General features: G+C 45.0%; 3 protein-coding genes across 5 annotated transcripts; 2 read left to right on the top strand and 1 right to left on the bottom strand.

Annotated features, from left to right (window-relative positions):
• Nucleotides 1-17,020: 17,020 nt before the first annotated feature.
• Nucleotides 17,021-44,503, top strand: LOC114799087 (E3 ubiquitin-protein ligase DTX1-like). 3 transcript variants are annotated; one of them, XM_028995294.1, is made up of 10 exons: nt 17,021-17,253; nt 18,150-18,794; nt 31,844-32,552; nt 35,536-35,597; nt 35,934-36,095; nt 37,748-37,809; nt 38,275-38,433; nt 38,763-38,924; nt 40,538-40,627; nt 40,710-44,503. In XM_028995294.1, the coding sequence occupies exons 2-10, from the start codon at nt 18,524-18,526 to the stop codon at nt 40,932-40,934; spliced, it is 1,902 nt and encodes a 633-aa protein (XP_028851127.1). In that variant the 5' UTR covers nt 17,021-17,253; nt 18,150-18,523; the 3' UTR covers nt 40,935-44,503. The 3 variants fall into 3 exon arrangements, with proteins under 3 accessions (XP_028851127.1, XP_028851128.1, XP_028851129.1); XM_028995295.1 differs by having other exon boundaries at nt 17,021-17,434; XM_028995296.1 differs by lacking the exon at nt 17,021-17,253 and adding an exon at nt 17,837-17,961.
• A 3,607-nt stretch (nt 44,504-48,110) lies between these two features.
• On the top strand, nt 48,111-51,188 carry LOC114799086 (E3 ubiquitin/ISG15 ligase TRIM25-like). The gene is made up of 6 exons (XM_028995293.1): nt 48,111-48,732; nt 48,920-49,015; nt 49,212-49,445; nt 49,588-49,747; nt 50,307-50,363; nt 50,560-51,188. Exons 1-6 carry the CDS (start codon nt 48,145-48,147, stop codon nt 51,075-51,077), a joined length of 1,653 nt encoding a protein of 550 aa, XP_028851126.1. The 5' UTR covers nt 48,111-48,144; the 3' UTR covers nt 51,078-51,188.
• Nucleotides 51,189-52,532: 1,344 nt separating this feature from the next.
• On the bottom strand, nt 52,533-70,023 carry LOC114799085 (rasGAP-activating-like protein 1). Its single transcript, XM_028995292.1, has 21 exons — nt 69,876-70,023; nt 69,654-69,710; nt 68,011-68,124; nt 67,355-67,416; nt 66,748-66,877; nt 66,427-66,508; nt 65,538-65,678; nt 65,363-65,454; nt 64,277-64,394; nt 64,033-64,186; nt 61,135-61,199; nt 60,889-61,001; nt 59,957-60,149; nt 58,838-58,975; nt 58,617-58,761; nt 56,677-56,849; nt 55,574-55,711; nt 55,278-55,413; nt 55,003-55,123; nt 54,185-54,261; nt 52,533-53,914 (listed from the first exon to the last, which is right to left on the bottom strand). The coding sequence occupies exons 1-21, from the start codon at nt 69,938-69,940 to the stop codon at nt 53,754-53,756; spliced, it is 2,475 nt and encodes an 824-aa protein (XP_028851125.1). The 5' UTR covers nt 69,941-70,023; the 3' UTR covers nt 52,533-53,753.
• Between the last annotated feature and the right edge of the window lie 1,513 nt (nt 70,024-71,536).

The raw sequence follows: 71,536 nt of genomic DNA, 5'->3' as shown, positions 1-71,536 counted from the left end.
GAAGCTCTCTCAGAACATGTTGGAATTAAAGTCAGCGTACGCGTCAACGTTTCGGTGCTTCGATTCAAAGAAAATTCTGTATTTTCGTCCGTAACGCATGCTCTGTCCATTGTCAAAAAGAATCAGACAATGAGCTTTATTTTGTCTCGAGCGAAATTAAGAAAGAAAGCATCCCAACCAACTATATATAATGTTTTTTGCACCCTCCCCCAGGGGCGGAGCAAGACAAACGTTCTCAAAGCGTGTGTAAGTTTGCGTTCACCGGAACAAAACTCCATTTATGGTCTACGGAAAACAGGACGTTTTCCAGGTTTAATGCTGTTCAATATTTGATCTGATATTGAGGGTCATACAGACAGAAATCGACCCACATCTGACTGTTCTTGCTCAGAGGAGACAGCGACTTTACAAGTTACAACACGTCTGTTCTCTGTTGTAAAAGACGTCTTTTTACTCTTTTTTTTAACATTTGAAGTGAACAATAGATTTCAATACACTTAACTTTTACCTACACGGATCCATGTTGTGCAATTTACTCTCCGGAGGTCCGGAGCACCTATAAAGGGAACCAGAAGACCCTCCCTTTTATCTGACTCTGTGTGATTTGTGTGCGTATGTTGCCCCCACTTCCCTTCTTTGTGTCCACCAGATAGTGACCAAGCAGCGGAGCAGAGCCCCAGGGACAAAGGTGTGTCTTTACATTTACATTTACGGCATGGATCAGACGCCCTTATCCAGAGCGACTTACAATCAGTTGTTACAGGGACAGTCCCCCCCTGGAGACACTTAGGGTTAAGTGTCTTGCTCAGGGACACAATGGTAGTAAGTGGGATTTAAACCTGGGTCTTCTGGTTCATAGGCAAGTGTGTTACATTTACGGCATTTATCAGACGCCCTTATCCAGAGCGACTTACAATCAGTATTTACAGGGACAGTCCCCCTGGAGCAACTTAGGGTTAAGTGTCTTGCTCAGGGACACAATGGTAGTAAGCGGGATTTGAACCTGGGTCTTCTGATCCATAGGCGAGTGTGTTACCCCACTAAGCTACTACCACCCACAGGTCCTGACCTGACTGTGCCAGTCCAGGACGAGGAGGACGAGCCCAAAAATATCCCTTTGTCAGACCTAGGGTGGGGTCTTCTCTCAAAGATTTTTTGGGGGGTGTGAAGTACGGGTGGGGGGCTCCTCCTGACAGGGGGTGTGAGAGGTGGTTGGGTGTGAAGTACGGGTGGGGGGCTCTGCTCCGCTGCTTGGTCGCTATCTGGTGTACACAAAGAAGGGAAGTGGGGGCAACATACGCACACAAAACACACGCACACACACACACACACACACACACACACAGAGTCAGATAAAAGGGAGGGTCTTCTGTGTGAGAGATGGGTGGGGGGGTTTGAGAGGTTGGTGGGGGTGTGGGAGATGGGAGGGGAAGTGGTTTGGGGGGGTGGGAGGTGTGGAAGGGGAAGCGACGGTGCTTGATCCTCCGGTAGATCGTAAGGAGGGTGTGCCAGGCATGGGCCTGGGCCTACCTCCAGAGGGGCGGAGCGTCACGGAGCCCCCTGAATGGCATGAGGATCCAGCTGGGACAGGCAGGAAGAAGGTCTGTGAGTTCCAATTAATGCAAATGGGACTGAGCGGACGGTCCGGCAAAGCCCCCACACTGGCACTATGGACGTGCCGCGGGAGGGGCTGCATGTGCCCAGAAGTGAAAAGTGTAACCTGTAGCCGGAGGGTCCGGGACCGCCTGCCTGCGCGGGGCAAAGAAGGGGAGCAGGACACACTTCCAACAGGTTCATGCAACAAGAAGGGCTGCACGTGCCTAGAAGGCACCACCCAGGGGTGCGGTAAACGGTTGCCATCTGACAGTTCTTGCTCAGAGGACAAAGCGACTTTACAAGTTGAAACCCGTCTGTTCTCTGTTGTAAAGGACGTCTTTTTAATCTTTTTTACCTTTGAGGTGAACAGTACATTTCAATACACGGAACTTTTTACCTGCACGGATCCATGTTGTGTAATTTACTTGCACAACAGAGTATAAGATTCAAAAAATATAAGAAACAGGTACAATTCATTTGATGCATTTATTGAGATTTTAAGAGTGGATCGCGATTCAAACTGGCAACCTTCCGATTACGCGACCGCGTCCTTAACCAGAAGGCCACCACTACCCCTAGCTCAGGGGCAGTAAGTTTTCAGCAGATTCCACCAAGAAAGCCAGTTATTGTATCGGCCCAATGCCATGTCGATTACCGCGTTTGCGCACTTGTCCAACACGTTTTCAAAAGAGCACAGGAGCAGACGTTTAAATCTACCTGCAATGTCATTCCTACGTTCCACATCCAACACACATCCACGTTCCACGTCTACCAGTTGGGTAGATCTTTTAATCTTTCGATTTTCTTGGTGTGTAGAGTTGGTCTTTTCTGAGATAAACAAAACCGTGCTTGCAAAAGGAGAGTTCCCGCCTTCAGCCAAAGCAGATGCTGAAGCTCTCTCAGAACATGTTGGAATTAAAGTCAGCGTACGCGTCAACGTTTCGGTGCTTCGATTCAAAGAAAATTCTGTATTTTCGTCCGTAACGCATGCTCTGTCCATTGTCAAAAAGAATCAGACAATGAGCTTTATTTTGTCTCGAGCGAAATTAAGAAAGAAAGCATCCCAACCAACTTTATATAATGTTTTTTGCACCCTCCCCCAGGGGCGGAGCAAGACAAACGTTCTCAAAGCGTGTGTAAGTTTGCGTTCACCGGAACAAAACTCCATTTATGGTCTACGGAAAACAGGACGTTTTCCAGGTTTAATGCTGTTCAATATTTGATCTGATATTGAGGGTCATACAGACAGAAATCGACCCACATCTGACTGTTCTTGCTCAGAGGAGACAGCGACTTTACAAGTTACAACACGTCTGTTCTCTGTTGTAAAAGACGTCTTTTTACTCTTTTTTTTAACATTTGAAGTGAACAATAGATTTCAATACACTTAACTTTTACCTACACGGATCCATGTTGTGCAATTTACTCTCCGGAGGTCCCGGAGCACCTATAAAGGGAACCAGAAGACCCTCCCTTTTATCTGACTCTGTGTGTTTTGTGTGCGTATGTTGCCCCCACTTCCCTTCTTTGTGTCCACCAGATAGTGACCAAGCAGCAGAGCAGAGCCCCAGGGACAAAGGTGTGTCTTTACATTTACATTTACGGCATGGATCAGACGCCCTTATCCAGAGCGACTTACAATCAGTTGTTACAGGGACAGTCCCCCCCTGGAGACACTTAGGGTTAAGTGTCTTGCTCAGGGACACAATGGTAGTAAGTGGGATTTAAACCTGGGTCTTCTGGTTCATAGGCAAGTGTGTTACATTTACGGCATTTATCAGACGCCCTTATCCAGAGCGACTTACAATCAGTATTTACAGGGACAGTCCCCCTGGAGCAACTTAGGGTTAAGTGTCTTGCTCAGGGACACAATGGTAGTAAGCGGGATTTGAACCTGGGTCTTCTGATCCATAGGCGAGTGTGTTACCCCACTAAGCTACTACCACCCACAGGTCCTGACCTGACTGTGCCAGTCCAGGACGAGGAGGACGAGCCCAAAAATATCCCTTTGTCAGACCTAGGGTGGGGTCTTCTCTCAAAGATTTTTTGGGGGGTGTGAAGTACGGGTGGGGGGCTCCTCCTGACAGGGGGTGTGAGAGGTGGTTGGGTGTGAAGTACGGGTGGGGGGCTCTGCTCCGCTGCTTGGTCGCTATCTGGTGTACACAAAGAAGGGAAGTGGGGGCAACATACGCACACAAAACACACGCACACACACACACACACACACACACAGAGTCAGATAAAAGGGAGGGTCTTCTGTGTGAGAGATGGGTGGGGGGGTTTGAGAGGTTGGTGGGGGTGTGGGAGATGGGAGGGGAAGTGGTTTGGGGGGGGGGGAGGTGTGGAAGGGGAAGCGACGGTGCTTGATCCTCCGGTAGATCGTAAGGAGGGTGTGCCAGGCATGGGCCTGGGCCTACCTCCAGAGGGGCGGAGCGCCACGGAGCCCCCTGAATGGCATGAGGATCCAGCTGGGACAGGCAGGAAGAAGGTCTGTGAGTTCCAATTAATGCAAATGGGACTGAGCGGACGGTCCGGCAAAGCCCCCACACTGGCACTAGGGACGTGCCGCGGGAGGGGCTGCATGTGCCCAGAAGTGAAAAGTGTAACCTGTAGCCGGAGGGTCCGGGACCGCCTGCCTGCGCGGGGCAAAGAAGGGGAGCAGGACACACTTCCAACAGGTTCATGCAACAAGAAGGGCTGCACGTGCCTAGAAGGCACCACCCAGGGGTGCGGTAAACGGTTGCCATCTGACAGTTCTTGCTCAGAGGACAAAGCGACTTTACAAGTTGAAACCCGTCTGTTCTCTGTTGTAAAGGACGTCTTTTTAATCTTTTTTACCTTTGAGGTGAACAGTACATTTCAATTCACGGAACTTTTTACCTGCACGGATCCATGTTGTGTAATTTACTTGCACAACAGAGTATAAGATTCAAAAAATATAAGAAACAGGTACAATTCATTTGATGCATTTATTGAGATTTTAAGAGTGGATCGCGATTCAAACTGGCAACCTTCCGATTACGCGACCTCGTCCTTAACCAGAAGGCCACCACTACCCCTAGCTCAGGGGCAGTAAGTTTTCAGCAGATTCCACCAAGAAAGCCAGTTATTGTATCGGCCCAATGCCATGTCGATTACCGCGTTTGCGCACTTGTCCAACACGTTTTCAAAAGAGCACAGGAGCAGACGTTTAAATCTACCTGCAATGTCATTCCTACGTTCCACATCCAACACACATCCACGTTCCACGTCTACCAGTTGGGTAGATCTTTTAATCTTTCGATTTTCTTGGTGTGTAGAGTAGGTCTTTTCTGAGATAAACAAAACCGTGCTCGCAAAAGGAGAGTTCCCTCCTTCAGCCAAAGCAGATGCTGAAGCTCTCTCAGAACATGTTGGAATTAAAGTCAGCGTACGCGTCAACGTTTCGGTGCTTCGATTCAAAGAAAATTAAGTATTTTCGTCCGTAACGCATGCTCTGTCCATTGTCAAAAAGAATCAGACAATGAGCTTTATTTTGTCTCGAGCGAAATTAAGAAAGAAAGCATCCCAACCAACTATATATAATGTTTTTTGCACCCTCCCCCAGGGGCGGAGCAAGACAAACGTTCTCAAAGCGTGTGTAAGTTTGCGTTCACCGGAACAAAACTCCATTTATGGTCTACGGAAAACAGGACGTTTTCCAGGTTTAATGCTGTTCAATATTTGATCTGATATTGAGGGTCATACAGACAGAAATCGACCCACATCTGACTGTTCTTGCTCAGAGGAGACAGCGACTTTACAAGTTACAACACGTCTGTTCTCTGTTGTAAAAGACGTCTTTTTACTCTTTTTTTAACATTTGAAGTGAACAATAGATTTCAATACACTTAACTTTTACCTACACGGATCCATGTTGTGCAATTTACTCTCCGGAGGTCCCGGAGCACCTATAAAGGGAACCAGAAGACCCTCCCTTTTATCTGACTCTGTGTGATTTGTGTGCGTATGTTGCCCCCACTTCCCTTCTTTGTGTCCACCAGATAGTGACCAAGCAGCGGAGCAGAGCCCCAGGGACAAAGGTGTGTCTTTACATTTACATTTACGGCATGGATCAGACGCCCTTATCCAGAGCGACTTACAATCAGTTGTTACAGGGACAGTCCCCCCCTGGAGACACTTAGGGTTAAGTGTCTTGCTCAGGGACACAATGGTAGTAAGTGGGATTTAAACCTGGGTCTTCTGGTTCATAGGCAAGTGTGTTACATTTACGGCATTTATCAGACGCCCTTATCCAGAGCGACTTACAATCAGTATTTACAGGGACAGTCCCCCTGGAGCAACTTAGGGTTAAGTGTCTTGCTCAGGGACACAATGGTAGTAAGCGGGATTTGAACCTGGGTCTTCTGATCCATAGGCGAGTGTGTTACCCCACTAAGCTACTACCACCCACAGGTCCTGACCTGACTGTGCCAGTCCAGGACGAGGAGGACGAGCCCAAAAATATCCCTTTGTCAGACCTAGGGTGGGGTCTTCTCTCAAAGATTTTTTGGGGGGTGTGAAGTACGGGTGGGGGGCTCCTCCTGACAGGGGGTGTGAGAGGTGGTTGGGTGTGAAGTACGGGTGGGGGGCTCTGCTCCGCTGCTTGGTCGCTATCTGGTGTACACAAAGAAGGGAAGTGGGGGCAACATACGCACACAAAACACACGCACACACACACACACACACAGAGTCAGATAAAAGGGAGGGTCTTCTGTGTGAGAGATGGGTGGGGGGGGTTTGAGAGGTTGGTGGGGGTGTGGGAGATGGGAGGGGAAGTGGTTTGGGGGGGTGGGAGGTGTGGAAGGGGAAGCGACGGTGCTTGATCCTCCGGTAGATCGTAAGGAGGGTGTGCCAGGCATGGGCCTGGGCCTACCTCCAGAGGGGCGGAGCGCCACGGAGCCCCCTGAATGGCATGAGGATCCAGCTGGGACAGGCAGGAAGAAGGTCTGTGAGTTCCAATTAATGCAAATGGGACTGAGCGGACGGTCCGGCAAAGCCCCCACACTGGCACTATGGACGTGCCGCGGGAGGGGCTGCATGTGCCCAGAAGTGAAAAGTGTAACCTGTAGCCGGAGGGTCCGGGACCGCCTGCCTGCGCGGGGCAAAGAAGGGGAGCAGGACACACTTCCAACAGGTTCATGCAACAAGAAGGGCTGCACGTGCCTAGAAGGCACCACCCAGGGGTGCGGTAAACGGTTGCCATCTGACAGTTCTTGCTCAGAGGACAAAGCGACTTTACAAGTTGAAACCCGTCTGTTCTCTGTTGTAAAGGACGTCTTTTTAATCTTTTTTACCTTTGAGGTGAACAGTACATTTCAATACACGGAACTTTTTACCTGCACGGATCCATGTTGTGTAATTTACTTGCACAACAGAGTATAAGATTCAAAAAATATAAGAAACAGGTACAATTCATTTGATGCATTTATTGAGATTTTAAGAGTGGATCGCGATTCAAACTGGCAACCTTCCGATTACGCGACCGCGTCCTTAACCAGAAGGCCACCACTACCCCTAGCTCAGGGGCAGTAAGTTTTCAGCAGATTCCACCAAGAAAGCCAGTTATTGTATCGGCCCAATGCCATGTCGATTACCGCGTTTGCGCACTTGTCCAACACGTTTTCAAAAGAGCACAGGAGCAGACGTTTAAATCTACCTGCAATGTCATTCCTACGTTCCACATCCAACACACATCCACGTTCCACGTCTACCAGTTGGGTAGATCTTTTAATCTTTCGATTTTCTTGGTGTGTAGAGTAGGTCTTTTCTGAGATAAACAAAACCGTGCTCGCAGAAGGAGAGTTCCCTCCTTCAGCCAAAGCAGATGCTGAAGCTCTCTCAGAACATGTTGGAATTAAAGTCAGCGTACGCGTCAACGTTTCGGTGCTTCGATTCAAAGAAAATTAAGTATTTTCGTCCGTAACGCATGCTCTGTCCATTGTCAAAAAGAATCAGACAATGAGCTTTATTTTGTCTCGAGCGAAATGAAGAAAGAAAGCATCCCAACCAACTTTATATAATGTTTTTTGCACCCTCCCCCAGGGGCGGAGCAAGACAAACGTTCTCAAAGCGTGTGTAAGTTTGCGTTCACCAGAACAAAACTCCATTTATGGTCTACGGAAAACAGGACGTTTTCCAGGTTTAATGCTGTTCAATATTTGATCTGATATTGAGGGTCATACAGACAGAAATCGACCCACATCTGACTGTTCTTGCTCAGAGGAGACAGCGACTTTACAAGTTACAACACGTCTGTTCTCTGTTGTAAAAGACGTCTTTTTACTCTTTTTTTTAACATTTGAAGTGAACAATAGATTTCAATACACTTAACTTTTACCTACACGGATCCATGTTGTGCAATTTACTCTCCGGAGGTCCCGGAGCACCTATAAAGGGAACCAGAAGACCCTCCCTTTTATCTGACTCTGTGTGATTTGTGTGCGTATGTTGCCCCCACTTCCCTTCTTTGTGTCCACCAGATAGTGACCAAGCAGCGGAGCAGAGCCCCAGGGACAAAGGTGTGTCTTTACATTTACATTTACGGCATGGATCAGACGCCCTTATCCAGAGCGACTTACAATCAGTTGTTACAGGGACAGTCTCCCCCTGGAGACACTTAGGGTTAAGTGTCTTGCTCAGGGACACAATGGTAGTAAGTGGGATTTAAACCTGGGTCTTCTGGTTCATAGGCAAGTGTGTTACATTTACGGCATTTATCAGACGCCCTTATCCAGAGCGACTTACAATCAGTATTTACAGGGACAGTCCCCCTGGAGCAACTTAGGGTTAAGTGTCTTGCTCAGGGACACAATGGTATTAAGCGGGATTTGAACCTGGGTCTTCTGATCCATAGGCGAGTGTGTTACCCCACTAAGCTACTACCACCCACAGGTCCTGACCTGACTGTGCCAGTCCAGGACGAGGAGGACGAGCCCAAAAATATCCCTTTGTCAGACCTAGGGTGGGGTCTTCTCTCAAAGATTTTTTGGGGGGTGTGAAGTACGGGTGGGGGGCTCCTCCTGACAGGGGGTGTGAGAGGTGGTTGGGTGTGAAGTACGGGTGGGGGGCTCTGCTCCGCTGCTTGGTCGCTATCTGGTGTACACAAAGAAGGGAAGTGGGGGCAACATACGCACACAAAACACACGCACACACACACACACACACACACAGAGTCAGATAAAAGGGAGGGTCTTCTGTGTGAGAGATGGGTGGGGGGGTTTGAGAGGTTGGTGGGGGTGTGGGAGATGGGAGGGGAAGTGGTTTGGGGGGGTGGGAGGTGTGGAAGGGGAAGCGACGGTGCTTGATCCTCCGGTAGATCGTAAGGAGGGTGTGCCAGGCATGGGCCTGGGCCTACCTCCAGAGGGGCGGAGCGCCACGGAGCCCCCTGAATGGCATGAGGATCCAGCTGGGACAGGCAGGAAGAAGGTCTGTGAGTTCCAATTAATGCAAATGGGACTGAGCGGACGGTCCGGCAAAGCCCCCACACTGGCACTAGGGACGTGCCGCGGGAGGGGCTGCATGTGCCCAGAAGTGAAAAGTGTAACCTGTAGCCGGAGGGTCCGGGACCGCCTGCCTGCGCGGGGCAAAGAAGGGGAGCAGGACACACTTCCAACAGGTTCATGCAACAAGAAGGGCTGCACGTGCCTAGAAGGCACCACCCAGGGGTGCGGTAAACGGTTGCCATCTGACAGTTCTTGCTCAGAGGACAAAGCGACTTTACAAGTTGAAACCCGTCTGTTCTCTGTTGTAAAGGACGTCTTTTTAATCTTTTTTACCTTTGAGGTGAACAGTACATTTCAATACACGGAACTTTTTACCTGCACGGATCCATGTTGTGTAATTTACTTGCACAACAGAGTATAAGATTCAAAAAATATAAGAAACAGGTACAATTCATTTGATGCATTTATTGAGATTTTAAGAGTGGATCGCGATTCAAACTGGCAACCTTCCGATTACGCGACCTCGTCCTTAACCAGAAGGCCACCACTACCCCTAGCTCAGGGGCAGTAAGTTTTCAGCAGATTCCACCAAGAAAGCCAGTTATTGTATCGGCCCAATGCCATGTCGATTACCGCGTTTGCGCACTTGTCCAACACGTTTTCAAAAGAGCACAGGAGCAGACGTTTAAATCTACCTGCAATGTCATTCCTACGTTCCACATCCAACACACATCCACGTTCCACGTCTACCAGTTGGGTAGATCTTTTAATCTTTCGATTTTCTTGGTGTGTAGAGTAGGTCTTTTCTGAGATAAACAAAACCGTGCTCGCAAAAGGAGAGTTCCCTCCTTCAGCCAAAGCAGATGCTGAAGCTCTCTCAGAACATGTTGGAATTAAAGTCAGCGTACGCGTCAACGTTTCGGTGCTTCGATTCAAAGAAAATTAAGTATTTTCGTCCGTAACGCATGCTCTGTCCATTGTCAAAAAGAATCAGACAATGAGCTTTATTTTGTCTCGAGCGAAATTAAGAAAGAAAGCATCCCAACCAACTATATATAATGTTTTTTGCACCCTCCCCCAGGGGCGGAGCAAGACAAACGTTCTCAAAGCGTGTGTAAGTTTGCGTTCACCGGAACAAAACTCCATTTATGGTCTACGGAAAACAGGACGTTTTCCAGGTTTAATGCTGTTCAATATTTCATCTGATATTGAGGGTCATACAGACAGAAATCGACCCACATCTGACTGTTCTTGCTCAAAGGAGACAGCGACTTTACAAGTTACAACACGTCTGTTCTCTGTTGTAAAAGATGTCTTTTTACACTTTTTTTAACATCTCAAGTGAACAAAAGATTTCAATACACTTAACCTTTACCTACACGGATCTATGTTGTGCAATTTACTCACCTATAGAGGGAGAAGACCCTTTTGTCTGTCTCTGTGTGTGTGTTTTCCTACAAAAGAAGGCAGAGAGGGTGAGAGACAGGAAAAACAAGAGTGTGCAAAAAATGAGCATACCCACATGCTACACGTACAGTAATAGTAACTATTAGTACTTTGTGGCTAAGTAAAGTATAAGTTTTAATATTAAAGCATAAGTGTACATATTACTGTACTATAATTCCACTTATCAGTATAAGTCAAGTGTACTTTAAGTAAATATTGCCTCATGTCAGGTTGACGAGCTGACAGGAGAATAAGCGCAGAGATGAGACATTATGGGAACAAGGATTTATTAATAAACAGAAATTAAAAAGGCGCGATGGCTGAAAACAGGGGAAACAAAAGTGGAAAACACAAACGAACCCGCAGGCATGTGGCAATTGCCAGAACTCAAAACTCAACACAATCAAACAGTTCACAAAATTGTCAGAGCTGCCAAAGTGCGGAACCCCGGCGCCTTACAACGGCACCCTGATTGGGCACAGGTGAGTCCCCAGGTGCAGTCAACCCTTACAGAGCCCCCCTCCAAGGGCTACGTCCTTTGAGCCCCAGCAGTACAATCAGTGGAGGAGGTGGGGTGGACGGTGGCAACCACAGGGCTCCTGCCATGCAAGGTCTCCCAGACGTGGTCCTGCATGGTGGCCTCGGTTCCTCAAACCTGCACACATAAAAAAATCAGGGCCAACCCTTCGGGTATGTGCAGGCCGTCTCCGCACATCTCCTCTGACGTGTCTTGCATCGTTCCCTGTCCCGCACACGGAGGTGGTCCCGGACCTTCCGGCGACCGTATACGTCACCCCTGGATGGTGCCTTCTGGGAACATGCAGCACCTCTCGCTGCACGTCCCTGCTGGCACAGCACCTAGCTTCTCTCCCTGCACAGCGCAGGGAGAGTGTCTCTTCCCTTCCCGCTGCACGTTCCTGGTGCCAGTGTGGGGGCTTTGCCAGACCATCTGGCTTCTGCATCCTTTGGGAAAAGCAGGCCCTCTTCCCAGCTGGGTCCTCATGCCTTCCAGAGGGCTGGAAGACTGGTTCCCTTTCTTGGCTCTCCAGTACCATTGTATCCCTGAGCAAGACACTTAACCCTGAGTGTCTCCAGGGGGGGACTGTCCCTTTAACTACTGATTGTAAGTCGCCCTGGATAAGGGCGTCTGATAAATGCTGTAAATGGGTCCAGGCATCATGGGTATTTCCCCCAGGAGGCTGGGGGCGTTGCTGTAGATGGTAGTAGGTGTGTGGCGTGGAGGGTGGTGGACGTCCTCTACACAAGCGGGGTGCTACGCTGCCGTTCAGCTGGGGAATGTCTGGGCAGAGGGAAGGCGTGTCCGCGACCGGAGCTGGAGAGGCGGATTCCTCACGATGCAGTCCCGGCAGCGCAGTTGGATGGTGACTTCCCATCACCCTCTTCCACCAGCTTATTGCCTCTTGCTCCTCATGGTCCTTACACCACCGGATGTGACGTGGGCGATCGTGGATGGGGCAATGGGTGAAGCCATCCCGGCAAGACCGCTCAACTCGCATTGAGCGTCCGTGTCTCCCTAATCTTCAGCACACCCCCGGAAGTCATGTGGGTCATCACAGACCTTGCGACAATCGCGGACGGGCGCAATGGGTGGAGCCATCCCAGCCCCGACCGCCCACCAATTCATGTCATCATCGCTCTCCTCGTTGTCCATGTCCTCCCACCGACAGTCCCGTCGGTCGTCCACCCTGCTGACGTTCTGGAGCCAGGGCGTGATCAGCTCCCACGGGCAGTACTCCGGCCATTACGGCTGGAGCTGGCCTATCTCCCCACTGGAGGAACACCTCCGTTGGTTTTTGCGGATTCCACAGGGATCAGCGTAACACTGTGGCGCTCCCCGCCGTGACTCAAACACCGTATCGCCGGGAAGACTGCTCAAACAGTACGTGGGGGTCCTATCCCGGTCCCGGCGTGTCTCGCCACGGACCATCCAGTGCTCCCCGCTTGCGTCCGCAATCACTACGACTGGCTGCTTTCTTCTGCATGGTTCTCCTCCTCTGCCTTTTGTCTCTGCGCTTTTGGGCTGGTTTGGGCTCCGACATTCTGTCACATCGATGAGCTGACGGGGGAAGTAAGTGCAGAGACGGGACATTCTGGAAAAAAGGATTTATTAATAAACACAAATCAAAATGACGCAATGGCCGAAAACAGGGGAAACAAAAGAGGAAAAACACAAACTAATCCGCAGGCATGTGGCAATTCCCAGAACTAAATCTCAACACTATGAAACAGTTGTAAGTCCAAAAACAGTTAACAAAAATGTCAGAGCCATCGAAGGGCAGAACCACATAGCCTTTTTTTTTTTTTTTTTTTTTAGTAACAGTGCCCTGATTGGGCACAGGTGAGTCCCCAGGTGCAGTGAAACCTGACACCTCACATATTTTTTACACATTTTGTTGTGTAAAATAAGTATACTCGTAGTACACTTGAATAAAAGTACCTGCTAGGCCATGCACATTTTTCTATTTAACCTAATATAAGCAAGTTTTTTTAGTCCTGTGTTGGAAAGTGATCGTTTGGACAAGGCTGCTTCCCAGTGGTATAAAGAGGTAACTGTACAAAGATCTGTATGAGATCAAGAGACCTTTTTTTGCTTTTTAGAAAGAAATTTAATAAAGTACATTTAATGTAATCTAATTAATGTGAATATACCCAGGATCTTTCCAATTCTTGTAAAAAGAAAACCCTCAATATAACATCTTAGATTAACTGCTGTCGATGCACATATGCATGTGTGTAAACACAGATATGCCATCTTTTAATCCTAATCAGCCACTGATAATTAAGGGTGGGGTGGAAAAAATACATTCTGTACCACCAAATATTCACATTTTTTGCACAACAAAAAAATATTCCTTTTTCTCTATATTCTGTCCACAGGATCTGTTTCATTGTCAAAATGCACTTCATTAACAAGTGAATGGTCAATTTGTACAGATTTTTTTTTTCTTTCACAAGCACGAATAAAAAAGTCATTTTATGAACACAATTTTTTGTTTTTGTGTAAACAAAATGAATATGTTTCCATGTAGCACACTTGGCTAAATCAATAACCAGTGTGGAAGAGGGTTGGGTTCGTTCAATCCTTTATTGCACAACTGCAATCACACACGAAACTCGAAATGAACAGGGCACACTACTCCGGCTGCCTTGGCTCTAATTCAGCTGCGGCCTTGGGTGCCACCCTAGTGGCGGGGGATCGGTAAGACATTTGCAGAATACATTAAATATATCAATACAGTTTTGCCATGACTCGGTACCCAAACATGAAGGATACTAGAAAATACAATGGAGGGGGGGAGGTTCAGAATGATCCCAAACAGTCCAGATCCCTACACTCTACCCCCATGAAAGAAATGCCGTCCGGGCATTCAGATACCCACTCATCAAATGACAAATCACAGAATTAACAAGGTTAGGGGTCAGGATTCCAGAGGATGAACACAATGTACATTGCTGTAACAGTCCCGTTAATGACATCTGTCTCCCCTTTAATGTCATAATGTTGCTGTGAGTGTCTTTGTGCACGATGACAGTCCACAGCTGCCCTGTCCATAGCCAGGATGTCTGTATCTTCCCTGAGTGTATCATCCCACAACCTACGTTATCACTACCCTGTAATATTTACGAAGTAGTACAGTCTTGATGGGTAATCTGAAAGGATCTGTACAATTTTAACTAAAGGACTAACAGTTTTTTTTTTCTTCATTACACCACTCACTACTAACACAATCCATTTGAAATATCAAACAACGTGGGCTGTCCCACTCGATTATAAGTGAACATCTGTTTAAATTTTCTCTGTCTTAAAAGATACCGCCGTGCTGTTGCCGATCTGTAGTCATCTCTTTCTTCTTCATGAGACTGGACTCCGCAGTCTGTGTCTGATATGTTAGCTTCACTGTGTGTGTTGGTCCCTATGGGGTCTGTGTCTTCATCGATTCCCTCTTTTCTGTGCTCCTGCTGGTCAAAGATGTCCCTCTAGTATCTCAATCTCTGTTGTTTCATCATTGGGGTAGAATGGAGGTGCCTCAGGCCTGAGTAAGATTCCCACCTCGTCCCCCAGACTCTGTGCCTCAGACCTGATGACATACTCCCCCTCCAGATCGTCCAAGCCATCCTCTGATTCTGACCCTCCGTGTGGATGGTTGTCTCTCTTGATTGTTTCGCCTTCGCTGCTGGTAGCACTGTTTCCTTTTCTGTCTGTAAAAAGTCACAGGGCAGCAAGAGTAGAAATCTAAGAAAGACCCGAACTCGACCTTTTACATTCTCATGCTGTATTCATACACAGGGCTATCTAGATGCTTGCGCTGTGTGACTACTTCTTCCTTGTCAAGGCCAAACATGAGGTCAATGGGGAGTCTTGGGTTAAGACCGAAAAGTAGAAAATAGGGAGCAAAGCCTGTTGCTTCATTCTGGGTGCAATTATAAGCATGCACCACCTTGGCTAGGGATGACTTCCAATCTGTCTTGTGTTGGGCTGTTAATGTTCTACGCATGGCCAGAAGTGCTCTGTTAAAACTTATGACCTGCCCATTATGGCGTTGTCCTTGACCCCCTCACCCCACTATATGCCTCCAATTTCGCAAACAGCTTATTGGTAAATTCTTTACCCTGATCATGGTGCATGCGAACAGGGAATCCAAATCTTAACACAAAGGCTTGTGGAGGAGTATCTTCAGTTGATTCTTCATACTGTCGCTGATCAATCCAGTTCCCACTGCTCTCAGAGTGGGAATTAATTCAGAGCTATACTTCTCATCTGATCCGGGTTCCCTTGATGTAGCCAAAAGCCTCTCTTTCAGTCCTATGGCTCTAAACAGGAACTTTTGGGGTGACTCATGACTGTGTTGAATTAGGTTCAAGAGACAGTGGTACAGATCTGTGGGACGGTCTTCCTTATAGTGACCCTTCAAGATGGTTCAGAGGTGTGGCAAAGTGAGATCTGTTTTAATCTCCAGCATGTCTCTGAGACTGAGGCCTGGGTTAATGGCTCTCACTACTGCTTCAATGATCTCATTCTCGCTGTGACCCTTCTTTACTCCCATGCTGATCTGATGAATCAGGTTATTATATGACAATTTGTCTTTTTGGTCTCTTTCTCCAATTTGGCTATTAATTTTGAACTCACGATGTATTGTAATTTCTGGAGGCATATGTACAGAGCGTCTAGTTGAAAAAGACAACACATTTTTCAACAATCACATTTCCGGTTTCGTTTATTGAATGAATCAGCATGTGCTTCTTGAACTGTTTTTCTGTTGTGGTTGTACCTTGCTTGCACACCTCCTGAAGCCACTCAGCATTTAGCTGCACCAGTACCTCGACACAATGAGGACCTCATTCTCACGTCCCACATATATGTGTGTGATTGAATTTAGAGTACAGAGTGATACTGATGTTAGCTCCTTATTCACAGCTACTTGTTGGGATTTGTCTGTTCCGCCTTAAATACTGCATTTATATTTACGGCATTTACCCGGCGCCCTTATCCAGAGCGACTTACAATCAGTAGTTACAGGGACAGTCCCCCCCAGGAGACACTCAGGGTTAAGTGTCCTGCTCAGGGACACGATGGTAGTAAGTGGGATATGAACCTGGGTCTTCTGGTTCGTAGGCGTGTTACCCGCTAGGCTACTACCACCCAAATACTGCAGGCTGCATTACAATTTATTTTACACTGAAACAACCATATTCATCCTAAATCTATGTACACATGAGCAACGTTTTCAGGTCCTTTTCAGTGAGTTTTTCAGTGGCCCAGAGCATTTAAACTGTAGGGTTTTTTTGTATGCCATTCTTCAATCCAATGCACAGTTCCCATGTGAAAACACTGTTGGGCCAGACAGGTAACACTTGATAACATTTCTAATAATTCAGGATGTCGCATGGGCACAGAGATCCTCACCATATACAGATTAATGACTAAAATACGTTCTTAATTTCTGAAACAGATTTCCTGGCTGAAGTACGCCCCCTACAGGCATAATGTGGATACTGCAGCCAGCTGTGCAGTATTCCAGGTGGAACTCACAATTCGAATAAGGAGCTACTTCAGCGTCGTGTTTTACTTTGTGAGCTGGTTATGAGATGAATAGAATAGAAAACCGGTCGCTGGCCATGCAGCCATGATGCCATGTCACCCATATCAAAACCCGCCACTGCATACAGGTGACAATACGCAGGGTTATCAGGAGCGCAGTAGATACGAAATCACCAGGAAAACTCGGCTTATGGTGTGTGATTATATTTTTTGTGGGTTTTAATATCGATCCGATATCGATGGCCACAGTCACATAGTGGAAATGCAATTCGTGCACGGTGTAAAATGGAATTTTTATATTTGATAGTGTGTATGACATGCTTGTGTCGTGGCTATCATGCGCCATTAGGATGATACAGGCGCCGTGATCTGCGGAGCCGCTGATGTTACGTCCCCGTCCGGACCACAGGTGTGCGACGCTCCGCAGCGGCCAGGCGGCGACGTGCGTGCCGGGGACGGATCGGGGCTTTTGGCGACGTGCATGCAGGCGGCAGCCGGCTGTGTTGCACCATCCGCAGCAGCAGCAGCAGCGGCATCAGCCCGGTTCGAAAAGGAGCTGGTCTGAGATCAGCGGCGCATCTGGTTCCTTTTTTTTACCCTCCGGCTGGCGGCTGGAGGAGGAGGAGGAGGAGGAGGAAGAAGGATGGAGCAACAGCGTCGCAGCCGGAGCAAACGGGGCTCCATCAGGTAACCGCGGCAGACGCGTTTTAATCCCCGCACCCCGGGATTTATTTATAAGGGGGTCCCGGCGCTCCAGACCTCCCCACCTCCACGTTTAAATCGCATCGTATCGCGGAGCATCGGAGGCTGAACGCGGAAAATGGCGTAGAGAGATGAGGATTATAGCAGCAGAGAACACGTCCTGGTGGTAAATATTAATATATTGGTATTGACATTAGTGATCTTAGGGCTGTGACGATTTCTGTGGGATGCATGCATGGGTGGACGTTCTGCAGGAACCACCGGCTTTGCTTTGTCTCTACTCTGGACTAGAACCTAGTCAGAGAGAGAGAGAGAGAGAGCGAGAGAGATGATTATCAATGTGTACACACACACACACACACACACACACACACACACAGACTCGCTCCGGAGTAAAAAGTGAACAGCTGTGCTTTCTCCACTCTCCCCGGGTTCCAGGTCCCATCAGATCCAGAACCGGGGCTTAAACCCTAGTCTACCAGAGAGAGATAGAGAGAGAGAGAGAGAGAGAGAGAGGCACAGGGTGCGTTGACCTCATTACATGGACTACAGAATCTTCTGGTCATCCATTCCCGACCATCTCTCTCTCTTTCTCTCTTGCTCTCCACTCTCTTCGGGTTCCAGGTCCCATCAGATCCAGAGCCGGGGATTAAAGCCCAGTCTACTAGAGCGAGAGAGAGGGAGAGAGAGAGGGTGCGTTGACCTCATTACATGGACTACAGAATCTTCTGGTTGGGGGTCATCCATTCCCGACCATCTCTCTCTCTTTCTCTCGGATTTCGCCGCCCTCCCCGGGTTCTTCAGGGAATAGAATTAGATCATTTTTTTGACAACACTGCAGTTCATCTGTTAAATCTGTGTTTCTGACTCTCTCCTGACAGCCTGAAGCCCCGCCAAGATTCTTCATCAGTGCCACGATCATCATCATCATCTTCATTTACACCATCGTCCTCCTCCACAGAAGATCAGAACCCCAGCAAATCCGATTTCTACTGTTCCGGAACGACAGGAGCTTAGGAGTCAGCAGTTACCGCTTCCAGTCCTCACACACACACACACACACACACACACATGTTGTCTAATAAGGCAGAAGAAGAAGAGTTCACTTTCTGATGATGGATTATCGATTTGGGATCTGAAACACTGGAATACGACCCACAGGAAGTGAGTGGTCCTGCTCCACCCTGAAGGAGGTTCCCTCTCGACTGCCCGCATTCGCCCTGAAGGACCGGGCGCGGTGTCGGGAGGCGGAGGCATGGCTCGGCCCGGCTCGGGGATGCTGGTGTCAGCCGGAGGAGGAACGGGGACCTCGGGGTACCAGTCTCAGAGCGTGGCGCGCGTGGTGGTCTGGGAGTGGCTGAACGAGCACGGTCGCTGGCGGCCGTACAGCGCCACGGTGTGCCACCACATCGAGAACGTCCTCAAGGGCGACCCGCGCGGGACCGTCGTCCTCGGCCAGGTGGAACCGCAGCTGGTGCCGTACATCATCGACCTGCAGTCCATGCACCAGTTCCGCCAGGACACGGGTAAGACTGGCACCAGAGGTCACACACACTCACGCAGAACGATGACCAAGGCCGGGGTCACTAACGGGGTCAAAGGTTGAAATAATTTCTGGGGCCAAAGCAGAAATCAGCACCACAGACAGCTCCTCTTCTCAGCATTACATTTACATGTTGTTCATGCCGTAGAATGGCAGTAAATACGTGGCATTGCACACTTTCTTGTGACGCGAGGCGATTCTTCACTAAATTGGGGTTCATTCACTCGTTTTGACCTAAAATAGTGTAAGTGTGAACGTTTCTGTTGGTATGTGTGTGTACCTCCACCCTGTGTGTATGTGGGATTTCCAGTTACAAGTCACGGGCCCGAGCATAATTCAGATATCTGTGTGTTGCACTATTTACTGAAGGAATGGAAACAGTGTGTGTATGTGTGTGTGTGTGTGTGTGTGTGTGTGTGTGTACTGTGTAACGGAACAGTAATAAGTTACTGAGTAATACAGTAGTTTGCCACAGTGGAATGTGTGTGTGAGTGTGTGTGTGTGTGTGTGTGTGTGTGTGTGTGTGTGTGTGTGTGTGTGTGAAGTGTGGGGTCACCAGGGGTTTTTAGTTTGAAGATGACTGATCGTTTCTCAGACATGAAGCCCACAATCCCACGGACAGAATGAGCCATGCCGACATGCTGTGACTCTTCACTTTTGAACTTTTGGAACAGTCCTTCAGAATCTCCAAAGAACAGATGGCAAAAATTTCATCAGAGCCGAGCAGAAGGATTCGTTAAAATGCATTCGGTTTCACGCAAAATTAATCAATTTTTACACACAAACAGATAAAATAAACTAGAACGTTGGACTAGAACTACACCCTACACAAACTACACCCAAACTGACATACAACTTGTAAAGTAATGAGATGGAATTCCATGGAGCCATGCCGTATCCATTTTAAATACATGGCGTATGGCATTCTTGTGACGTGTGTACATGTGTGATATTTTTTCATTTTGATTCTGAGAGTGCCTCTGAAATTAGTTTGAGCACCTTCAACAGGTTCTGAAACCGAGCAGAGAGGAGAAAATAAAGATGCATTTTCTGACAAAAATGAAAGATCGGGTCTCAGGTCGCAAAGCTGCATTTTAATACAATGTTATTCATGATAACAAACATGCTCATAATTGAAAGAGCATTCAAGGGTATTTCAGACAAAACGCAAAAAAACTGGCGAAACCCATAAGGGTTAGTTCTGGTACATGCTTGGTATATGCATGGTATTTTATAATACCCACATCCACAACAAGATTAACTCTACATCTACAACTTCATCTCAGATCTTTCATTTTTTATTTAATAGCCATTTGTTCCATATAGGATTTTTTACCGGTAAACTTGACCTTTGGTCCCCTCAAAGACCTAAAAACAGAACATGCTGATGACTGGCCAAATGGCATATAGCTGGAAGCATCTTTCATTTTGTCCTTGGTGCAAGCTGGAATCATCTGATTGGTTGAGCTACGATGACCACAAATCATAGCACTGAGGAAAGGACACTCACTCAGACACTAATACACACACACACACACACACACACACACACACACACACACTTGTGAGCCGATCTCCATTCCAAATTCCACATCCTCATCTCAGCTGTGTTTAGGATTCTGTTGAACCCTCAAGCTTATGCTCTAACACATGTTAGAGATTGACACACTCACACACACACACACACACACTTTGGTATATGTATTTCGTAAGATCTAGCTGCTGAAAGTGAAGATTTTAGAACATCTGGCATCTCCCACGGCATTCGTTTCATCAGCATTTTTCACAAGTTGTTTATGTTAGAAAACTTTCTGCATCTGCTGCCATGGCCGCATGTTCTTCAAACGAACACATGTGCAGGCTGAGAAAGCCAGCATTTTCAGTTTAGATCTGTGAAAGGGGAGGGGTGCTGTTGAACATTTTTTGCATGAATTAACAAATTCGAAATTTGTATTTTTTGGAATTTATTAAAAAAAAAAAAATTATAAATTCAATTATAATTGAATAATAATTGTGTTATTATTCTTGGCTTTTACTTCAAGCAAAGTTTCTCTAGTTATTCATCTTGTGATACATTACATGAAGTTTTGGGTCACTGAAAATATAGGCAACAATGTGCTGGCGGTAAATGCTATAAACTCATGTTTAATCTCATGAAGGCACCATGCAAACTGAGAAAATGTTGAGATTCATTAATAAAGGAATTAATCCAGCCAGAATGCAAATGTTAAGTATCTAATACATTACATTAAGAGGTGAGAAGGACCAAAACACAAACATTTTCCCTATCAACATCTAATTTAAATATGAAAATGTCAATGTTCTATAATCTTCACCAAGATGTTCAAATTCCGATCCACGGAGGTGCCACTGAGGTGCCACTGAGCAAAGCACTGTCCCCACACACGGCTCCCCGGCCGCCTGTCATGGCCGCCCACTGCTCACTTAGGCTGATGGTTAAATGCAGAGGACAAATTTCACTGTGTGCACCGTGCTGTGCTGCTGTGTATCACAAGTGACAATCACTTTACTTCACATGGTTTCCAACTTCACACTTGTTGTACCTAATTCTGGATAAGACAACAGTACTTCTTCTGGACAGATATTTAGCAACATTCATTTAAGTCTTGACAATTACGAGCCTTATGGGAACCAATGAGCCCATATCCAGAGGCAACTTACAATCAATAGTTACAGGGACAGTCTCCCTGGAGACACTCAGGTTTAACTGTCTTGCTCAGGAACACAATGGTAGTAAGTGGGGTTTGAACCTGGAACCTTCTGGTCTTCTAGTTTATTTCTTGCTATTTTTTTCCGATTTCTCAGTAAGATGCCAGTGATAACAGGAGTAATGCGAACAGATGTCACAGATGTGTTGCGGGGAAGTGTCTTCCCCTAAATGTCCTCACAAGACAGAAAGACAACATTTGCTTTTTGCACAAAAGATGAAAGAATCTCTGTTCTGTTTATAAAAACAAAACAGTTCAAATGAACCTAAAGTTAATGACTGTATACATTGTTCTAGGACCAAACAAAGATGGAACATTGTGTGTGTGTCTCAGGCATACTAAGTGTAACAACAGTGTTTTTTGAATACCAAATTGTTCTTCTGTATATCTGTAATAAGCTAGTACAGTAATACATTTATTCAATAAGTCATTATAATAATTATTTACTGTAAAACGATTATATTAAGTGCATTGCACCCAATAAGAAACATGTAGGACCATCATCGACACAAATCGGCACATTCAGCTTTTATTGTTGCAAAATTGGTTGGATTAGGTTGTTTGAAAAATGCAAATTTCTGTGCAAAATGTTTCTGACTTCAATACGTGAAATCCACTTTTATGAATCCCGTATTCAGATTTGTTTCCACCCCTAGTATATGTGTGACTTTGTGCTTGAAATTTAACAGGATTTGAAATGCCTTACAGTTACACTGCTAATGTTCATGTGCTGTGTTGTGTTGTGTTGTGTTGTGTTGTGGTTGGACTCTCGCTTTTGCAGATGGCCATGGGGTGTCTGTGACTTCCATCTGTGTGTGTGTGAAGCTTGCACATGGTGATTTGAATATTTTGGGGTATTTATGTGAAATTGAAATTGAAATCAGTAGGGTGAGAAGAGGGTGGGTGCCCTCTTTTATACATCTGGCACTGCCAAGTTGCCGCCATTTACATGCAGTCTGCTTGCAGAATCGGATCTGAAGTGACAGAGTGTGTATGTGCGTTTGTGGCTTTTGGTGTGGGGTGTTAATTAGGTGTGTGTGTGTGTGTGAGTGTGTGTGTGTGTGTAATGTTTGATTTTTTTTTTCCAACAGTAGATTGTAATTAAACCAATGACAGTTCTCCCTCACAGTCCTAAGATAAATTTGCATTGCAGTTGCTGTGTGTGTGTGTGTGTGGGCAGAAATGCTGGCTACCAGCCAGTGTTGATCGATCTGTTCTCCTCCCACAGGAGTGTTTGTAGCTCCTGCAGCACTGCTTTGATCTGAAACCATCACTCTCTCCACCTTCTACGGTTACACACACATTAATACAGGCGATTCCAGACCAGTTTATGCCGTAACACTGTTAGGGTTGAAACAGTAGAACCCAGCCTGCGGGACATACATGTAATGAGGTGCTTAGGACGTAATTTAACGTTGTCTGTCCTGTTTGACGTAAGCGCTCCAGCATTGCTGACGGCCATGAGCAGAAAACTGAAAATCGAACTGCTCCGTTCCCCTGGAACCCCCATTTTACCCCTGGGCATCTTGCTTCCACACCTTACAGGCCTTCAAATGGCAGGGGAATCACATAAGTACGATGTTACAGTGGGGAGGTGGTGGCCTAGTGGGTAAGGAAGTGGACTCCCGAACCATCATCATCACCCAATCATGAATCCCTAACCGGCAAGGTGCCACGGAGCAAAGCACCGTCACCTTCCATGGCTGCCAACTGCTCACTAAGAGTGATGGTTAAAAGCAGAGGACACATTTCGTTGAGTCACTGTGTGCTGTGCTGAGTTTCACAATCACTTCACTTTCACTTTCCATGGACATTCAAATTCGCAAAATGTCTCGTCTTTTTTTGTTAAAGTGCTGTAGCTCAAGCTGAACTGAATAAATAAAGAAACTGCCATTCATTCTTAGCTCACTTTCAAAAACCAGGAACAGAAAAACAGAACAGAGATGTAAGCGTCATGGTGACTGGACATGGGGAGGAAGGAGGACGCATAACGTCACGCAACAGGGGATTTATAACATGGAACAGACGACAGAGGAAACCGCACCAAACAAGGACCAGGCGGCGAGCAGAAACGAACAGGGCAGCTTTACACAGGCACACAAGTGAAAAACAATCGGGACATAACACAGGACAAACACGGTCTGAACCAAGTAGTATCTCCTTCTGGACGGGATCCTGACAGCAACTTTCCCAGCTACACAGCATTTACTCAACATGTGTAATGGCAGTGGGAAGGCTTAAATACACTGGGACAGGGTTAACGAGACAGGACAGAACGAGGAAGCCCATATATGGACTTCCTGGGGGCGGGGTCATGAAGGAACCTGGCTGAAGCAATTCAATAATAGCCTGTTGGTCCAAAGTAGGACTGTATGTTATAGAAAAGGACATAGAACTGCAAATAAAGCCTGGAAAAATGACAAATTGTTAATAATGATTCATTTGTAAGCAGTTTTATGAATCTTCTTGCCTTGAACGGGTTTCCCGTAGTTGGGTGTGAACTAGATAGCTAGCATACTTATGTGGCTGAAAAATCTGGAAAGAATGAGAGCAGGGCGTATCTATATACATCATTCGTTCTCATTTAAATCGAGGTATTTATACTTGAGCCGATTTTAATCTGAACTGGGATTGATTATGGGAGCGAGGAGGCTGCTGCTTTATTTAGCGCTCTTAGACACATGTTCTTCTCTTTCTTTTGCCTCCTCTTTCAATTCAAAATCAAAAGATACCTTTATTAACACAACTGCAAAAAAGGGTTTAGAGGTACTCATTTACAAACCAAGTAACAATTAACTTCAAACAGAAATCCATAAATTATTTGTGGCTTATATTGGATTTACAATTGCAAAGACTCCAACATTAAATACAAATAAATACAAATAAATAAAAACAAGATCAAAATCACGTTTACACACAAATTAGGGAATTGGTTGGCATAAGTTGGTCTTTTTGAATAATGGAGCCAGCACCAGAAATTCAATTATCAGAGCATTATATTATTCAATTATACAATAAATTAATTAACAAACACTTTTATTAATATATGAATATTTACTTATGTTAAAATATACTTAACAGTGAATTCATTATACGATATTTAGGCATAATATTTGTCATTAATTGAACTTAGCGCAACACTGCCTGCATTTTTGTTACAGTATGTATAGGGGTCTGCACCCTGTGGAGTTGCAGTAGTGTTTCTAAGACCACAGTCTGGTTTTAAGATACATCCAGAATTTAAACGTTCGATTGACGTTGGATTTTGAATGGTTAATGTCTATTTACCCAATTGTGCAATCATTCTGCACAAAAGCTCCTTTTTGGATGCTCAGATATCTACAATGACTACAGCCCAGATGCCACTTGTGTACAGTGCAGTGGACGGAATGGCCATTAGACCTGGGATTTTCTCTGTGTTGCATGCGGATGCAACATGTGCATACATGCAGTGGTGGCCTAGCGGTTAAGGAAGCGGCTCCCGTAATCAGAAGGTTGCCAAGGTGCCACTGAAGTGCCACTGAACAAAGCACCCACTGAACAAAGTGCCCACACACTTGTCATGGCTGTCATGGTGACTGTCATGGCTGCCCACTGCTCACCAAGGGTGATGGTTAAAAGCAGAGGACAAATTTTGTTGTGTCACCGTGTGCTGTGCTGCAGTGTATCACAATGACAATCACTTCACTTTCACTTCAGATGTGCTCTAGTCCGAGGTGAGTAATCTTGTCCAGATGCTCCCTGACAGGCCGTTCCCAGGCGGTGGAGGAGCAGTGCGCCCTCACATGACTCCAGCTTCCTCTGGGCTCATTAGGAACGACAGGCGAACATATGCAGCAAGAGTGAGGTCAGTCCCACGCCGGCAGCTCAAGGTGAATTTTTCTCCCCTCGCCAGCGTGCAGTGCCACACGGCGGCGTGAAGAACAAGCCGTATCGAAGTTCAAATTCAAATTTTATTTGTCACATACACAGTCATAAAAAATTGTGCAAGGATTCTGGGGGATTGAGTCCCGAAGTGATTGAAAGTGCAAGTGCTGGAGATGCCTTTACCAGGCGCACTTAATCTACTTATTCTTGAACAGCATCAGATGGCCTCAGGGCATGAATTTGTCAGTGTGAGAATGTGTGTGTGAGAATGTGTGTGTGTGTGTGTGTGTGTGTGTGAGAAAAGCGTAGGTGTCTCAAACTGAGTGGTTTCTTTGGTCATGACATTGTTGGGGGTTTCCACTCTCAGGATTTATTTTTTATAATAAATGATGTGAACCCTTGACTTTTTCTGCATAAATGAGTGCACGGCCTGTGTGCGTGTGTGTGCGTGTGTGTGTAAGTGGGTGTCGGAATCAGACTGTATACGTTGCTGCAGTGTTCTATAAGCACACCACAGGACTCAGAGGACTCGTCAGCGCTTAATCTTCCGAGGTCACGCATGCAGCATTTGTACACTGCCGGACACCGAACGAACCCTGTGACACTCTGAGTGTGTGTGTGTGTGTGTGTGTGTGCACAGAAGGGCTTCTTGTGAAGTGGAAGTGATGTCTTGTGACACTCACACTGCGCCGGAAAGATCTGGCCATGAATGTGTTTGGCAGCCTGTACAAAGGCCGTTCACGATACACTCGCGGCGTGTGTGTGTGTGTGTGTGTGTGCGTCCCCAAACTTAAATCTAACTGAGTCCCCTCAAGGACAGGAACATCAAACTGAGGACATTTTTTTCTCACAAGGAACAAACGTGAAGATGCTTGCATGGTAGAGCATGTTATACCCCTTATACCCCCATTGGTTACCTGTGTTATACCCCTTATACCCCCATTGGTTACCTGTGTTATACCCCTTACACCCCTTTTCCATGAAAAACAATAATCTCTGACTAATTAAGGGGAGCTGCTACTTCTGAAAGATGCATACAGAACCTTCTAAAGAAGTGGTAGACAATGTTATCTTGAAGACCAAAAGGAAATGTTACCGGAGCGTTTGGTTTATGTCTCTCAAGGACAATAACGGGGGGCAATAGGGGATGTCCACTGCTTGCTGGGCAGACACAAGATGGCACCAACCACACTGAGCTCCGGTTATAATGGGATAGAAGGATGTTGAGATGAGGCTTCTGCTGGTGCTGCTGGTGCATGGTGATGGTCCAGAGCAACTTAACGTTTCATTTTTTTAATTCTTTCTTTTTTTTTTTTGCAGCTGAAGTGCAAGCTTAGCATAAGTGTGCACTATCAGGGCAGCTCTCTAGAGCAAAGAACACACACACACACACACTCACTCTGGCTGTTGTTTCAGCTTCGTATCGTGTGTGTGTGTGAGAGAGAGAGAAGATAAAGGATGACACATTTTCGGGAGGCTGACACACTGCTAGCCTGGCGTTTTACGGAGACCGAGGATGACAGTGATGAATATGATGAGTGGGAAGCCGCGGCACTTGCTTTCCCGGGCTGCGCTCTTGTACGAGTAATTACGGCTCTCGGTGTGTTCTCGGGCGAAGGACGCGGCTTCGCCCGGAGTCCAGGAAGTCCAGGAAGCCTCAGAGGACATGCTGAATCCTCATGATATGTGTGTGTTCTTCACGAGCCCTGTGGGGACATGAACATGTAAAGAGAGGCTCAGTTGGGACTTCGTACATACTTAACGTCCCTCCGGTTTCTTTTCAAGCTGGGGTGCACAATGCATGTGCATGCAACATTTTACTGAGGAAAAAACATCTGAGCGATCGTGTGTGTGTGTGTCAGGGGGTGAATGTCCTACAGTGCAGACTCACACAGTCGTACATCACTCAGTGAGCGTGTGTTGCCGTGGAGACAGCAGAGCGTTGATGGAGTTCAGCAGGGGTGAGGAGAGAAAGAGAAGAGACAAAACACCTGTATGCAACACGCACATAAATCCAATGCACTCACACATAGATGCCATACCGTGCATGCACAAGCGTAAAAATCCGACTCAGAGGAAAGAGAATGTGCTCTGGTGACCTCAGTCTGACGTCCTTGATGTGCTCGGCTGCCATATGGAGTGTAGCTCAGGTTGGGTGAGGATCCAATGTTGGTTACATAAAGCAACGGAAGGCAGGGGGGTTAACAGCATGTGACATTTGAGACATGGAAAATCAACTTGCTTCGTTTCCACTCGCTTCCTCAGAGAGAGAATGGGATCACGCCTAATTCTTATTAAAATTTTTTTTTATTTATTGGCTTATTGATGTATTCATTTGTACATTAGAATACACGCTCATCTTCATATGTAATGGCCTTGGTAATCAGACTTTCAGAAATCTCCAGCGTTAAGTTGTGAAAGCTCAGAAGACTAGTTTGTAATGCTCATTGTCATATTTTATGAGCACATATTATTTTCATGACCATTTACGTTGGTAGATTCTCACTTAAAAACTATGAATGAACACATGTGGAGTTGTGTACTTAACAAAAAAAGGTGAAAAGTGAAAACATGTTTTATATTCTAGTTTCTTTGCTCTGATTACTGCTTTGAACACTCTTGGCATTCTCTCGATGAGCTTCAAGAGGTCGTCACCTGAAATGCTTTTCCATGCTCTTGAAGGAGTTCCCAGAGGTGTTTAGCACTTGTTGGTCCAGCTCACCCCAAACCATCTGGACTGGGTTCAGGTCCGGTGACTGTGGAGGTCAGGTCTCCACTTTTTGCTAAGTACAGAACTCCACATGTGTTCATTCATAGTTTTGATGCCTTCAGTGAGAATCTACCAACGTAAATGGTCATGAAAACACTTTGAATGAGAAGGTCTGTCCAAAATATGGCCGGTACTGTAGATCTGAGCTAGATCTGTGGGCTTTAATCAGAGCAACCAAACATCCACGTCGACGTGACATCATCCACGCATGCACAGTGCCAGCAGTTAACATCCCTATCTCCAGCTGGCCTTCGTCCCCTCGCTCACACCACCACATTTTTGGATGTTTAGTAGGATGTTTGACCGCCTTCAGTTGTGGAGCAAGTCATTTGATGCTGTACTAGTAGCTCATCCCCTTTTAGAAGCTTTTTCATAAAGGCGTCATTTAAATATACATGCTGGATTTCAGGAATTATTCCGTGTCTTTGCTCTGTCGGCCCTGCCTCATGAGAGTTGCATGGCTGTTTAGTGTTTGGTAGTTGTTTGACGGTCCTTGTGCGTTTTTTCTTTGTTCGTCTACCCACTTTGTGAACAGTTTGCGGTGAAATTGCACCTCCTGCATCACACCGCCACCGTGACAATCTTACAAAGAAACTGCAAACTTTGCCACCATCTGCTAAGAGCTAAAACAAAAGAGCGATTATCTGGCGAGAACAGTGACAGTTTCAGTTCGCGTAGTCGGTCACACTGGTCTAAATAAACAGCGAGAGGTTTGCGAGCCACGTCATGAAATCTAGACGGCAATATGACAAGAATAACTGTAAAGAACGCTCCGGGTTCTCCAGTTTCCTCTCACTGTCCGTAGGCACGTACACTAGGTGCACGGGCTCCGATTTGCTCCTAGGTGTGAGCAAAAATATATTGTTAAAATGATCTATGTCTTTTTTTTGAACTAGCCTATAAAACAATGATATTCTAGTTGAATTTTTTCATATATTCATGTGCATTGTACTGATTAAAAATAACCGTGTGTCATCCATGCTAATTGCTTATTGATGTCATATAACCCGTCTTCATTAGATCAGAGGACAGGCGTGAATGGCAGCGGTTGTTTTACAAGAGGTGTGAGGTCTCTGTGTTTGCATGACACCTCCGCCCCCCTTGGGTGTTGTTATAATGCCTTACAGGCATGAACAGGCCCTTTGTGTACAGTTGTGTACAGTGTGGGCGTGTGAAACATCTCGGTTCAATCCTCAATTTAATTGAAATTTCTTTGGAGTCCGGACTAAAAATGTGAAGTGGAAAGGATCTGTCTTGATCAGGCTTGAATAGAGTGTAAGAGGGGTGTGATCTGGAGCTTCGTGAATTAAAAATGAGGGAACGTGAAGTGAAGCAGTTTCACCTGTTGCACTGTTGCCGTAACGCCGGTAATTCAGTGCTGTGTTTTAAAGTGCTGCTTCCGCTTCGAAAGGGCGCGAGGGTGTTGCAAGCCGGAGGCCTTCTCCATTAGCGCTCATGAATAATACACGGCCCTAATGCAGCGTAAATACGGCAACACGGGCAACTGGCACCGCCGATCAAACAAAGCGTTTGATCGCGTTGCACACAAACATACAAAGGCTTGTGTTCACTTGTCCTCGCCGTCTTTACGCCCACGTCCTGTGATTAAAGCTCCGGTTTGTTCGTTTTGTGGGCTGTGGCCAGACCTGTCCAGATCCTGGCCTCCTCTCTGGCCCGTATTTTTTATTCTCATTGTCGGGCTCTCAGTCCCTCTCACTGGCATTTCAAGGTCACTTCGGTTCTGCTGATGTAGTTTGGGCTCCAGGGAACTGGGGTACTTGGCTGTGTGTGTGTAAGTGTGTGTGTGTGTGTGTGTGTGTGTGTATACGTATGTTAGCTGATAAATGAAAAGTGCTAGAAAATTCCCACTTGAACACTTGTAAGTGTGTTTTAATGTGCACCGTGGTACTGTGCCGTTAGAGGAATAACTGAGTAAGCACAGGGTTTATGAGGTAATTAATCCCTTAATCGTTCAGTGTGTTTCTTGTATGATGCTCAGCCCTAAATATTTCTAAATATATACTCTCTCTCTCTCTCTCTATATATATATATATATAGGACATTTGATCTATTCTTATATAATATATAATATAGCTATTCTTATAGAATATAATAAATATTATATTCTTGTCAAATATGTACAGATATGGCAAACAATGTGTTGATTTAAGACGGGGGAGTCTTCCTTATTTACTGAAAGGATGGTTGTGAGTATGCAGAATTAGCTGCCTGGTGACCTCAGATTCTTCCTCGTTGGACCTTCATCGGGTCGTGCCTTGCGCCTCCAGGTTGCACACCGTGTCACGTGCATAGCAGTTGAGATCATTATCTGTGACCTGCCCACCCCACATGTCCTCCACAACTGGGAACGTGTCAAAAGATCACGTACATCCAACTTTTTACCTCCCTGGGCCATAAACATGCTCAGTGACATGTAGCACAACCAGGACACCTGACAGAGCAAGCAGTTTGTGTATGTGCGTGTGATAGTTGTATCGTAATTTTGTCGTTTCGTTTTTTGTAATCAAGACGTCTTGACATTTCAGAAGCTCTTGCAGGCCCCCTGCCCCCTGTATAGCGGCCGCCGTAATCAGAAGGTTGCCGGTTCGAATCCCAATCTGCCAAGGTGCCACTGAGCAAAGCACCGTCCCCACAGACTGCTCTCCGGGCGCCTGTCATGGCTGCCCACTGCTCACTCAGGGTGCTGGTTAAATGCAGAGGACAAATTTCACTGTCTGCACCGTGTGCTGTGCTGCTTTGTATCACATGTGACAATCACTTCACTTTTTTTTTTTTTTTTTTGGTGGTCTGGAAGGTCCCAAGCGGCCGTTTAGTTCACTTATGCCTTGGGCCAGCTCTGGGCGCAAAGCACTCCCGCACGCTTTATCCATCTAATCTAATGTAATCTAATTTAATTAAATTTAATGTAACCACTTAAGCTCTAGGGTGCTGGGAGGTGTGGCTCGCCTCAACAGGCAGACCCGAAATAAACCGCGAGCTGCTGCGCAACTCTCAGGTCGGTGCGTACAATCTGGGTCTTCATGCGTATCTATGCTAAAAATGTGAAGTTGGAAAGAATCCGTCTCCATCCAGCTGATGTGCCCCCCACCAACCTTTAGCAGTCTTTCGAGTGCCCTGTTGCGCCCACTGGGGGCATGGGGGCCGCCAAGCAGCTGACAGTTTTGTCCTTTCAGACTAAATTATGGATAATAAAAGGTTGTAAAATTGTAAAACAATTTGTTATTAAGACCAAAACTGCACACGGTATGTCTCAGTGGGCTTTGATGGGCCTTGACTGCTGACGTCACAAACTTAGGAAAACTGCACTTGGTACATGAAAGTGAAAGTGAAGTGATTGTCACATGTGATACACAGCACACGGTGCACACAGTGAAATTTGTCCTCTGCTTTTAACCATCACCCTTGGTGAGCTGTGGGCAGCCATGACAGGCGCTCGGGGAGCAGCGTGTGGGGACGGTGCTTTGCTCAGTGGCACCTCAGTGGTACCATGGTGGATCGGCAACCTTCTGATTACGGGGCCGCTTCCTTAACCGCTAGGTCACCACTGCCCATGATCACATGCAGGGATGGTATTAAATAAACGTCCATGAATAAATCTATAAAAGCGAGCGTGTAAAATGGTGGTTTCCTCTGTCTGTCCTTCAGGTACCATGCGTCCGGTTCAGAGGAAGTTCTACGAGCCGTCGTCGGCGCCGGGTAAGGGCGTGGTGTGGGAGTGGGAGAACGACTCAGGATCATGGACGCCGTATGACATGGAGCTGTGCGTGAGCATTCAACACGCCTACGAGAAGCAGCACCCCTGGCTGGACCTGTCGTCGCTGGGCTTCGCCTACCTGGTGGACTTCACCAGCATGTCCCAAACCAACCGGCAGAGCCAGCGGCGCCGACGCCTGCGCCGACGCATGGACCTGGCCTACCCCCTCATAGCCGGCGCCATCCCGAAATCCCAGTCCTGGCCAGTGGGTGGGGGTCGTGGGGGTGGACCGGGGGGCGGGCCCTGCTCGTGTGCACAATGCGTGCTGGTGAACAGTACAAGGGCCGCCTCCAACGCCATCCTGGCCTCCCAGCGGCGCAACGCCGCCGCGGGGACGGTGAGACAGAGCAACACTTTTGCTGGGACGTCGCTGTGGTCGGGAACGGGGACCATCGGCGGCAGCAATGCAGGCAACAACGTCGCAGCCGGGGGAGGCGGAGGGAAAGGAGAGAACGCGGGGGGGACAAACTTCAACTGCTCACAGGCGCTGGTGTCGCACTCGCACTCCCACGCGGCCACCGTCAACGGCCAGAACAACCTCAACCGACCCGGGACACAGCGCATCGCCGTCACCAGCAACCGAGGAGCCATCCCACCAGGGTAAGACAAAGAGAGAAGGATGCAGAATAGTGTTCATTGGCCAAGTACGTTAACACACACAAGGAATTTCTTTATGGCCATCTGTGTCTTATCAAGCAACACATTTTCAATTCAATTTCAGTTCAGTTCAACCCAAAAAAAACATAATTTTATGGATAAATACGTGTGCACCCCCTTAAAACGAATCTTTGTTGATGCAGCATCTGACTGAATTACAGCATTCAGTCTGCTTTGGTAGGGGTCTGTCAGAACGGCACATCATGACTTGCAACCCTTCTCTTGTGCATGGCCCTCTTCAGGGCACCTAACAGATTTTATATCGCCGTCTGTCTTCTATCTGTCCTCTTGCTGGGCCATTCCAAAGCATTTTCTTCTGACTACGTCCCAAAACCTTGCAATTTTAGCACTTCGCTGCTGAGTAAAAATGCAGGATCCATTTAGACTTCACCTGTTTGAAATTTAATATTTGTCTCTTGCGATGTGAATTTGCCAGTTCCTTTTTTATCAACACAAATAAAACACCAACATGAATATTATTTATTACTGACAGGAAACTGCAATTGAGAGTAGATTTAATATTTTTATATTAAAACTACAGAAGTTTTGTCTCAGTCTCTAATAATGAGCCTCTAGTCTAAATGCATGCCAAATTTAACATGGACTACATTTTTTTTTCCAGTTGTACATGTATTTTTCCAGAATTATGTATTCTGTTACATCCCAACACTGGGTATCATAGATGTGTGTGTGTGTGTGTGTTTGTGTGTTTTGCTCACATTTTGCCTTGATCCATTATTCATTACTCCCCTGTGTACCCGAGCCTTGCTGGCAAATAGGTTTCCACAGAAACAGAAACACAGCTTAACAGACACACACACACACACACACTCCGAGCTCTCAATCGCAGCAGTGCAAGTCCCACCGTACTGAACCAAAAACTGAGGAAATGGAAGCGTGACAATCAGAGAGAAAAGACTGAGCACGAAAGTGAGCAGTGGAGATTTGCATTTTCCCAGACGAGTGGTTACACACACTCGATAAGGGCGGTTAACACACACACCCACACCCGTACACACACACACACACAGGCACGTATGCATGCACTAAATTCAACACGCGCCCAATCGACAGGAAGGCTGTGAAACCTCAATCTGCTGCTCTCATGACTTCCAGTTCAGATTGAGGTTTGCACACACACACACAAACACACACACACACACACACACACACACACACACAAGACAGACATATATGTGGAGCTTGACCATGCCACAGACACACTCAGGGCCCTCAGCAGCATCTACTCAGTAGAAGAAATAGTTCAGTGCCGAGCAGCAGATCCCATCATCCCCCGGGACCTGCAGCTTCTTACCCTTCTGTCCGGGTTGCTGCTCAACGACACATCTAATAACGGATTCGAAATTTCATCTAAACATTTCCGCATATGCACACATTCTCACCAACTGAGCTCGTTCCCCTGGGCATCAGTGCAGAGTCATAAACTGAAAAGACACTGATAAATACAGAAATGTTTTATTCTCACTGGAACAAGTTCTCTTTTATGCTTTTTTTTATTGCAATTTGTTTCAAACACCCCAAATATTTTGGTGGGAAGGATTGTTGGTCTTTTTTTTGTGCTTTTTAATGACTGTTTTTGATACTGTGTACAGGTGTTTATATTGGAGAAGTAGTGACATCTTGTGGCCAGATAGTGCCAATGTTATAATTCGATTTTTGTCTTTCAGTGGTTGTGATTGGCACAGAGCCGGTAACACAACTACATAGCGAACCGACGTTCACTTACATCAATGCAGATGGACGTTTAGATGATTTATTTACTTGTCACAACTGAATGCAGCACCGTATTGTGTTAACATGGTTATAGTAAGAAGGCTGCTGATGTTCCTAAATCCCTGTTGCATCCGGCCCATCCTGACATCGTGGCTTCTAACTCCTCTGTGGCATCTATCTGCTGTGTAGAGTGACATCACAAGCTGCATTTCCTGTTGCACGGTTCCCCTTTCTCTTCCTGTTCATTCTCTCTGCGCGTTTCATCTGCGGGACGCTGTTTGTTCTCCACAGTTTCTGTGAAAAAAGGAATTAGTGGAAGGACAATAGAGCTGATGGAGGAAGAAGAAGAGGTGATTAGGTAAGAGGAGAAATGGAAGGGCGAAGGTCAAAACACATTGAATAGAATGAAGAAAGAAAGAAAGAAAAGAATGGTGGGGAAGGGATACAGGGGGAGGTGAAGGGCGTGGAGAAGGTGAGATGGGCCAGAGGGGAAGAACGGGCTCTCTGTTTGAAGATCATGACGATGGAAGCGTTTCAGGGTGCCGCTGCAATGCCAGCAGTGGCCAGAAGAGGCGCTGCACACATCACACGTCCATTGTCCACCTTGTTGTCTCCTTTTGTCTGGTTCTCTTGCTGTCTGATGCTAACATCTCATTGGGAGTCAGGTTCTTTATCAGACCTTCATCAGACCGCTGATGCATTGTGGGTCCGCCCTTCAGATTTATGTTGCAATGATGCGTCTTTGCGTTGATGCATGAAACGATATGGAATTTTTAGACTGATTTTTGCATTTCTGTGCATTTGTGGGTTTGTCTTGAGCATCAGCGTGCTTGATATTTGTGTGTGTGTGTGTGTGTGTGTGTCTGCTCGGTCAGCATGTTGGAGTTTGGACTCTGCATTGCTTTGTCTTTGTGAGGAGAAGTTCACTGACGTCTCTGCCTCATTAGGCTTCTAACGACAGAGAAAGAAGGAGGCCACGGTGACTGCTTCAGGGACGAGGCTGTGTGTGTGTGTGTGTGTGTGTGCGCGTACATGTTAAAGAGTGTGTTTGGATTTGTGTGTGTGTGTGTGTGTGTGTGTGTGTGTGTATTTGTTTGTTTTTCTCTGGAAAAAAACCCAGCAATTAATTTTTTCTCAAATGATGTACTGTGTGTGTCTGTCTGCATCAAACATAATAATTTTCTTTCCTCAGAGTCCCTGCACTCCCGGTGAAGAACCTCACAGGCTCTGGACCAGTTCATCCTGCAATAGCTGGTGTGTTCTCTCTCTCTCTCTCTCTCTCTCTCTCTCGTACAACACACACATTTGCATTTGCAGCATTTACCAGACACTCTTATCCAGAGCGCCTTACAATCAGTAGTGACAGGGACAGTCCCCCTTGCTCAGGGACACAGTTGTAGTAAGTGACCTTCACAAAACCCTCTACATCTTATATAGCTCCTCCAAAAGCCCCTTAATGATTGGCAAGTAAAGATTTGTCTCAATGAGGACAATCAAAATGTCAAAATGTTGTCATGTTTTCTTGTCACCAGAACACACACACACACACACACACACTGTTACCGGTGATCTCTCCCCTCTCTCTGCTAGGCATGACCGGCATTCTGATGTGCGCAGCAGGGCTGCCGGTGTGTCTGACCCGAGCCCCGAAACCCATCCTCCACCCACCGCCCATCAACAAGAGCGACATGAAGCCCGTTCCTGGAGTCAACGGCATCCGACGCAAGACCAAGAAAAAACACCTGCGGAAAGGTGTGTGTGTATGCATGCATGCACTTATACTGTAAGTAGGTGCACGGGTCCGACATTACCCCGCCCACTGGCCTGTTGAACTGCTGCTGATATCAGTTTATTTGCCGTGAGACGAAGTGACCTCTCTAACTGACAGAGAACCAGTGTTGCCAGATGCAGCTGAAGGTTTCCAACGGAATGAATGGAAACAAAAATGCAAAAAAACACGCAATACCATCCATTTTTTCCTTCAGGGCATCAGTTACTATGCTGCTTAAACATAATTGCAAATGGACCACTCAATGGATTAATCACAATTAATTGTTTGCAAAGTGTCTGAGTGGCTTGTTTTTAAAAAGTTTGAGCTTGTATCTACAGAGAAAGGCACAACTGGGCTTCTAACAATTCCATTAACTGTCAGCTAAACTCACCCTTCCAACCAGTGTAGTCCCCTGTATAGTATCTCTACCTTCCCTCAGTTAAGAGGTCAGACACAATCTCTTTTTATTCGTGGTTTTTTACTGGTGGAATATTATACTTGCTCACGAAATGGGGCGGAAATCACTCAATCTGGCAACACAGCACATACGCTTCTCGGTTTGAAGAAGCCAGATGGTTCTCACTCCAATGGAAGTTGCATCACTCCAGTTCTGCTTGTCCGTGTGGATGCCGCCCACTCTTCACCCTGAATACATCAGAGTGGGACCCTAGATCACATATTGCTGCACCATGTGTGTGCATGTGCTTCTTTGGTAGAAATATGTACAAATGTGCATAACCATATGGACAAATATGGACAGCTTTTTCTCATAGACATGAATAAATTTGTGCATTTCTTCACAATCTTTTACCAACACATTATTATTATGTCCCACCATCCATTCTCATGCATTTTCATGCTGACTCCATATAAGTCTAGATCTGTCATTATTGTTAGTGTACATTATTTCACAGATTAGTAATAGGTATAATATTTGATTATATTATTTGGCTCTGGGACTATGTAAATTGAAATAGCATTTTTGGATTTGACCTTCTTACAAAAGTTTAATGGTACTCAGAATGGGGTTCAGAAGAACTATCATCAAAAATGCACCAGATATATGCTGGTTATCTAAATAAAAAAAAGTGCTTTTCCAGTGGAACAACAAAAGTGATCGTCGGGACTGTGCAGTTTTTAATAGAAAATGGGGCACATGGGCCCTCATGAAGAGACAGAACATGAATATACAATACACGGGTAAAATGACAGATGAGGGAATGAGGACGGGAAAGACGAAGCAAACAACAAACTCCTTTCAGGAGAACAAATATCTGGCAACGCAGCATTGACGATTGCGCATGTTTAAGATTGTTTGATTATAGCTTATATAAAACCACCCAATCGGTTCCTCGCCCCTTAACAGGAGGATCTAACAGCAGGAAGTCTGGAAGTGTGAGAGAAGCTCCCCAGTTCGTTGTCAATGTTAAAGTTGGGCAAAATGCAGGGGTGTAAAGTAGAACAGTCACAGTGGAACCGTGCAGGCCTTGAAGTATCGCAGACATTCCTATTTATAAATGGACGGCACAGTTAACAGTCTAACTGCGGCGCTCCGACGCCTACTCCGGCGAGAGGGGAGCCGGGCTGGAGCGTTTGGACGGGTCGGGGTGTTGACCTCTGGCCTTCGTTTCAGGTAAAAGCCCGGAGGATGTCGTGCGCAGATACACAGAGAAGATCAAAGTAGCTCCTGATGAGGTGAGGCCCAACAAAATGTACCCCGCTCCCGCAAATATTCAGAAACCAGTCATTCTAAGAGCACAAGAACACACACACTCTGAGTCATTTCTTACATAATATTAGCATATAATTTAACACAATGCTTCCATAATGCATGCAAAATCAATACCATTTTATACCTAAAGCTCTTGCCAATAATAATGCCCTCAGCAGTAACATAATGTGGGGTATTTGTACCTAATAAAACGACCAGAGATCCTTTTACATTCAAGACATCGTCTGGACTCTTGAAATGTTACAAATTAATGTAGAACTAGGTATGCATATGAAATATTGAAAAAGTATTTGTGAACCAGTCTGGCTTCAGACGGGACACCGTTCATTGCTGAATTATGATCGCTGCAGTTTGGAGAGTAAAATGCATCAGTTACGATCTGTTCTATTGAAGGAGGTCAGCAACACGTTTTTTCCCTTTTAAACCAGGACTGCACCATATGCATGGAGAGGCTGGTGACGTCGTCGGGGTACGAGGGCGTCCTCAGCCACAAGGGCATCAAGCCGGAGATGGTGGGAAGACTGGGCAAGTGCAAGCACATGTACCATCTGCTGTGCCTGGTCGCCATGTACAACAACGGCAACAAGGTGAGAGCCGCCACACCCGCCGCAGTGACCCGTGAAAGCTGCATCCTCGTCTGAATAATCTGGGTAAATGTGCTTAGTTTATTCTGGCCAGTTGAAATTGGATTTCTTTTGGGATCAACGTTTGTAGCCCACATCCTGTGCAAAAATAACCAAAAAAAAAAAATTTAGATTTTATGATTTTTCTTGATCAAGAACATGGGTGCTGTGTCAAGCCCCGCTGGGATGCCGCTATTCAACACATATATATGCGTATAATGTTTTTTCACTTCATTACTGATTACAGTAAAACGCTGAGTTTATTTCGTGCTCCGCGGCTCCTCTCCCTCAAGGACGGCAGTCTGCAGTGCCCCACCTGTAAGGCCATCTACGGCGAGAAGACGGGCACCCAGCCCCCGGGGAAGATGGAGTACCACGTCATTCCTCACTGCCTGCCAGGCTACACAGACGTGAAGACCATACGAATCGTCTACGACATCCCAGCTGGCATTCAGGTGTGTGTGTGTGTGTGTGTGAGTGCTGATGTAAGAGTAACACCCTCTCTGAGTGAGAAAGGTACAGTGCAGAACCAAGAGATAACATTCTGTGCTTTCCTGCGTAGTGTGAAATGAGCGCATCTTTCTCACATTCACACACACACACACACACACAAGCCGGTGTGTGTGTGTGTGTGTGTGTGTGTGTGTGTGTGTGTGCGTGTAATAAAGAGGACGAACAGCGAAAGCGGGTCAGTAGCAAGAGAGGCAGGAAACCCCCACACATCCTCTTCCTGCACAACCACACGCATATCGCAAAAAAAAGTACTGCTGCAATGTGTGTGCGTGCGCGTGAACGAGGGCAGCGGTCTCCGTACCGGAGAAGTCTCACGCCAAATATATCATGCTTTTTAAAATGTGTTCAGTCGTATATGTTGGACGAAAGCCAAGCAAATCTCTCATTAAATGTCACATTAACTGGAACCATCATACAGAAACATGTACAGAATATGTACAAATGTGCATAACCACATGTGACAAATATGGACAAAGCTTTTTCTCATAGACTTGAATAAATTTGTGCATTTCTTCATGATCTTTTACCAACACAACAGTATTATGTCCCACCATCCATTTATTTTGGACAAAAGCCAAGCAAATCTCTCATTAAATGTCACATTAACTGGAACCATCATACAGAAACATGTACAGAATATGTACAAATGTGCATAACCATATGTGACAAATATGGACAAAGCTTTTTCTCATAGACTTGAATAAATTTGTGCATTTCTTCATGATCTTTTACCAACACAACAGTATTATGTCCCCCCATCCATTTATGTTGGACAAAAGCCAAGCAAATCTCTCATTAAATGTCACATTAACTGGAACCATCATACAGAAACATGTACAGAATATGTACAAATGTGCATAACCATATGTGACAAATATGGACAAAGCTTTTTCTCATAGACTTGAATAAATTTGTGCATTTCTTCATGATCTTTTACCAACACAACAGTATTATGTCCCCCCATCCATTTATGTTGGACAAAAGCCAAGCAAATCTCTCATTAAATGTCACATTAACTGGAACCATCATACAGGAACAGCTACATCATACTTGCTATAAATATTTAGCTTTTTTTTTTGTAGTTTCCTAATTTTTTTTTTTTTGCCAAATGTAAAAAGTGGCAGTTTGACAGTTTTTTTTTTTGCTCGCTAGTTTACTGAAGAATAAAAAGAACATGTTGCCAAGAAGAAAGAAGCCGTTTTAATCTCAGACCGACAGTCTGTTCAGTGATAAATGTTCTGCTGTTTTAATTAATCTCATAGTAGACGGATAAGAAAAGGGGAAAAAAAAAACGATTCGCTCATGACCAGTGAATACAGTGAATGTCTTAGAACTCCCATATTATACACAGTGCAGCTTCAAATAGACTTTTGTGACTATTTTTGATATATTTCTTTTTAAATAAAAGATTGTCCATCATGTATCATAACCTCCATGGGTCTAAAGAAATGAATTTTTTTTTTTTTTGTTTTACTTTCCTGCCTCTTACGTCCATATTGTTCTGAGTGTGCGTTGCTACCATGGCCATCAGAAATCTGTGTGTATTTGGTTCCAGACCACAGAGCACCCCAACCCAGGCAAGAAGTTCAGTGCGAGGGGATTCCCACGCCACTGCTACCTCCCCGACAATGAGAAAGGACGGAAGGTGCTGAAAAAAAACCCAGAAACTTTCTTCAGATCTGGAGGGATGTTTGTCTTCACAATCTCCTTCTTTCTCTCTCTCTCAGGTGCTGAAGCTGCTCATCACGGCGTGGGACCGGCGTCTCATCTTCACCATCGGAACCTCCAGCACCACGGGCGAGTCGGACACGGTGGTGTGGAACGAGATCCACCACAAGACCGAGTTCGGCTCTAACCTGACCGGCCACGGCTACCCCGACCCCAACTACCTGGACAACGTCCTGACAGAGCTGGGCGTGCAGGGCATCGGCGAAGACAACCTCAAAGACTGAGGAGACACACACACTCACATGGACACACACTCGGCTCCCGGTGACCCCTAGGGTGACCTCTGTCAGCAGGGAACGACAGACCAACAAAGCAATGAAATCAATGAGTGAAATGACCGACCTTATCCAACTGCTGGAGTGGTCAGAACAGACTTTTATATTGACTGACACTTCCTCAGCTGCTTCTGTTTCCTGGTGGTCATCGCTACGTGATCCTATGATCTCCTGATGATCCTTTGTCAAGGGATGAGCAGCTATAGGGAGATCCAGACTCCTAAAACGCCTTAGACTCCTTTAAACTCCTGCTCTCTGTAGGTTTCAGGGTGTGGTGTGATCAGAGGGTGTGGAGGACAGTTGGAGGTTGGAGGCCAGTCCTGTTGTAGATGCTGTAGGGCACGATGACATGGAGCCAGCCTTGGATGAAGCCTTGGAGGCTTGAGCTCTCTGCAATTTTTTATTGATTTTTTTAAAAACCCAGAGAAACACTCGAAAGAAGTGATCATTGGTGGTTGTGCTAAATCTTTCCAGAGAGATAGTGTGACCTGCCCAGTGAAATAGTACCTGTTGGTCCTGCATGGAAGCCAGTGTGCTGAGGAGATAAGTGGAGGTGAATTTTTTGCTCGTTCTTGCTTGTTCTTGGTCGCGAGATTCTCTCCTGCATTTCGTCTGAGCTGCCTGGGTTCGGGCTGAGTGTACAGCAAACATATACCAACGATGTCAAGACAAAATCAGAATTATTACTATTAGTTTGATCTTTGTTATTATTATTTTGACATTTTATTGAAAAGTATTATGTTTGAAATTTGTACGCAATTAAAAGTTGACCAAGATGTTGATTCCACCAAAAGACTCCAGTAGGAGGTAGGGCAGGCTAACAGTGGAGGAGATTTCTTTTCACAAACGTCAGATAAACGTAGCAATAATATAAGAAGAAGTCCATCATTGTTTCTACACCAACACGCCTTCTTCAACACGATGAGCTGCTGATTAGATGATCAGACTAACAAAGTCTCACCAAAGAAGGAAACGTTTCAGAACCACTATGGGGGACCTATTATTATAGTATTATTTAATAGTTTTGCGTGCAGCTTTGCCGTATTTTGCAATTTTTTGACAGTTAGAATTTTGCTCATTAGTTCAGTGAATAATACAAACATTTTATTGACAAAGAAGTGAAAAAGATCTTTTTTAATCTCAAACAGATGTTTAAATCTATTGACATTTTGATCTTTTTTTTTAGGCTGGTTGTAAACATGCAAGGTGAACAACAGCGTCAGATTTTTTTCTAAAAAACATGAACATATTAGAAAAGCACATATTATTACTCTAAATTGAATGTCAACTGTTTTTTCTTTTTGTGATATTAAAGTGATTATCTTAATTATAGATAAATTGACAACTTAATGTGCCCATCAATAATTGGTATATTGGTATTTTATTACATAATGCATAACTGTATAAAGACACACACACTTACAAACTCAAGTTTAGAAGTTTAGAAAAAAATGACAAACTTCAAACCAGAGTGTCCACTGGAAGTTTGTTGACAGTTGACATGCTTTCACCTTTTTATTTGTCCATACGAAGTGTCTTATGCCTATTTGTCACTGTTTGATTGCTCATTTATTTACTTATATAGCTCGGTTGTGGGAAACATAGAGGAATCTGTAGGATCTCCGATCTCGGACCTCTATATATTAAGTGTATATTAAGAACGTAGGTATATTAAGAACGTAATGTAAAACCTAGAGACAAATCAGAAACCCAGGTGAGCTTAAACATACAAAACAGAGGACAGACACTAGGATCTAGGCAGACAGCAGAGGGCAGCAGAGCATAATGTCAGAGGAGTTGTTTGGACAGTCCCTTGATGGACTGAAGATGGAAGGATAAATCCCAAGGTTAAAGTCATCTGTTCGGTTGGTCTCATTATCCTGCCTCAGGAGGCACTGGCGATATCCATCATGGACCAGTAGGACTGTGTGTGTGTGTGTGTGTGTGTGTTTGTGCATGTTGGAGTAGATAGTAAGACCTCCGTCCCTCCCTCTGTTTTCCCGTCTCGCAGGAGCGGACACTCCTCCGTTCGCTCTTTCTGTGGGTTTGCAGGAGGGATTCTTCAAGAATGCTGTTCGAATTTTCTTATCTAATCACGGTCTTCCTGAGCTCCAGCTTTCTTCTACCCGTCTTTCTGTCTGAGGAAGTCGTCTTGAAACGTTACTTGCTACAGTATCTGCTGTTTTTTACATAAAGTGTGTCTTGTTTGTTGATTCAGTATAATATCTATACAAATATATATAGAAACAAATATATATACATTGATCTGCGATCGAACTTGATTTGAATGAAAACTTGTAAGCTTCATTTATTTTTTTAATATCTCACTACGAGATCACTTGCACCAGTACACGGCAGCACACACCCACCTATGCACATGTCTACATGAGAACATTTTAAATACATCTGGCAAATAATAATCATTCTAAATAAAAAGTACAATGCCAGCAAATGTCAGGGAACGTTGATATATGTATATCATGTTATGATGTCTTATTATATTACCAGAGTAGTCTTAGTGACGGCTTCTCCGTCTCTGCGTACAGATGCTTGCGTGGTTTATTTCTGACCGTGGAACGGGCCCTGCCGCTGGGTGGGGTCAACAGACAGCCCTGCAGGATATTTATGGTAAATCATTTCTCATGTGATGAGGGAGATGGACGCAGCAGATGGAAATGCATCCGGCGAATGTCCTTGGCTGTCAAGGTTTATAATGTGACGTGGCCTAAAGGACACTTGTACAAACGATTTGATGGTGTACCTTGGCCTGTCGTTTCAATGCGTGAATAAGTTGTAACAATCAGGGATATTCTGATCTTTCCAATCTCTGTTCTTTATTTTATCAGGCCTGAATATAACACGACTAGAAGAAAAAACACGATAGGAGTGTTGTTATACATTCGGGTCAGTAATTTGATTTGTATGCATATCTTTAACACGGCGCCAAAAAACTACATTTTAGGCAGTTTTGGTGTGCAGAGACGAAGTATTCCTTTAAGTGCATGTTAGCTGTATTTAAGTGTGCCTCTCCAGTGGTATTTAAGCAAGATGAGAAACATATTCATAAAATGCTGATGAAGTTTCTCCCGCCCCACAAAGCAAAAATTTGTCATGTTTTTTTTTTTTTTTAATCCGAGTGCTGTTGCTGTTGATGAGGACGATGGCTCTAAATTATTTGCATCCTCTGCAGGTCATTTTATTGTTTTTTTTGTTTTTTTTCCACCCTTCCGGTGTTATGCAGAGGTCCAGGAGGGGATCCTCTCCATTTTTTCTTCTTCACATCCTCGTCAGTGATGGTTCCAGCTCATGACGCCACATGGCGCTGCATTTGTCTTTTTAGCTTTCACGCTTGAGGTGACCAATGAAATAAACCCAATAACAACAGCAGGCTACAAATTTGAAATATTGTTTGATGAAACAATAAAAGGGCTTCTTAATTATTATATCTGTCTTAAATGTTATGACCTTGTTGCATGTTTGTGTGTTTTCTGTGAAATAAATGTACCCTTTTAACCATGGGGGATGCTTTGTTTGACCTCTGAGAGTTATGGTTATTTATTGTGAGTTTGTTTTGTCGAGATCAGTGAACATTTTGTGTGAATCCGAGTAAGACATTTGCTGAAAGAGAATTGATTATTTTCCATTGTCCAGCGTAGTTCACTGTACTCACTGCTTTATATGCCAGAGGTTCTCTATGACTGTGTGTGTGTGTGTATGTGTAGTTATGACATATTATATCTTGCATTTATCTCCAATATTGTATTTAGAGGAAACAACAGATCCACCAGATAACAGGCCACCCCCTCGTCTTACTCAATCACACGCTCACTCAGAACCAGGAAGTCACACCCCTCACACACACAGATTTAGAGAATTAAAAGTGAACCTGAACGTGTCTCACGCTACTCAATAAATCAGGAAAATGGCTGAAGATTGGGACCTGTTCATGTGTTCAGTCTGTCTGGGTCTACTGGAGGATCCCGTGGCTCTTTCATGTGGACACAATTACTGTATGATGTGCATTAAGGGCTGCTGGGATGAGGAAGATCAGGTTGGTGTCTACAGCTGTCCACAGTGCGGAGAGACTTTTACATCAAAGCCTGTGGTGAAGAAAAACAACATTATTGCTGAACTGGTGGAGAACCTTCAGAAGACAAGTCTCCAAGCTGCTCCTCCTGCTCTCTGTTACGCTGGACCTGGAGATGTGGAGTGTGACATCTGCACTGGGAGAAAAGTCAAAGCTGTCAAGTCCTGCCTGGTGTGTCTGGTCTCCTACTGTGAAACTCACTTCAAACTCCACAATGAAGTAAATCCAGGAGGAAAACACATGGTGACGGATGCTACTGGACGTCTAGAGGAGAAGATCTGCTCTCAGCATCACAAGCTGCTGGAGGTGTTTTGTCTGGTGTGTTTGTGGGCTGAACATAAAAACCACTATATAATCTCAGCAGGAGAAATGGCTGAGTAACAGGTGCGGCGTTTTATGTATAATTCATGTCTAATACACTGTGTGAAATGTTATTAATTTCAGACGGCATCCTAGTTGACCTTTATTTGACCTTTATTGAGTTACTATGAAAGTGAAACTGATTGTCACTGTGAAACACTGCAGCACAGCACAACGTGCTCACAATGACACAATGACCCTCCTGTACGGAGTCCAGACCACCTTCACCCAGCCACTATATCCTGGGTTTATAGTTTATACAGAATCATCAGTGAAGCTTTTCTGAAGTAGATTTTTGTATATACATTATGATAAAGACAACATATTATCATGACACATATGGTCATGATAATATGTCCTAGGTCCTACAGGTGACCAATTGAATCTGTCAGGTTTGACAGCACCTGGGGACTCACCTGTGCACAATCAGGACGGCAGTTTAAAAGGCCCGGTGGAGCAGCTGGACGGGGCTGCAACATCCTTTATGAACTTTTTAGTGGACCTGGCAAGTGTTTGTGTTAAGATGTTGTAAGTTCGGGCAATTTTTGTTCTCCCTGTATTTCCCCTGTTTTCGTCCATCGCGCCGTGTTTTTTTGTGTTTATATATAAATCCTCGTTTTCAGTATGTCCCGCCTCTGCGCCGACCCGTATCCTCGTCAGCTTGCAGGCATGACATTTTTTAATTATTATTATTTGAGATCACACGCTTCAAACATCCACACACAAAATAATAAGTTATTAATACATAAATGTAATGTGGAACCGTAGAGATTTTGTTTTTGTTTTTCCACCACAAATCACTGGAGATGGTGATTTGGAGATGGTGCCTTTTTGTTTATTAAATTAAAAGTTTATCTCCTGTTTTTTAGGTTTCTTTTTTTAATGGTTTGTATCTCTGTAGTTTATTTCTAGTTTTCTTTATTTAGTGTGTTTCCTTCGTTTGTGTTTGATCCCTCAGTATGTTCAGTACATGGTTCCTGTCTTGTAAAATACAGTGTTTTTCATTCAGTAAACATGCTTTTAGTGAACATGCCTTTTGGAGTGGTCGGGACATAGGGGTAAAGGTTTAAAGAGACAATCAAGACTTATCTTGGATAGAGATTGAGACATTCTGCAGAGAAGTTCCTCAAATCCAGCAGTGCTCATTATGGGGTGACTCCCAAGAAGACTTGAGGCTGTGGTTGTGGCCAAGAGCTTAAAGAGTCTTCATAATGTATGTGTGTAATAAATTAATGTAAAAGCACATTTATCATTTTAATCATTTTAAGCGTCTCATCTTCCCTCATCAGCCCTGACAGGATTTGCCTGACCCATGGCTTCTAAAAATCTGCTCTTAGTCATTATTCCAGCATCTCACACACAGTCGCTGCTTCTCTTTTTCTGTCTGGGACTCTAATCTGTTTATTCTGTACTGTTGCACTTGATGCTTGATCTTCATTTGACTTTTTCCTGTTGTAATAATGTCACAGACATGGCAAGGGAAAGAGGACCCATATGCACAACTGGACAGGGGATTTATTACATGACACACACAATAGGTGAAACATCCCCTACAATAACCCAACGCACATCAGACACAAACAGGGCAGCTTTAAACATGCAAACATGCAAACATCCAAACCCTCTCTTTTTGTGTCCTCTGCATTTTACCCATCACTGGTGACCAGGGGGAAGCCATGATAGGTGCCCAGGGTACAGTGTGTGTGGACGGTACTTTGTTCAGTGGCACTTCATTCGAACCGGCAACCTTCCGATTACGAGTCCGGTTCCTTACCCGCTAGGCCACCACTGCCCCCTTAAAAAGCACTCCAGGTGAGGCAAGAACTCAAAACCTCGGCGCACAGATATTTACTAGTATCCTCCTCGAACGGGGACAGTACTTTTGAAGTCTGTAACGGCTACCAACCAACCTTCTTCACCCATCAGAAACCTGCAGGTAGTCACCCCTCTGCCTGACAGGCCTGATCCAGAGCTTGCACCGCCCTCCGCTCCACCACACAGCGCAATGCAGCCCAACACAACCGGCGACACCCGGTTAGACCACAGTTTCGGGTGGGCGACCACATCTGGCTATCCACCCAGGATCTCTGGCCCTGCACGGAATCCCATACACTGACCCCTAGGTACAGCGGCCCCTACCGCATCCTCAACCCAATTGGAAAACCGGGAAGATACAAACTGAGCCCTCACTTCACAGTGACCCAGTGATCTTCCGCCACCCATGGGCCAAATGCGTGCACTATTTAAATAGGGAGAAATTGGAATTTCCCACCCAGTTACACCTGCATTTGTCAGCCCAAATCAGCCCTTGCATTACCCTGCGTTGCCATAGTGTATTTAAGGACGTTGTTCATGTTGAATGCAGTGTATCCTTTGAAACCTGTAACTGCTGTACGCTTTAAGACCTCAATCCCATTTTCTGTTCATTCTTTAATAAATACATTTTTTAAACACTCACACTTGGGTTCTTGTTCTCATGGGTGGTAGTAGCCTAGTGGTTAACACACCCAGGTTCAAATCCCACTTACTATCATTGTGTCCCTGAGCAGGATAAGGGCTTCTGATGAATGCTGTAAATGCTCCAAATGACATGTCCCTACCTGTCTGGATTGCGTGGATCCTGGAATTCACACCCCTTTGTACACAGTTTTCAAGAAACGAAAGTGAAATTGAGCTCTTCTCTCTGCTGCTCGGTATGTTCGAAGCAGAAAAATGGCTGAAGTTCTTTCAGAAGATCAGGATCTGTTAACTTGTTCAGTTTGTCTGGATCTACTGGAGGATCCAGTGACTCTTCCCTGTGGACACAGTTACTGTCTGAGCTGCATTAATGGCTGCTGGGATGGGGACGATCAGATGGGCATCTACAGCTGTCCAGATTGCAGACGTACCTTCAGACCAAGACCTGTTCTACACAAAAACAATATGATGGTTGATATAACCGAGAACCTGCGGAAGAAACGAATCCAAGCTGCTCCTCCTGCTCTCTGTTACGCTGGACCTGGAGATGTGGAGTGTGACGTCTGCACTGGGAGAAAAGTCAAAGCTGTCAAGTCCTGTCTGGTGTGTCTGGTCTCTTACTGTGAGACTCACTTCAAAGTTCACAATGAAGTAAATCCAGGAGGAAATCACACGGTGACTGATGCTACTGGACGTCTAGAGGAGAAGATCTGCTCTCAGCATCACAAGCTGCTGGAGGTCTTTTGTCGCACTGATCAGAAATTTGTTTGTCTGGTGTGTTTGTTGGATGAACATAAAAAACACGATTACGTCTCAGCAGCAGGAGAAAGGTTTAAGAAACAGGTACGGGGTGGAGCCCAGACAGCAGATTGGTTTTCAACATTTATTTATTTAATCTTTGTTAAAACTCATAGGAAATGTATTTTATTTTGCTCCAGTAGACATATAATGACAATAAATCAACTCAGTCATGTTATCCTGGTTTCGGCAAGCACATCAAATCTAACATATGATTATATTTCACCAACAGAAGAAGCTGGGTGTGACCCAAAGAAGATTCCAGCGGAGACTCCAGGAGAGAGAGGAGACGCTGCAGGAGCTGAGAAAGTCCGTGAAGACTCTCAAGGTGAGAAGTTACATTTCAGGACTCGGTCAGGTCTCTCCTCCAGTCAACCAGTGAGGTGCCCAGTGTTGGGACACTTTGCAGTCCCACTGAGACACCACACTGTGGGGACCAGGCTGCTGTCTGGGGTCCCAGTAGGAGCTGAGTGAGGGTCTGCTGTCCTGAGTGAGGATCTGCCCCGTCCTGTGTCTCCTAACAGCGCTCTGCACAGACAGCAGTGGAGGACAGTGAGAAGATCTTTACTCAGATGATCCGTCGTATTAAGAGGAGACGCTCTGAGGTGTGTGAGATGATCAAAGATCAGGAGAAGGCTGAACTGAGTCTGGCTGAAGGACACCTGGAGCGACTGGAGCAGGAGATCATTGATCTGAGGAGGAGAAACGCTGAGCTGGAGCAGCTTTCACACACAGAGGATCACATCCATTTCCTCCAGGTAACATCACTTCTCTCTGATCATCTACAGAAGGGGTGTCCCTCACCAACTTCTCTCCTATGGATCTGCTCTTCACTTCTCCACAATAAAGTGTGTTTAAAGTCTCACTCCATTTCTGTCTCTTGTCTGTGTCTCTCTGTAGAGTTTCCCGTCTCTCTGTGTCCCTCCTGGATCTGCAGACGTACCCAACATCACCATCAACCACAGCTTCTCTTTTCAGGCTGTAGAGGAATCTGTCTCTGTACTGAAAGAACAAGTGTTAGATTTCTGCAAGCAGCAAGTGAAGCAGATATCAGTAACAGGTTGAGTAAAATAATTTTTTTCATATTGTTTATATTTTATATTGTCATTATGGCCAAACAGGGCAGGAACAAGGACGCATTTGCACAAAGAGACAGGACAGGGTAACTGATGAGGATTAGTCAAAACGAGGCTATGTTCATACACTTAACATCATGTACACACAATCAGGACATCAGGAACATACACAGTCAACACCAAACTCTGCACAGAACCAGAGCACCTCGCAATGTCAGCACACAAGCACTTCGCACTGCACTTGTTGACCCCATTACTGAATGTTTTTATTAGCCTGAAAAGCACATTAAGAGCATAAACCTAAGGATATAAAATCATCTTGTGCAAACTTATGAGCCCCTCCCTTGATCCTCAAGTCACTGTGGTCCATTCTGCCCCATTACTGTCACTCCAATTTTGTACAAATTTTTTTGTGATTGTGAAGTTACATCTGAATATTACATTTTTAAATATCCATGTTGTACAAATGTATAAGGACAGATGAGACAGAAATGGAAATGCGGGGTCCTCATTTGTATTTTCTTTTCTGATTTGTCCCCATAGTGAAAGGAGATCCAGTTCTTCTGCTGGAACCTGAAACCAGAGGTGACTTCCTACACGGTGAGGCACACACACACACACACACACACTCGCACACACACAGACATAACTCATGCAACACATAAATATGTTGCGCTTGAGCATCAAATTTGATCACAGTCACACATCTATGATCATGATGGTAAACATCAGCAAATGTTTTGCTTTTAGTCGGGTTTTTATCATTAAAACATCTGTCCGGTTTAATTTCCATCAGATTCCTGTCAGTTGACAATGGATCCCAATACAGCCCATAAAAAACTCCACCTGTCGGAGGGGAACAGAAGAGTGATGTTCAGTGAAGAGGAACAGTCATGTCCTGACCATCCGGAGAGATTTGATGTGTGTCTACAGGTTCTGTGCAGAGAAGGTGTGTCTGGACGCTGTTACTGGGAGACTGAATGGAGTAGTGATTATGGGGTGTCTGTAGCAGTCTCATATAAAAACATCAGCAGGAAAGAAGTGATGAGTGGGTTTGGATATAATAACATATCATGGCGCATTTTCTGCTCTACATCCAGATCCTATTTCAAACACAATAATAAAGAGACTGAACTCCCTCCAGTCTCCAGCTCCTCCAGAATAGGAGTGTATGTGGACTACAGTGCAGGAACTCTGTCCTTCTACAGCGTCTCTGACACAATGACCCTCCTGCACAGAGTCCAGACCACCTTCACCCAGCCCCTGTATCCGGGGTTTATAGTTTATCCAGGATCATCAGTGAAACTTGTCTGATGTACAGTACAGGGCAAAAGTCTGGACACCTTCTCATTCAGTGTGTTTTCTTTATCTTCATGACCATTTACGTTGGTAGATTCTCACTGAAGGCATCGAAACTATGAATGAACACATGTGGAGTTACACACTTAACAAAAAAAGGTGAAATAGCTGAAAACGTTTTATGTATATATTTTTTGTAAACAATTTGACCACTGAGGTGCCACTGAGCAAAGTACCATCCCCACACACTGCCCCCCGGGTGCCTGCTCTGCTCACCTAAGGGTGAGTGTTAAATACAGAGGACACATTTTGTTGTTTCACCGTGTGCTGTGCTGCAGTGTTTCACAATGACGTTGACTTGAAAACGTCAGAAAATGCACACAACAAGATGATAAGAGTGTCTTAAAAATGAAATGTCCTTGAGACATCCAGACAGAATCACATTACAGTGACATTCATCTTGATATTCAGATTCAGATTGGAATGTTCTGAAGAAAAGGTGCTGATGCTGCTGTGTGTGAGTTCCTTCACTATGAGTGACTGTATTTGTGAGTGTGTTTAGTTGATTGTGCCTTACAAGGAGGAGAAGTGAAGTCTGGAACTATACAGAATTACAGGCTTAACACATTCACCAGGTCACGCAAGCCTGTCCCTACCTGTCTCACACAGTCACACCTTCACTCAGAAGTCACACCCCCTCATACAAGGTTTTTGAGAAAAAAAAAAGTGAAACTGAACTTTGCTGCGAAGATTGAGGTCTTCTTGTGTGTCTTTTGTTTAAAACCGAAGAACGCGCTTCTCTCTTATCTTATTGTGTAACTTTCTCTTCTGGTAAAAGCGCTCACACGGAAGTATTCTCAGAGTGAAGTATTCTCCACAAGTACTCTCCATCTTGCACAAGATTAAAAGCCTGAAATGTAAAAGTTTGTCCGTTTGTGACAATATCGAATTAGTCCCTGAACAAAGACACTTAACCCTGAGTGTCTCCAGGGGGGGACTGTCCCTGTAACTACTGGTTGTAAGTCGCTCTGGATAAGGGAGTCTGGTAAATGCTCTGGTAAATGTAAATGGATGTGACGCTGGGCGTCGCTTACCTTTGCTTTGGTGACAGTTCCTGTCTCACGACACACGCCTCAGGCTTTGTTGAAGAACTTTTCCTATTGGCTCCCCTTGCCTCTTTATTTTTTGTAAAATAAATAATGATGCCTCGCTTCAGCACTTCCTTCCCCCCTCCAGCTCCGAGATGTCATGACTGATAATTCAGTCAATTTAATTAACTAAAAAGAAACTAGTAACTTTTTTTAAAATGTTATTATTAACACTAGTACATGTATCTGAGTTTTATTAACATCTGGTGCAAACCAACCGTCCTCTGAAAAAATGTCAGTGGGCAGTGAAAATGGGATGATTTTCTCTGTGTAGGACACGTGTTCGGTCCCACTGAATACTGGACTGAATACAACACAGGGCAACATGTAAAATATTTATGTTGAAACACCATATTCGTCGCACAGAACATTTACAGCACGGCAGACGTACAAGGACGGTAGACGTGTTTGGCAAAAAAAGTTGCGCTTGGCATGTGTATCAGCTGCCAACGTTGTAAACATGAGTGGAAAAACAAACGCTCGGTTTCGCAGTGTTCCCCTCGGTTGTCCCGTCAAGCCCTCGCGTAAAATATAGAATATGAGCTGGTACTGTTGTCATGACGATACAAAAGCTCACGTTGTAAAATGTCCATGCGTTGTTACGTCTGATCACTGAGAAAATTCCAATAAAATACACAATGTAGGATGTTCAAATCTTTGTCAGCGTATAAAAAATACCACCTTCATGTTTTTTTTTTTGTTCTAGTGTCTTCTTTTCCATCAAGATTAAGATTAAAAACACAATATTGACATCATATCCTTAACAGCCATAAAAATAGAATTCTGAAGGTAAACAACAAGAAAAGTTTGAGTCAAGGCAAAGCTGTTAAGTCTCGTGTGTGTGTGTGTGTGTGTGTGTGTGTGTGTGTGCACATTTGAGTTACTCAAGTAACAGAACACCAACCTAAAGCAAACGTCGGTGCAACTCCTGCTCGGCCAGAGGCTACAAAAGCGCGCCATCAGCATCAAGAGAACGGAAAAGCTCTGCCGCTTGGTCCAGCCACAACCGAGAATCCACGATTTGCATAAACATACAAATAATACATATTTCCAAAAGGCGTGCGTCATTTTTCTAACCTTCACAACAAGGTAACGATCTGACAGAAGTGAACGAAGAGGCTGATGCCGGCACCACGGGCTGCATGTCTGAGCGGGACCTGTCCCAGAAGTCTTCATCTCCTGGAGACCCTGGAGCCACGGTGACGACCAACACGGCCGTGCTGATGATTATCATTACTTTGGCAAAGCAGCAGTCATGGTCCTCTTCCCCGGACGGGCTGTTAAACGAGGGATCGGGGGGTTGTGGACTGATGGTGGAACCTTTGGGCCTAAGATGCCCCAAATTTACACATTTTTCATTAAGCTGCAGGAAGGTTATTTTATCCTTTTCACCTGATTAGCTGATTTGCAATATAAAAATGAATAAAAATGTCATGGCTTTTTAGACTCTCTGTTGTGTGTTTGTGCACTGTGACATTTTCTTGGCAAACAGCGCTGGCGCAGGATTTAAAATGGCGAACGGGAATCTGGAGGATGTCGGGGTTCAGAGGGCAGCCTGGGGGGTTAGAATGAGCGCGCCGCCGTCCTCCCCCTCGCGGCACTGGTAAGATGAGTGGGCGCGTTCCAAATCCTGAACAGCCTCCAGCAGGCGAGCAGCCACGGCCCTGCCCCTATCCTGGGTCGCCACTGCCCCCTTGTGTCCGTCTGAAAAATTACAAAAACACACACAATTTACAAAAGCGATATCTCACAATATATTATTAATTCCAAGGAACAAGCAACTCGTAATCATAATAAAAAATGTTTTTAAAAAATGCTATTGATTGCTATTCTTTTTATTCATGATTACGTGGGCTTGATTGATAAAACTTGAATTATTGTATTTCTTTTCCACGATCATACGATTGACATTTGATTGACTAAATACATTTGATTTCTAAATATTTAGAAGCTTTTTTGACTTCAGTGACACACCTGATGGCTGAGCAGAGCTTGGTGGCATTTCTTCTGTTCTATCTCCTCCACTTTCTTGTGACTCCAGGTATTGTTTCCTGTTAAGATACCAGAGAGCCATTCAGATCCATCACACTGTAGTGGTCCACTGTGTGGACTGTACCCCAGGATGATTTCACATTAACTTAAAATGGTTGTAGTGCTTTACTGGTTTACAAGATTCCATTAAGCACAAGAAGCACTTCTTTATAACACACTTGTCAACAGATTAACTCGTTAATTATCAACTTATGTCATATGCAATAGCTAAAGAAAATCGTTTTCTTGACACTTCTTTTCCATGCAGGTGGGTCCTCATGAAAACACTAATGAAGTAAATGAATGGGGTGATGAGCACGATGATGATGGAAGTGATAAAGTGGTTGTCATAGACATGGTCTGTGATAAATCTCAAAAGCAGATATGAGAGTAAATGAATTAATTTGATTTAATATAATCTAGTAAAAGTAATGCTTTTTTTGGAAAATGTAAGGTTGGAAGACTAGATGTTATTTGAAAATTGAAACTCGGCATTCTTCTACTGTTAAAGTTAAAAATATAGAATACATGTGTGTTGATGCTGAAAAGCAGACAGCTACGGGAAAATCGTCTCACTGAAGAAATGATGACGAAAAACACTGGAGGCTTCATTGTCCTGTGACCATCAAGTACATGTACCAACATCAAAGCTGCATCTATCAGATGAACGAGTGGAGAGTGAATGGAGAGACAGATGAAAGATGAACAGATGAAGTACTGCATTGGCATAAAAACACACACACACACACACGCACACAGACCTGAGTTTCTCTCTGCCCTGCAGGAGCTGTTTGTAGATGATCTGAGCCTCAGCGTCGGGGTCTAACGGGTCGCTCCAGTCCCCCAGAGTTACTGCAGAGTGGGTCCGACTGCATCCGGGAGCTGGGAACAAAATTACTCATTAGAATATCAACGTTTATAGAGTTAAAACGTTATTAAAGCAGGAATGTGTTCATTAACATTAAAAATGATCATTATGAAGAAAATAGAAGCAGAACAAATAACAACATAAATACAGCACCACATACACCCACACCTGCACGATCGGCCTGTAAGCAGCAGGTCCACTTGGCACTGCGGGACGCTCCGGGGTGGAACGAGGGCAGCATTCGCTCATTATATATACTGGCCTTCCTGATGGCTGACAGCCACTGGTTCAACTCATTTACATTCTGAAGACACACACACACACACACCCACACACACCAGTAAGGAACACACAGGAAAGCTGTAATAAGTCAGTAATAATTCACATAATTACAGTGTAGTGGCAGTCATTGTAGAGTGAGAGAGAGAGTGTGTGTGTGTGTGTTTTATTGTGATCTTGACCACCTTGCACTGCAGGTACATGGTGCGTAGTTGTCCTTCGTTGTCCTGGGTGACGACCTGCATGACATTTTGAAGCTGGAAAGCGTTTTCATCCACCCTCTCCACCGCACAAATGCAAGGCACCGGGATGGAGGAGCGCAGCTACACACACACACACACACAAACAGTATAACACAGTACAGTATTTTACAGTGTTAGTGAGAGAGAGGGGGGCAGATCCCTGATTTATTCAGTCGAACATCTGGAAGATGCGTCCATTTACCCACCTAGCCCTCCCCTCCTCTCTCCCTCACTCCCTTCCTTTCTCTCCCTCCTTTTAATGATAGAACGGGGAGAAGGATTCGCTATTCGTTAGGGCTAATGAGCTGCTCATACGGCACTCATGGTAATGAGCCTGCTGGGCTGATTTAAGAGGTGAGGCAGGAATGGCAAATCGTCAAAATGAGATTTAGAACATTGTGCAACCTATATGGTGAATATATTCGTATAATTTAATATGACACCATAACTGCCATAATAATGAAAGTTTCTGAAGGTTTACCCCAAGGAGTTTAAACACTAATGATGTCAGATCTTTGTACAATCTTTGTACGCTCGACGTTGGCCATGACCACTTGCAGGAGATGCAACCAATCGTTACTTCTCGATTGCAACAGCACGGCTGGTTAAACTTGGCATAAATCCGACTCATTGGTGAGGTTATTTGCATAAATGCCTCATTGAGGTTTGCATGGAAATGAATTTAATTGCCTGGTGCTTGCACCACATTGCAATGTGAAGTAACAGACTCATAATTCAGTTTGGGTGGTAATGGCCTAGGGGGTAAAACACTACAAACAAGAAGACCCAGGTTCAAACCCCATTTTCTACCATGTTGTCCCTGAGCAAGACACTTAACCCTGTGTGTCTCGAGGGGGACCGTCCCTGTAAAATATTGACTTCAAGGTGCTCTGGATAAGGGCGTCTGGTAAACGCAGTGAATGTATGAGCTATGTAAGCTATGAGAGCCACTAGTTTGAAGTGGTAAACTGCAACACACGGCGCAGACTGATACTGATCCTACTGAACCAGCTTGAGTTTCATGCAGCCATCTTGCTTCTTCTGACCTGCCAGTCAGGGGTCTTGCCGTACGACAGGGTCTCGCTGCTCAGCCAAAAGTAGCGCTTTTTAAAGGCAAAGCGCTTGAGCAGCTGAGGGCCTTCCGCCTTGTACTTCTGTAGGAAGCCCTCCTTCACCGTCACCGACGGCAGAAACACCGCCCTCTGAGGAACCTCCGAGACTGAAGGGATGAAGAAGAAAGTATAGATCACACTTCATAGTACATGGACTTGTAGCTACAGAATATAACAAATAAGGTTTAAAACATTGAGGGATGAGAACTTTTATATTTGATGTTGTTCACTATGCATCTATTTATTTAAAGAAATGTTTTATAAATGTAATCAACACTTAGATCGAAATATGATCCTCACCCCTTGATTCGGAACTGATATTGTTTATTACTACATATGGGGCAGTGGTGGCCTAGCGGTTAAGTAAGCGGCCCCGTAACCAGAAGGTTGCTGGTTCAAATCCCGATCCGCCAAGGTGCCACTGAGGTGCCACTGAGCAAAGCACCGTCCCCACACACTGCTCCCCGGGCGCCTGTCATGGCTGCCCACTGCTCACTCAGGGTGATGGGATAAATGCAGAGGACAAATTTCACTGTGTGCACCGTGTGCTGTGCTGCTGTGTATCACATGTGACAATCACTTCACTTTACTTCACTTATGTCTGTTCAGTCTTTCTGCAGCAAAGTTTTGTGTGGCTTTAATATTCAGTAATAAATTATAAAATTGTGTCACATGCAACAATCTGGTAATGTACTGAGAATTGCTGTGTTACGATGGGCTTCATAATGACAATATCTTATTAAAAAATAGAAATATAGAAAGAAAGACATTTGTGTACTGAAGGGGTCTCTTTGCTCAAAGCTCATGTTAAGATTAGCAGAAACAGCACTGCCACGAATATCTACACTCATATACGTAATTAAAGGTGACAATTGAAATGGATTAAAAGTAATATGTGCATCAATTATCACTGCTTACACACATGTCCAGTTACAAATATCAGGGTGTGTTTGCATGAGAGGAGATGAATTCCCTTGAGAGGCGGAGTGTATAATTAGGTCTGGTGTGTGGTGGTGTGTTATGGTGCAATCACACTGCATTCTCCAGAGATGTGTGCAGAATGATTATGATCGAAGTTATATATATATATATATATATATATATATATATATATATATATATATATATATAATATATAAATATATATATATATATTCTATATATATATATATCATGATATATATATATATAATATATAGTATAATATCATATTATATATATTATAATTAGTATATACTGATATATATATATATATATATATATATATATATATATATATATATATTATAGTCCCTTATCTTTTCCTTTTCATCTTAATTGATCACACACACTGGATTCCATTTCCTTCATGCTACAGACGCCGAAGCAGGAAATTGCTGCGGAAAACTGAGCGTTGCAGTGTGAAAACATAGACACTTTAATCCACAGAGAGACACACACGTGCGTGCATGTGGCAGCAGGTTTAAGGAGCTCCACTCTGAGTGTGTGTCCAGTCACGTTCTGGCATGCCGGAGTTCACCACTGTGCCTGAGGGGCCAAATTTCACAGCATCGAGCACAAACTGTCAAGTGTGTGACGACAACCGGGCAGGTTGGTGAGACGAATACTGGATACTGACACCTGACACTGTGCCACACACACACACACACACACACACAAGTAATGAGATCAGTGTATCATGTTTTCTGTACACATGCATACATATAAACTAGATGTTCATGTGAATAGTTCATTAGAACTCTGCCTCAGCTTATAATTTCAAGCAAACCTGCAGATATTCATTGCAATTCGTGTGCAAACATTCAGAAATATTTAGTATGCCATGTATACTGCAGAGTGTATGAGCGATACAAATCGTTCTTTGCAGGCCTTACCACTGTCGTGGTCAACATCTATTAACTTGTCAAGGAAGTCTTTGACGGACGCCACGCTGCGGAGGATTATGGGATGGAGTGGGGCCATCCATTGCTCCTTCCCATGGCCCAGCTGTAAGCCAAGGTTGCCCACACTCTGGAGAGCCTTAAAAAAAGAAGAAGAGAACATTTTTTGTATTGTTCGTTAGTAACGTGGACCCCACAAAGATGTCTGTGGGTACCTTGGCCAACAGCAGCAGCGTTCTGCTGATGCGGGTGTCAGCGTGATGATCTCGGAGGTGAAAGAGTTTGGGCGTCAGGATGGCAGGAGCAAAGAAGCGGAGGAAAAAGAACCCACTGATGGCCAAATATTTCACATCCTGCACAGACGGAGAGCAAAAAAGAAAATGGTCTAAGCGAAGCAGAGATACAAGAGATGGAGCCTCTGTGGTGGTCCACAGCAGCATGGCCGTCAACTGCAGAGATCAAAAAGCCTTAAATTTCAGGCAAATTCTTTATTGTGGACTAATGCAATGGAAGTTTCATCTGTAGAGTGTCAAGAGGAGAACTGTGATTTGTTTCATAGGCAAAGCTATTGTAGTTTCATTAAAACTAGCCCAATTAACTATCCAACAAGTGAAATAGCAATATTGTAAAAAAAAAAAAAGTAATTACAGTAAAACTGTCCAAATATAAAACACCTCTGTGTCAATTCTCCCTCCTAAAATACATTTACACCCATTAAAAATGTATCTGAAATTATCCTAAGGGGATTGAACCCGTTTTCTCTCGTATAGAATCTTCACTCGGTCTCTGTGCCGTATCAGATCACACTGTGTTGTTGTATTTCAGGAATGGACGTGGTTTTGTGGTTGTGTTTTCACCCCTGGACCGCGTTAATGAACACGTTCCTGTGTCATCTCCGGTTCTTGCAACTGTGGAGCAACTGTGTTCCTCAAGGATACAATGGCATCCCTCGCCCTTACAGCATTAACCCCGAACCCCCCATGAAAAAAAACAACATTTATTGCAGGACGGAAATTCTGATTCAGAAAGCAGCAGTTTTCTTCGACCTAAAAAGCCACAAGAGACATATATTCATCATGGGTGGTTCATTAACAACATCGGATTAAAGTGCAGAACTAACAAACCTCTGATCTGCACTCACCACCTGGGGGGGCTGGTAAATCTGAAAAACGGGTTGCCATGGGAATAGAAAAACAGTTGCTATGGGACCCAGTTGGCAGCACTTTCACAGTGAAGAAAGCGGATTCGGGGATGAAAGCGAAGTGAATATGAGAATATAAGAAACACATTTGTTTTCTGGGACTGAAGCTGACAGGCAATGACAGGCATGCAACCTCGTGATGTGAATCGGGGAACTGCTCCTCCACCCTCTTGTGCAGCTGCTTGAAGACAACCCTCATGACAGGGGGACACTGGGCCACCGAGCCCGCGATTGCCTCCATGATGCTGCTGAGGTAGGCCTGCAGAAGACCCACGCTGCTCTCCCTCACCTCCACCTCTGATGCAGAGCCCTTAAATGAGATGCGCCTAAAGAAAGTGAGAGAATAAGGACGTATAAAGGACAGGCAGACATGTCCCCAGTGGCCTAGTAAATCTTGTTAGAGTAAGTATAAGTTAAGTAGAGAAGTAGAATTTTACAGGAAGGAATTTACAGGCAGCCAGCAAGTGCAGCAGTAACCACGAGAACTTGTGGGATTGAGGAAAAATTCTAAACCATAAGAGCACAGACTACTACTGATTCCATCAGTAGTACATCACTAATATTCTTATTTCACAAACACACCATAATCAAAGCTTTTGTGATCACAAGCCATGTTCAAAATGTCTCCTCGTCCCCTTTTATTTTGTGTTTATCACTTGTTTGTTGCTTAACTATGCCATCTTGAGTTGCATGAGGTTATATTTGAACAATCTTCTTCATTTAAATGTCAAGATTGTTTTCAAGAACTGAAGCATTTAACGTATTTTCAAAATGACAGGAGTGCCACATCAGCCAGACCTTCCACTGAGTAGAAAAAGGCAGAAAAATGAGGGTCATAAAACGGTGGTAAAAAGATGAGCTAAAAAGTCCCCTGAGGTGGGACCGAGAGATGGGAGAACTTGGCGGTTGCCAGGCAACAACCTCTACACTCCACTAACAATCCTCTCTTATCGCCACAACTATTCCAGAGCAGTGCGTTAACATACACACACCACATGCACTAGTTGTACGAGATGTATGTATAGAAACGTGCATAATTGTGTTTGTGAGTGTGTGTCTTGGTACCTGCAGCGGTTCATGTCGATCTTGCAGGGGTCCAACTCAATATATTTTTTCTCTTCAAAAATGCGGTTTATAATTGGCTTCAGCACCTCATGCAAGTATAACATTCCTACAGCCTGCCAACACACAAGCACACACACATTGCATTATATGCCATTAAAAAACAAATATATATCTTAAAAAAAATAACCAATCCTCAATATAACCTCAAGATTTTAGTTCAAGGTTAGCAAGTGAGCGCATACTCACCTTCATAAACTGCTCCATGGCTTTGGAGGCCAGGGAATTAGATCGGAACAGGGTGTTAGGATCGGCTACAGAGGTGGGACAGACAGAAGGAAATATATATTACACTGCTCTTAGCTGAAACTATAAGTAGGCCTCCTGTCTGATCCACCTAAAAAAAACAAACACCTAAAAAGCCTAAAAATACAACGTATGTGCCTTCCTCCATGACGCACCATGAATCAGGATGGAGGATTAAAACCAGTTGAGATAAATCTTCACATCTCTGACCACCACTTTCTGTCCTTCACCCTCACACTACCTATTGGATCCAAGACAGACCACCATCCACCACTCTTCTCCACCACCTTCACCCTGTCTCACCTTCATCTGTCTCTTCCTGCACTATTTCAACCTCTGGCTCATTCTTCTTCTTACCCCTGGAAACAACCACTAACACTCTCCTCTCCTCACTTTCCTTTTCTATGGATCATCTCTGTCCTCTATCTTCCAAACCCAAAACCACTTCTCCCCCTGCTCCCTGGCTATCTGAGATGTTGCGCAGCAGTTGAAGGAAACTAAGAGCAGCAGGGAGGAAATATAAAAAATCTTATCAGAAACTTTGCCCACAACCCTCAAAAACTCCACAACATATTCTCATCTCTGCTGAAGATTTTGCCAACTTTTTCACAGGGAAGATTGAGCAAATCTGCCAGACATTCTCCACCACCACAACCCCTACTCTACACCCTCTTGCAGACTGCCCCAAGTCTTGCAGACTGCCCCAGAACCATTTTCAAAACTTACATCAGATGAAATTATCCAGATCATATCTACAGGTAATCCAACCATCTGTCCACTGGATCCAATCCCCTCCACAATACTCCAAACTATCTCTCCTGACCTTATCCCCTTCATTTCTCATGTCATAAATGGTTAAATTGCATCTGGTCATGTCTGGTCAATCAACTGTCACTTCATCTGTCTCAGAACAACCTCCTAGATCCCAACCAGCCTGGCTTCAGAGCAGGTCATTCTACTGAACCCTTCTGGCTGTTTCTGAGAAGCTACATGCAGCCAGATCAGCAAAACTCTCATCTGTTCTTATTCTCCTCGACCTCTCTGCAGCATGTGATACAGTTAACCACAGTTGTCCATTCTGAAGAGACTTGGAATTCAGGGCTCAGCATGGAAATGGTTCCAACCTTGATGAGCGGTCTTACCAAGTGACTTGGAAAAGATCCACATTTGTTCTCAAATGGTGTTCCTCAGGTCTTAGTACTCTGTCCTCTCCTTTTCTCCCTCTACATGAGATCACTTGGTGAGGTAGTTTTCTTCACATGGGTTATCATACCACTGCAATGCCAACGACACACAACTCATCTTCTATTTTCCTCCCTCAGATATACATGCCGCTTCCAAAATCATGTCTAACTGACATTTCATCTTGGATGGCAGCCCATCATCTAAAACTTAATGCCACCAAAACCAAACTAATATTCATCCCAGCAGATTCTTCACCATAATCAGGTTCTTCCTATCTACCTGAACAACTCTCAGATCTCTCCTTCTACAATGGCATGCAACCTTGGGGTATCTACAGACATCCAACTCTCCTTCTCAACTCACATCACCAATCTTTCCGAACATGTAGATTCCTTCTCTACAATATCAGATCAGCCCTTATCTGTCAACACAGGCCACCCAGATACTTGTCCAGACCTGAGTAATCTCACGACTGGATTACTGTAACTCCCTTCTAGCAGGTCTACCTCTGATTGCCATCCAGCCTCTACAACTAACGCAGCAGCACCATCCCAACTTCTCCCACATCTCCTTACTGCTACGATCCCTCCACTGGCTCCAAGTCAAATTCAAAATACTGATGCTGACCTACAAAGCCAAACATGGGGTTCACAATCCTTACTCAGAACCCTTATTATACCTTGTATTGCACCTCACACTCTCCGACCCTCCAGTTCTGCTCACCTGGTCCCTCCACCGCTGAAGGTGCGAGGAAGACACTCATCTAGAATGCACTTCCCCTCGAGGTCAGAACTGTACAGTCGCGTGTACAGAGTGTTTTCATTTTGCAGGTTAAGACCTTCCACTTTGGAGAACACTTAGACAAACTTTTAACTTTCTTATAATTTGACTTATGTAACGAAAAACTTGAGTGAATAAAATGATTGTATTCATGCATTGAGTCCTAGTGAACAGGAACTGACTACTTCATTGACGGTAACATGAAAGCGGAAAGCTATAGGTCGCTCTGGATAACGGCGTCTGCCAAATGCCATACAAGTAAATGTAAAATATAAATGATGAGACCTGGGGAACTGAGTAACTTTCTGACTTTTTGAAAGGGTTGCCAGCCTCCAAACTTGGTTGTCTAGCAACAAGTGGGAACGGAATCAAGCAGTTTTTTAAGCCTCCACCATCAACCTTCAGACCCTCAAACTCCCATTTGAGGCTACTTCCTGCAGAGTTGCTATGGAAACTTTGTTCACTTCATTTATCAGCAGAAGCGCATGAAACGATGACAACGAAGAAAACGCTAAATTAGCTGGTGGGTACAGTCAGAGACAAAACATAATTAGTGAAGGAGGAACGCTTGAAGCGATGTCACATGAAGGAGGAGAGTAATTGGATGGGGGATAAATATAGAGATGAAGGCCAAGAGTTCCCGCCCACGCAGTACACAACGCAATGGAGGGAGGAGCGGCACCAGTGCAACACACTGCCAGAGACATACACGCGGATACACAACTGTTCAGAAGTTTAGAAATGTTCTTCTTTTCCATGAAATTATAAAAAAAGGAATAAAAAAAAAAAAACAGTTGTCAAGGAGACACAGACACACACACAAAAAAAATACACACACACATTAGAGTGTACAGGTGAGAACATTCTGCTGCGTACAGGTGTGGTTGACTTCTCTGGTGTTGAGGTAGTCCAGAAAAGGCACCACCAGGCCCTGGCCCAGGTAGATCTTCACCAGTGTCATGGCCACGTCCTGCCTGCTCTCCACCATGGTCACCTCCTCCAGCAGTGTCAAGGTGCTCGGGTCTTCCACCTGCCACAAAACACAAGTTTATCTGACATCTATGAACCACCAAAATGTGTCTACAGCTGAAATAAAGTAATGAATCAGATATTATCTGACCTCTGCAGGTGAAATTACCGGTTCCACCAGCAGGTCAATGAGGGGTTGGTAGAAGAGCGAGGGCAGAATCCGCTCTTCTGCCAAACGTACCTTCAGACGAAGACCTCCTAACTTCCCACTGTGGGAAAGTTCAATTAGGACAATTTGCAAGACAAAGCAAGGCACATGGGAACACAATTAAGGTCAAAGTGCCATGGCAAGGCACCCTACTTGGTGTGTGGTCATGAACACCCCCCCCCTCTGTTTTAGATATGTGACAGTAAGTTAAATTGTTGTCAAAACAAATGATACTCAGATTAAAATAACTACTGATCAATAACTGATACAATTAATGATGGGGCTCAACAGCAAATGTTCAGTCATTTATAAGTATAACACAATCACCTGTGTCAAATTGATATTATTGATATTGATATTAAATTATAATAATCATTTTTAATGTTTCATTAATTTCTGTCTGTTTTTTCATTGTGGGATTGCAAATGGTATGAGTTTCTGGTATTTTATGGAATTAAATTTCTAATATGGCAACAGAGACAAACACACATAAAGAAGGGGCAATCAGTATTCCTCACAAAGTCTGTGTGTGTGTGTGTGTGTGTGTGTGTGTGTGTCAGATGTTTACTCCATGTACAGTCCTGTACAGTTCGCGGTTCGCATTTGGTGAAAATCTGCCAAGGCCTGTAGGATTTTAATGAGTTTTCATCACTGCTCCTATACACACATGCAAACACTGACTCAACCACCAGTCACACACACAACTCAGTCATCCTCTCACTGGTAAGAAGTGAGTGGGAAGTGTTTGTGTCGTGACTGGTGGGTCTTCAGATCTGGAACCTTGTTCCATGTAAAACCTCTAAAACGCCCTGCCGTGTGAAAACACGAATACAGAATAACTGCACCTAAAACTTTCTTCTTGGTATTATATACCACCGTAAATCTTTAATTGACTATCAATTATGCATGTTTAAATGTAGCAGAGCTGAGCGTGAAAGTATTAACACACACAGTAATGCCATTACTGAAATTGGTGTGACTACAGAAGTTCGAGCATCACTGCCTCAAGTTGGGCCCACAAAGACTCACCCAGCATCGTCCTCAGCATTGCCCAGGGGCAGCAGGCGAAACCAGCCCTGCATCAGAGGGCTTCTGAGCAGAGAGGAGAACGGAATCTCCACCTACGCCAACGGGTAAAAGGTTTCTTCTGAAACTGCCTCAGCCAATCACAGATAAGAATGGGGCATGTTGAATGTAGCCTCACCTTGCCCAGGAAGTCGTTTTTGCCCACCATGTCCCAGTCCCAGACCTCCAGCGTTACAGCCCCGCCCACCTCCTCCTCCCCCTGATCCAGCCACAGCTCCAGCGTCTCCCCCCAATGAGGGAACCGCGTCTTCTTTATGATCTAACACAATTAAACAAACATGTACACAATAATACAAACACAAATATTTTCATGCCGAGCAGCATTTTTTTGTTTTTGGATGAAAAGGATGAAAAAATAGTTGGTTTGCATGCAGAAAAAAATGCCTCCACATGTATTAATCACAATGGCCAAATCATTTTTTATAGGGTGGTAGTAGCCTAGTGGGTAACACACTCGCCTATGAACCAGAACACCCGGGTTCGAATCCCACTTACTACCGTTGTGTCCCTGAGCAAGACACTTAACCCTAAGTTGCTCCAGGGAGACTGTCCCTGTAAATACTGATTGTAAGTCGCTCTGGATAAGGGCGTCTGATAAATGCTGTAAATGTAAATGTAAATTTTTTCTTTCACATGAAGTGTTCTCTTCATGGTATTATGCTTTCATTACACTGAAAAGAAGATAAAGTGCAAAACAATATGGGCCAGTGGTGGCCTAGCGGTTAAGGAAGCGGCCCCGTAATCAGAAGGTTGCCGGTTCAAATCCCGATCCGCCAAGGTGCCACTGAGCAAAGCACCGTCCCCACACACTGCTCCCCAGGCGCCTGTCATGGCTGCCCTCTGCTCACCAAGGGTGATGCTTAAAAGCAGAGGACACATTTCATTGTGTCACCGTGTGCTGTGCTGCTGTGTTTCACAATGACAATCACTTCACTTTCAATACACCTGAAACCCTCTTTATACTGATATCTCTCTCTCACACACATAAACACACACCAACATCTTACCGATGTCTCGGCACTGTGGTTGTTGTAAAGGATCCTGGTGAACGGATCAGACGTGCCTGAGATATCTCTGGGGGCCAGATCTCTGCAGAGAAGGTCAGACGTGGAAAAGTTAATTATACGCTGCTCTTTCAAAACCATACCTCATCAGTTTATCACAGAAGATTCACTGCGTCCTTTCCAGCAATTTTTGGAATCACCATGTTTCAAACCCTCCCAGCACTTTTCCATTTACACTTATCGGATGCCCTTTTCCATAGACGGGGACAGGGACAGTCCCCCCTGGGAAACACTCGGAGTTAAGTGTCTTGCTCAGTGTCTCACCTGGCCTGGATGACGTGGCAGCGTATGCAGGTGCGCTGCGCCTCCTTCTGCAGCTCCAGCCCCAGGTGGATCTCCCCCTGCACCTCCTCATCTGGGTCCACCCGGGTCAGGTTCTGCCAGCTGTCCAGGCCTGAGGGAACAGCCCCGGGTCACAGAGAGACACTGGGGATCAAGGCCTTTCGGAAACACCAAGAGGAAGCTCTAGAAGCTCTAAATAGTCTCGGTGGGAGCGGAGAAGCGCGGGAGCCACGGAGACGCAATCTACACATTTCCCATGATCCCCCTGGTAGGGCCTGACTCAGTCCCGACAGCTTGCTGTGATTCATGGGATGCGGATCCACTCTGGGCTTCTGAGGGGGAGGACGTGATGTCGGCTTGAGGAGAATTATGCGAAAAGTGACTCAGCTGCACCTGACCTGCTCTCAGTCTGGGAAAGACCTGCGTTGAACCGAACGAACCCGAGAACTGGAGCATCAATTCATATTCTTATCTCTGGATTGAAGCGAAATTGGGCCGCAGCACAGAAAAGGACACGTTCCACCATCATGCATCCGGAATCCTCCTCGTTCTGGGCATTCATTTGGGTCTCGGTCTCGTGCTGCCGTACCTTTCGGGTGGGCTGCGATGGCCTCTTTGCTCAGGGAAATCTTTCCGATCACATCGTCATGCCTGTTGGAACGGGTGGAGGGAAAATTGATCGTTATACAACATTTAACACGCCAATGGCCATGACACGTCTGACTGGATGCATTAAGACATGCATTGCACACAAAGTAGAGATTTTTGCACATTTTCACAGGTGTGAAAAAGCCACCTTGCAAAATGCACAGATTAGCAACTTCAGTACGGATGTTTTTTTAATAAATATTTAAGTGCAAACTGTGGTAAAATTGCAAATATTATGCTGTAACTATGTGGCCTCTAACCAACCCTTACACCCGTAGGAACACGTCAGTCCTCAGTGTGCTGATGGAACTGTGGACAGATGAAAGATGACTGGTCAATACCCATAACCAGTGCTGGTTTGGTCGTTTTTTGACCTTTAAATGAAATGTCTCATTGTACCCATTAGCCACAAGTAATATTTTCTGTATATTTACCAAGTTATTTCCAGCGATGCATTAATTACTGAGCACAGAACCAAAAATGACATATTTTGCATCTCCACAGGCACACAGTTTAGCTGTTTTAGACACATCTTGTGTTCAAAAGCCAATCCACTGTTGCTAAGGTGGGATGGGGCAGTCTAGTCAGCTCTCGTACCCAATGGTGTCCTCGTCCATCACGTAGAAGGAGAGAGTGTGGAAGCCCATGGGCAGGTGCAGCGTGTATTCCTCTCCCCAGAAGGGGTTCAGGTTCTTCCATACGGTCGCGGTCCTGCAGGGAGAAGCCGGGATCAGTCTACCGAGGTCAAGGGTTGGCACAAAAAGGAATAAATAAAAAGAAGGTGACCAGGCCAAACCTTCAACCTTAAAGGTCAAATTTGGCAGGAGGATCGATGTTTGAACCCGTCCGTTTGATTCTGTAAGACTGATACGTCATTTTCTGCCAAATTCATAGTCATTTCAGCATCAACAGACCTCTAACAGCCTAAATAAGTTATTGTAGGGGTGGTAGTAGCCTAGTGGGTAACACACTCGCCTAAGAACCAGAAGACCCAGGTGTCCCTGAGCAGGACACTTAACCCTGAAAGGGACTGTCCCTGTAACTACTAATTGCAAGTCGCTCTGGATAAGGGCGTCTGGTAAACGCTGTAAATGTAAATGTAAGTAAGTAAACCATGATTTTGCATCATGAATGATGCAAAATTAAACTCTTTCCTGGAAAAAAAACATGATTCTAACTGCAGCTGTAAAACTAACCTGACAAGAGGATCAAACAGGTCTTAATGAGTGGAAAACTACGACAACCTCGCGGGGAATTTGCTCTTTATATCTCCAGCTCTGGAAATGGTCAGTTCATCACAACAACAACCTGCCTGGGTCTGAGCAAAGCGAGCCAATCAGAGTGAGAGAAAGCAGACGGACAGCCCTCATTGGTCACCGACTCACAGAGTCATAAATCCTTGTTTTGCTGTCTAAAAAAAAAAAAAAAAAGTACAGTGCAACGATTAACATGCAAATATCTAAACGTGCTGTACTAAACAATGAGGTGACGCAGAGCGAAAAATAAATTCGCCCTCTTGTTCCTCTAAAAGGAAGGGAGGGCGAGTATTTACACTTCAAAAGCGGACATAAATAAATCGAATTAAACTGCACAATGGTGTGTTCCAGGTGTGCTGCTCCAACATCTCAACACACACACACACACACAGTTTATAACTGCTTTAAGGGAGCTAATTAACATGTAATATGTTTTTTTGGAAAACCAAAAGATTTTTGTGTTTTCAGGCGAATAAACAAAGTACGTTTGGGGAAAAAACCAGGGTGGTAGTGGTCTAGTGGGGTAACACACTCGCCTATGAACCAGAAGACCCAGGTTCAAATCCCACCTACTACCATTGTGTCCCTGAGCAGGACACTTAACCCTGAGTGTCTCCAGGGGGGACTGTCCCTGTAACTACTGATTGTAAGTCGCTCATGATAAGGGCGTCTGGTAAATGCTGTAAATGTAAAATGTAAAATGTAAAATGTAATGTAACGAAATGCACCACATCCGGCCACTCCCATTTTCCAGCGAAGAGAGGGATCTCCCCTGCAATAATTTATGATCATCTCCATGGCAACCTGCCGATGTCTTAAAGTCTGGAGATGGATCGGGTTATCGGAGGGGGAGGGGCCGGGGTGACCGCGGTGAATAAAGCCCCGCCCACCCCAGCCGTCCACGCTGCGCGCAATTGTCCGAATGATCGCCAGTGTGTATAAAACAAGGGACGAGAGAGAAAACGACGCGAAGAAAAGTCTCACCTGGCCACGACCTCGTGGTCAACTTTGACGATGCAGTAGGGATCACTGGTCCCAGACCTGTAAAGAAGCACCAAACAGCATGCGGGTTTGCACCAAAACGCACAGGCGACACCGTCTGGTGTTAAATGGTCCACGCTGCGTCCACAGGTTGCACCGCGTGGCGGGACGGTGACCGCGCCACCCAGCGCAGGTGACAGGGGCGCCACCCGCGCCGCAACTTACACGTCTTTCGCCGGCAGGCCGCGTCCCTCCACTACGCGGAAATACAGCGACGTGTTCCTGGCCATGGTCGGTCGGGGACCCGCAGCATCATTCCATCTTTCCGCAGAGGACGCCGGTCAGCAGCGCGCACCGGCGGCGCGCTCCACGCAACACGGCGCGGGAGCGCGCGCGCGCGCGCGTGCACGTGGGGGCTGGATTATACCGAGTCGGTCAATAAAATGCCAGTCGACCGTATCTGCCACGTTTGGTTCATACAAACGAGGTTGTGGAACAACTGGTGCAGGTCGGACTGAGGAGCAGCCAGGTCGCTGCAAATGGCCATTGTTTTATTATAATATTTTAAATTTAAAATATTATTTTTTAAAAATTTAATAGTAAGAGTGAGTCCCTGGATGGGAGAGGAAATGGGACGGAACTGCCATCAGTTTACTCCATGCTGTGATATTTCTGTCTACAGCTACTGAGCCGCTGAGCCTCATCGCAAAAATTTCATTTTAATGTCAGTCACAACTTATATAAGCGGCCGTAGGAGCCTATGATGGTCGCCCATGAACCAGAAGTCCCAGGTTTAAACCCCTCGTTGAGAAACAGACTACGCAGCTCCTCGTCCAGGCAATGGTCATCTCTAAATTCGACTTTTGTAACTCTCTCCTGGCTGGAGCTTCTACAGTCATCATAAAACCCCTCCAGATGGTCCAAAATGTGGCAGCCCGCCTCATCTTCAACCAGCCGAAATACACCCACATCCCACCTCTTCTCATGTCTCTCCACCGGCTCCCAGTAGCTGCTCGCATTGAGTTCAGATCCTGGATGCTGCCTACAGGGCTGTAAATGGAAGTTCTCCCTCTTACACCAACACACTACTAGCTAGATCCCTCTTCATGGGGTCTCTGAGACCACCACCACCTTTAAGAAGCAGTTGAAAACCGACTTGTTTAAAAAGTATTTCAGACAAATCTAACACTTACACACACACATGCACACACACTGTACAAAATAAATTTTAAAAAATTGTCTAGCACTAGGAATTCCCTAGGATGTTCTATTCTTGACAAGTTCGGCCTTATCAGGGCTCTTAGTTTATTAACTCAAAATCTATAGAAACCGAATGAGAATTGCTGGAATCTTCCTCTTGTAAGTCGCTTTGGATAAAAGCATCTGCAAAGTAAAGAAAAGTAAAGTAAAGTAAAGAAAGACACTTGCTCCAGAAGGGACTGTCACTCTGGATAAGCATGTCTGGTAAAAGTGTAAATGTAAATGTAAGTGTAAATGTAATTCATACTTGGATTCTCAATTTAGCGCTTGAGCCGTATTAAAGTTTCGCTGATCTTCAGAAAGTCTGAACTATGAACTAGTATATAGTACATTTTAGTATATATTCTCTACATCAAAAACGTTCTAACATTGAATACTTTTCCCAGCTGTGATTGTTTACTGGTGATCTTTACTGCCATCTGCAGGATGTAGAGGTGAAGGGCAGCAGAGACTTTCTCATGCACAATGCCATGAAAATAACATTTTGAAAGACTCTTCTCAACGGCCATTCCCATTTAATTCTTATTTACCACATACAGGCTTTTAGTACCTGGAGAACGTGTGATTTAGCCACATAATTTTGAGCCAGACTCCGTTTTAGACGAACAAGGAGAGAGAACCCAGCC

Source organism: Denticeps clupeoides, chromosome 11, assembly GCF_900700375.1.
Source record: "Denticeps clupeoides chromosome 11, fDenClu1.1, whole genome shotgun sequence".
In the NCBI taxonomy this organism is placed as follows: Eukaryota; Metazoa; Chordata; class Actinopteri; order Clupeiformes; family Denticipitidae; genus Denticeps; species Denticeps clupeoides.
Note: the sequence above shows the minus strand (reverse complement) of the source record. Positions and strands in the feature narration are given on the sequence as shown.

Bases quoted from the DNA above. Each gene is read 5' to 3' on its own strand.
- LOC114799085 (XM_028995292.1), bottom strand. From the start codon at position 69,940: ATGGCCAGGAACACGTCGCTGTATTTCCGCGTAGTGGAGGGACGCGGC. The intron at 58,762-58,837 runs GTACCCACAGAC...TCTTTTTTTAAG, and splicing joins CGCTGCTGCTGTTGGCCAAG to GCTCTCCAGAGTGTGGGCAA. The intron at 55,124-55,277 runs GTGTGGGTGTAT...TTTTGTTCCCAG, and splicing joins CTTACAGGCCGATCGTGCAG to CTCCCGGATGCAGTCGGACC.
- LOC114799087 (XM_028995294.1), top strand. From the start codon at position 18,524: ATGGCTCGGCCCGGCTCGGGGATGCTGGTGTCAGCCGGAGGAGGAACG. The intron at 35,598-35,933 runs GTGTGTTCTCTC...TCTCTCTGCTAG, and splicing joins AGTTCATCCTGCAATAGCTG to GCATGACCGGCATTCTGATG. The intron at 38,925-40,537 runs GTGTGTGTGTGT...ATTTGGTTCCAG, and splicing joins ACATCCCAGCTGGCATTCAG to ACCACAGAGCACCCCAACCC.
- LOC114799086 (XM_028995293.1), top strand. From the start codon at position 48,145: ATGGCTGAAGTTCTTTCAGAAGATCAGGATCTGTTAACTTGTTCAGTT. The intron at 48,733-48,919 runs GTACGGGGTGGA...TTTCACCAACAG, and splicing joins GAGAAAGGTTTAAGAAACAG to AAGAAGCTGGGTGTGACCCA. The intron at 49,748-50,306 runs GTTGAGTAAAAT...TTGTCCCCATAG, and splicing joins GAAGCAGATATCAGTAACAG to TGAAAGGAGATCCAGTTCTT.